Genomic DNA, 69,203 nt, shown 5'->3' on the forward strand with positions numbered 1-69,203 from the left:
TTTTTTTTTTTTTTTAAGTTGTAGCCTGCAAACTCTTAGCTGTGGCATGTGAGATCTGGTTTCCTGACCAGGAATCGAACCCAGGCCCCCAGCATTGGGAGCATGGCGTCTTAGCCACTGAAACACTGGGCACGTCCCTATTTTCAGTATTTTTTATTTGTGGGCAAACGCCTATTACACAAAATTTACCGTTTTAAGCACTTTGAGGTGTACAGTTCAGTGGCATTAAGTACAGTCATGTTGCTGTGTAACCATCACCACGCTCCATCTCCAGAACTTTCATTTTCCCAAAGGGAAACTCTTTACTTGTTCATCAGTGACTCCCCGATGGTTCCTCCTCCCCCAGTCCCTAGCAATGACCTTTCTCCTTTCTGTCTCTGTGAATCTGATGGCTCTGCGTCCCTCATGTAAGTGGAATCATACACTATTTGTCCTTTTGTGACTGGCTTGTTTCACTTAGCATAATATTCTCAAGGTTCATCCATGTTGAAGCATGTATCAGAACATCCTTCCTTTTTCACTGAATAGCATTATGTCTATGCCTATAACTATATATCACACTTTACTTATCCATTCATTTATTAATGGGCACTTATGTTGTTCTGGGCTTCCCTGGTGGCTCAGATGGTAAAGAACCAGCCTGCAATGCAGGAGACCTGGGTTTGATCCCTGGGTCAGGAAGATCCCCTGGAGAAGGGAAAAGCTACCCACTCCAGTATTCTTGCCTGGAGAATTCCATGGACAGAGGAGCCTGGTGGGCTACAGCCCATGGGGGTCTCCAAGAGTCGTGGTGGCCACCTCAGTCGTTAGACTGAGGGACTAACACTTTCACTTCCCCTATGTTGCTTCTACTTGTCGGTTATTGTGAATAATGCTTCCACGAACATGAGTGTACAAACATTTCCTGGAGTTCCTGCTTTCAATTCTTTTGGGTGCATACTCAGAAGTGGAATAGCTGGATCATATGGTAGTTCTATATTTAGCCTTTTGAGAAACTGCCAAACTGTTTCCCACAGCAGCTGTACCATTTTACGTTCCCATCAGAAATGCACAAGTGTTCTAACTTTTCCGCATTCTTGCCAACACTTGATATTTTCTTTCTTTCTTTTTTTTTTTATAATAGCCATCTTAATGGATATAAAGTGGTGTCTCATTGTGGTTTTGATATTTAGTACTTCTAAGGCAAATAAACCTTGACTCTCTTTCTCTGAAGCTATTCTTTCCCTTCTTGCTTCTTTCCTGTCCTTCTACCAGCTTATATTAAAGCTGTGCAACATTAGCTGCCATTCAGAAGTCCCATAGTTGCAGGTTTTCCTGTTAGTTTCTACCTAAAAGGCTGAGATTTTAAAATAGCATTTGGGAAACATGGATTTTGATGTCTATGAAAGCAAAATAGCGAAGAAATAGCAAAATAGAGAAAGTACTGTCTTGTGAGGCTCCTCTGCTGGGTCCCAGAGGGATCTTATAAAGCATTCAAGGGTTGCTTCTGCCCTAAGAGAGACTTAAATGCAGAGAGATCAACTCTCCCACCACTGGCTCCAGTGAGTGGCCATCCTCAGGGGCTTGGAGCGTGTCTCTCCGAGGTGGTCCTGGAAATGAAGAAACAGTTACCTCCACATACTGGAGGGCTGCTCACAGGGCTAAGAACATCTCTCCAAATGCTCTCCTTCTCTGCTTCTTGACTGCTCTTCTGGCCAAGAAGTAAACGTAGACCTTAGCTCTGGCTCAGGTGGAAACATTCTGGGGCCAGAACGAGTTGGGTGGAGAGGGGGCCTTGGAGAGGGTGGTAGGCAGGGCTCATCCCACAGGATCACAAAGCTCAGGTTAAAAACTTCAAAGTCTGCCCTGGTGTATTTTCTGTAGGATGCCTGATTCACTTTGCATGTTAAAAATGTGAGCTGTTAACTGGGAGGCAGGGGACCATGTAGGAGGCCCAAGAGAGAGGAGATGGTGGCTGGGACCAGGGAGCTGGCTGTGGTAATGAAGAGAAGTGGGTAGATTTGATTTGAGATACTCACATTGTGGGGTTGAGCTATCAGGACTTAGTGATGGATGGCTCTGGGGGGATTGGAGTAGAAATTATTAATTCAGCAAATGATGCCACCATGAACTGAGATGGACACAATAGCAAAGGTGCAGATGGCAGATTTAGAAGTGTCTGGAAAATGGAGAGCTTGCCCCCCACCCCGGAAGGCACTTGCAGTAGACCTGGGCCAAGTGATCATAAGCCCTTGTTTCAGTTTGACTTGCCAAAGCCACATTTGGCCTTTGCTCCTCAAAACGATGCTCACTATGTGAGATTGAGAAAGACAATTACCAGCCAACTTGGCATCCTCTACACAGAGTCCAGCAACCACTGGGTAAGAGCGGGCTTGAGTTGTGCCTGCATTTTGATGAGGGGGTTGTTCCAGAAGGGGATTTTATGTGGGATGCCTCAAAGCCCCTTCCTTCTCTCTGTTTGCCCTCCTTGCCTCACTCCTGGAGCAGATTGCTGAAGGCTTCAGTGTCCCACATGCTGAAGCTTATGAGACATGTGGAAGGAACAGCAGCTTCCCTTCCTCCTAACTAGGAAGGTCAGCTTCCTGCCAGGAAGACCTTGATCCCCTGCCTGGGATCCTCTGCCCCACTGCTTCCTCATCTGCCCCAGCCAGTCTGCAGGTTCTCGGGGTTTGTTACTTGAATCACCCCTTTAGTATCCAGTACTAAATTCTCCACTAGTTGGAAGATTTGGTTGTGAGGGACACAGATGTTCTGGAGACAATGAAGCCAAGGTGAGATGTTTGTTAAAAAGTTGTGGGGGACCTGGTGACTGCAACCAGACTGTCAAGTCCTGCAGCAGAGATTAGGCTGCCAGGAACTGCACCAGAAGCGATTAGAAGAGTTACAGGAGAAGACTGGGTCAGGGCTACACCAGAGACCCCTAGGGAGGCTCTGCCTGGGGCAGCAGCCTCCAGAGGGCACTAGACTACCAGGAGACTAGACTGGAAAGGGATGTCAGATAGTCAAGGTCTCCATGTAGGCAAGGTCCAGAGAAGACAATGGCACCCCACTCCAGTACTCTTGCCTGGAAAATCCCATGGAAGGAGGAGCCTGGTAGGCTGCCGTTCATAGGGTCACGAAGAGTTGGACACGACTGAGTGGCTTCCCTTTCACTTTTCACTTTCCTGAATTGGAGAAGGAAATGGCAACCCACTCCAGTGTTCTTGCCTGAAGAATCCCATGGAGAGAGGAGCCTGGTGGGCTGCCGTCTATGGGGCCGCACAGAGTCGGACACGACTGAAGCGACTTACCAGCAGCAGCATAGGCAGGAACTAAGTTTGTGCCAGAAGACTCAGTAATCAAGATGTGTGTTTATGCGCTAAGTCGCTTCAGTCATGTCCAGCTCTTGGCAACCCCATGTACTGTAGCCCACCAGGCTCCTCTGTCCAGGGGATTCTCCAGGCAAGAGTATTGGAGTGGGTTGCCATTCCCTTCATATATTTCTAAATTTCATTAATTATTATTTTTTATTTTTTGACTGTGCTGGGTCTCTGTTGCTGCACGTAGATTTTCTCTAGCTGCAGTGAATGGGGGGTACTCTCCAGTTTTTGTGCGTGGGCTTCTCACTGTGGTGTCTTCTTCCAGGTGGTTCAGTGGTAAAGAACCTGCCTGCCAATGCAGGAGACCCTGGAGACTCAGGTTTGATCCCTGAGTTGGAAAGATCCCCTGGAGAAGGAAATGACAATCCACTCCAGTATTCTTGCCTGGAGAATCCCATGGACACAGGAGCCTGGCAGGCTACAGTTTGTGGAGTTGCAAAGGGTGAGACATGACTGAGCAACTAACACATACTCTTGTTGCAGAGCATGGAGTCTAGGCGCTCAGGCTTCGGTAGTTGTGGCACATGGGCTTAGATGCTCTGTGGCACGTGGAATCTTCCCAGACCAGTGATTGAATCCGGGTCCCCTGCATTGGTAGGTAAATTCTTAACCACTGGACCAACAGGGAAGTTCCAGATAAATTATAGTTTTTAAAATGTATATAAATGCAAGAAAAATTCATGCTGAACAAATTATCAAAACTTTACATAAAGGTAGGTGGTGGTTGTTTTCTGACCCTGCTCTACTGGGCAGTAGGAAGACTTGTTGCCAATTGACCAAAGGGTCCCAGGCTGTCTGTGCTCTGGCCTGTGGGTTTATGAGGGTTGACAGTGAGTCTGAACAGACTGGGCAAACTGGAGCTTTTTAGCTAACCATGTTTTCCCACTTGGTTAAACATATTTTGTATTTGAGAAGTGTACATAGGGGCTCATATTTTTTCATTCCCCACAAGCTCCAGTAGGACTCCCCAGGGCCCTGGTGTCAACCCTGGATAAGCTTGTAAGACATGTAAGATATGATATGTAAGGACATAGCTTGCAAAACATACACTGAGGCAGAAAGCATCTTCAGATGGAAACAAAACTGCAGACTCTGCCTATCCCTACCTCTGCGTAAACACCCATTACAGGGTGGTCAGCAGCCTGATGAAATTTTGAAACCGAATTATGGCAGGCTAGTGCTCTTTACCATAAATGAATCATTTATCCTGTTATTTGATTCTTAAATCCTTTACTACATCTCCCAAGAAGTCCACTTTGGAAAAATCACCAGAAGAGTTAGAAGAGAGAACAAGGGAAGACAGAAAACCTAAAAATTGTTTTTTCCCCAGATTTTTAAAAATTAAAATCCAGTTGGCCTGCACTGTGAAAATGAGTTAGTTGAATTACAGCATCTACAATGTTCTGTCTACAACGTTCACTAACATAACACCGGTTTCTCTCTACCTTCTTCGCAAAACAGGGAACATCAAGGGGAGACCAATCCTGAGCCTTGGCTTGGGGAGGCAGGCAGGGAAGGTTATACCCAGCAGCCAGGACAGGGAGGGACGCTCTGGGGACCTCCCATTTCACAAAGTTCTCAAGAAAGAAGGGGTGGCCCTTTAGGTGGTCTCCTCAAACTGTTTCCCAGGGTTTCGGCTTCTCCTGGGCCCAGTCCCTTGGTTGACAACACTCCCGGATGGAAAAGGCCGGAAAACAGGCCTTTTCTCCACTTCCCAGTGCCTGTCGGGATGACTGCGTGGGCTCTGGGGCCCGCGGGAGGGGTGGGTTTCCAGAGGCCTCTTAGAATGGTCACCTGGTCAGCAGTGTCCCCTCACAGGCCTCGCTCTGCGGGATGTGGCGGGTCTGCTTGGTCGTGGCCAATGAGGGGGACAGGTCCTCACACAGAAGACAGGCCTTAGTCCTGCGCCACTAGGCGCGGTCCTGCCCTCAGGTGCCCTTAGCAGCTCCTCGTAGCCCCGTTCTCTGCCACCCCTACCCATCACCACCCACCTCTCCTCCCATCTCAGCCGGCTCGGGAGGGACCGATTCTTGGGCAGGGAGGAGGGCTGCTGGGAGCGCCAGGCTCGGGCCGGGAGGGCGCGCACTGGCCAGGGGCCGCCTGCGTGGAGCTGTCCAGCACCCGAGGCGGGGCGCGCGCCCCCAGCCCGCCGCAGCCGCCCGCACCCGCCCTGCCAGCGCCACTGCGGCTCGGCGGGCGTGTCACGTGGCTGGCGCGGCGCGGCCTCCGGGCTCGGGCGGGCCAGGGGCCGGGCGGCGGGACCCACAGCCCCGCGGACGCTTCACCGGCGGCACCGGCCGGGCGGGCTGGGCGCAGCGAGGGGCGGCCGGCGGGGAGGCGCCAGGGCCGGGCGGGCTGCGCGCCGCGGGGCATGGGCGCGCCGGGGGCCCCCGGGCACAGGCCGGCCGCGCCGCGGGGCGTGGGGCCCGGGGCGCGGGGGCAGCGGCGGGCGGGGGTCCTCCCTGGCGGCCGCCGCTGAGCCCCCGCGGGGCCCGTGAAGCCGCGGCCGATGTGGCCCCGCGCGCGCTGCGGGCCTGCACCGCCGCCTCACAAAGACGCCGCCGGAGCCGCCGCCCGCATCCGGGCCGCAGCAGCCGCGGGAGCCCGAGCCGGAGCCGCAGGCGCGGGGCAGGAGGCGGCGCCCGCGGGCGGCCGGCCGGTCCCGGCATGGAGAAGCGGGCAGCCGCGGGGCCGGAGGGGGCGCCGGGCGCCCGGGCGCAGCTCGCGGTCGTCTGCCTGGGTGAGTGGGCCGCGCGGCCGCAGCGGGATCGGTCCCCTGCCTCGTAGTTCCGCACCGCGCCCTGGTCGGACTCGGGGCGCCCCTCTCTCCTGGTTTCGGCTGGGGCTCCCGGGGCGGGCACTGCGAGAACTCCAGCCAGAGGCGGAGGAGACTGCGGCTCCCCGGCATCCCGGCCTGCTGGGGTCTTAGGCCTCTCTAGCAGGGTGCAGAATAGCGTCCGGGAGTCCGGGTGAGCGGCGCGCGGGGCGGCCCGCTATGCGGACGCCTGGGATTGGCGGGCAGTGACTTTTGCCTGACTTCCCCGCTCTTAGCCTGGCGGCGATGGGGGATCCGGGCCTCCGGAGCTGCGGACAAAGGCGAAGCCAGCGGGGCTGGGGCCGGCGGTCCCCTGAACGGGGAACTATTTCCTGCCTGGAGTGGGTTGGGGGCGGGAGCCAGCCGGAGCCGGGATCAGGACGCGCGGCAGGAGGCAGTTGCTGGAATGACTCCTGTCTTCCCTTTGTGTCTTCTCGGACCCGGCAGGGCAGGCCTCAGCAGCCCAGGGTGATGTGTCTGGGGAGGGCCGAGGGGACACATGCAGCCCTGCCAGAGCTTTTCTGTCCACCTTTCCAGGGCCGTGTGTGTGCGGGAGAGGGGAAGCAAGGGGTTAAATCCTGTAGCCACATGGCTCCTTTATTTACCATGATGAAGGAGGGAGGCCATTATCTAAGCCCGGGGTCATTAGGGGACACCCTATGGTGTCGTCAGTGAAGGCTCTGTAATCCCAGAAGGTTTGTTGAAGCCACTGAAATGACAAAGTGAAAAAAGAAGCCTGTTCATTTTAGGGTGCACTCTCCTCTGCCCCCAAGAATCTAGGAGCTGGGGGAAGGCCCCTGCCTTAGCTGCGTGAGCAGATCTCAGTAGGCTTCATGGCCCCCAGAGTGCCCACTCCCAGTCTGTCTGTGTGGTCCCATGCTCCTGAGTGCCTGGCTTCCTCCGGGGTGCAAGGCAAGGCGCAGACCCTATGGCCTCCCCCAAGGCCCTCCCCATCCAGCAGAGCCTGGGTGTCCTGCCAGGGGGCAGCTGGGTCTCTTCTTCACCAGACGTGGGGTCACCCCTGTAGAGATGTTCTCTGCTTCCCTTGGCATCGTTGATGTTGGGGAAGGGGGCACCCTGAACCTCAGGAAGTTGAGTGTGCCTACATCTTCTGCTCCCATAATCGCTGCAGGAAAGCATTCAGTGAAAGCAAAGGACAGATCCCATGGTGGGTACTTGAAGGGGTAGGCAGCAGGCAAATTCTTTGCCTCTCTTAGCAAGGTCAGCATGGCGCAGTGAGGAGGACCTTGAACCCTGGTGGCTGTGAGTGCCTGTAGAATGGGGGTGATCAGAACTGCTTCCCTCCCTCCCTGGCTGGCTGGCAAGGCCTCTCAGAGGGAGGAAGCCCTACAGTGTGGTAGGAGTCCCCTCCATAAGTAGGGCCCGTGCCCGGGTTGAGCAAGGTCTTTCCCTGAAGGATGGTCAAGGCCCGTGGTTCCCAAGCCTGAGAAGGTACAAGCAAACCCCCTCCAATGTGAGTTAGAATTCCCAAGCGTGGGGAATGGCGGGAGTGGCCTGATGCAGCCAGGCTTGCACCCTGCTCTCTCCCACTATGGGTATTTGGGTGAGTCCTGAGATCCCCTGGGGTTCTCGTTCCGCCCATCCCAGCAGGACTGTAACTGCTCTAGGCCTTACCCTTCGAGATGAAGAGAATCAGCCTGGAGTTTGGGCTGTGTTGTTTTGCACCCCAAGTGTTTAAGCCCCGAGAGCCACCCCCCTTCTCCTCCCCTCCCCCACGCCACTGAACGCGCTTTGTGTCTCCCACAGTGAACATTGTTCTCACCGGGCGGTTCAGCAGCGCCGTTCCTGCCTTAGGTGAGTGACATGCTTTTCCCCTTCCTCCCCTCCTCCCTGCTCTCCTGGTTTAATGACCTCTGAGTACCAACCTTCAGGATCCTGGCTCCACTCCTGAGGTCAGCTGGCCTTTTTCCACCTCAATTCCTGGGCATCTTTGCATCACAAAGGAGTTTTTTGGCATTGGGCAAGCTTATAACCTCTCTGAGCCTCAGTTTCCTCTTCTGTAAAATGGGTGCCTTTAACCATGAAGCCTGGTTAAATGGGCCAGTGAGGTAGTGTGTTCAGCACAGCTTTTGCACATGGTAGCCTCATACCACTAGCAAACTGTCATGGCCTGCACACTTAGCAGACTGTGCTTCCTGTAGGCAGTGGGGGTCCCAGAGAACCATAGGGCACCATAAGATGCCCGCTTGCTTTACAGTTCCACCTGGGATTTAGTTTATGAAGGTATGACTGAGCGACAACACCAAGAGGCCAAAGCCATTGATGGAAGAATTTGTTACTTGTGTCTTGTGAGGAGGGGACATGCCATGCCGCTTAGGGTCACTTGGGCAACATCAGGTCTAGGCAAGGCAGACAGAAGTTAGGGGAAGGCTTCGGCCAGAGCCTTGATCGAAGTTTCGGGGAGAAGGGCAAGACAGGGCAGAGTAAACATCTTAGGGCTGGCTAGTTTGGCTAATCCCCAAGAGCTCTGGGCTGGGGGGTGGTCTATCTATGCCTGGTACCTGACCCTGGGATGAAATATTGGCTTGGGGTGTGAATTAGGTAAGAAGCCTGTAGGGGTTCCGTCTCACATCAGCCTGTCTGCCAGGGAAAGACCAGTTTCAGCGACACCAGTTTGCAGGAGAGACGTAAACACTTTGGCTGATAGTTTGGCCCTGTGATAAGCAGGTGCCAAATAGACACACGGGATCTAAGAAAACGTAGTTGAACTCCGTGGCTGCCTCCTGCCTATTAGAGGGGGTTTGTCCATCCACTGGCTGTCTTCATGCTTGGGCCTAGTGCTGAGTACAGCAAAGGCCGCCAGGAGCGGGAGACTTCAGGGCTGAAGCCATCAGGGGCATTTGCCCTTTGCTGAGGGGGCTGCCAGGGGTTGGCGAATGCATAGGCCCAGGCCCTGGGTCCCTTGGTGCCAGGGGAGACATCTGAGAAGGGCCTCGGGAGCTGGAGTCTCGGGGCTGAGGGCTTGTTTGCTGTGTCCTGAGCAGCGTCGTGGGGCAAGAGGTACCTGGGATTTTTATTAATAGTTCTGCTCAGGGTCTGGCTGGCAGCAGAGGCCCACTGAGGCAGCTCAGGGAGGTGGAGGGGTGGGGTGGGGTGGGCTGTCTCCTGGTCGCTGTCCCTGCGATGGGGAGGCTCAGGATTCACAGAAGCTGCTCTCCCAGGCTTGTCTCTTAGATGCAGACTCTCAGCCTCCTTTCCCATTTTCCCTTCAAGCAGCTCCTTCCTGCTCCTGCAGCCTGGCCTCCACTGCTGACCATGCTGGCTCAGGGCCTGGCTTTGCTCAGCACTGAGCCAGCCTCAGTCCTGCCTGACGTCACGACCCCCACAGCTAACCACCCAGTCTCCCCACCCCAATTTCCAGGACCAGACAGACTGGCCTCACCTGAGTCAGGTGCCCGTGGCCATGGTAGAGAGTGGGCACAGGGGGAAGGGGACAAGGGGGTGGCAGGTCTTACACACGTGAGTCCCAGGCCAGTCCTCTTGCTGGTGTGTGGGTGGGCATGTGGCTCCAAACATGTCTGTCTCGGCTTCGAAAAGAGATGCTCGGGGGACAAAGTCCATCTGTAGAGCCAGGAGAGAAATCGATCCAGGTTCAGCCTCCTGTTTGACTGCCAGCGGGGTTCAAGCTGTCTGTGCCTGCCTTCCCCACCTCGCCCCCGGTGTCCTGAAGCTGCACACAGAGCCTGTGTGGCCGCAGGGGCTGGGCTGAGCTGAGGCTGTCCTAGAGCCTGTCTCTCACCCTCTAGCATTGCTGAGAGAAGTGGAGACCAGCTTCTGGCTGCCAGTGTCTCCTTCCACCTGAAGCTCCGCGCCTCTGCACTTCCAGGTTTTCCGTGCGATTCCTGCTGTGAGGAGCTGGGGTCATCACTGTCTCGCCTGCCGCTTCCCCACCCTCACTGGGCTCAGTCCCTCCGCAGGGCCCAGCTGGGCCACCCGGGGACCTCACAGGCTTTTGCCTCTCAGCCCCCATCCTGCCCCAGCTTGTCAGGCACTAACTGGGTTGGATAACTCACCCTATGCAGCCCAGACTTTGGCCACTGTGACCCAGGGGCTGAGCCTGAGCAGGGTCTTCAGCGTGTTCTCCATTCATCTGGCAGCTCCACCCAGGTGCTCTGCTGGGGCTCCTGGCTCCTAGCCATCAAGCACACTGGCAGGTTGTCCAGAGTGCCGGCAGCCCCTGGAAACCAGATTTGTAAGCTGTGTGTCTTCAGGCTTGCTCATGCCCTCTCGGGAGTATTTGACATTTCTTTGGACCAAGAAAGAAGGACGCTGGTCTGAAAGCACTCAGTCACCCCTTGCTCCCTTGAGCAGGCAACATTGACTTGAGCAAAACTGTCCAAGTGAACACAGGTCACTTTCAGTTAAGCTCAGACAGACTTCTCTGACGGCCCCTAAAGACCCCCAAGAGCCTCCATCCTGCGTCAGTATCTCCCAGCTCCCTTCACTGCCCACCCCTCATCATATCCATCTCTGCCCTCACTTCCCACAGGCGTCCCCCCTACTCACCCCACACGCACGTCTGCCTCCAGACTGCTGCTCCCCCACATCTTCCAGCCACCCTGAGATGAGCAGCACCCTCTGACCCCATTTCACTGATGGGCAAGCTGGGGCCTAGGGTGCGACCAGCAGTGTGGACTCCAGGACTGGACTGGACTCACGAAGCTCTTTCTCCTGCCTGCGCCTGGGTGCTGGGGTGGCGGTGGGATGGGAGTGAGATTGCTGTCACAGAGAAGCCTGGGGCTGGTCGTCTGAGCTGGTGATGCCCTCCAGGCCCATGGCCAGGCAGTGTCCAGTTTGGGGTCCTCTAGGGACCCCAGCATCCCTCCCCCTCCACAGTCACTCTGCCTGTGCCAGGCCGATGGCTGCAGTAACCATGGTCTCTCTGCCCACCCCCCTTGCAGAAGAATTAACAGTGACTCAGGGACATTGCTGCCCCCAATGGGGAAATGTCTGGGGCATCTGAGGGGCACTTGGGGTGAGGCATGTCTGGGGGAACATGTTGCCAGGGAATTGTTGAAGCAGTGTCTGGATTTCTGCTCCTGACTAGGCTGGTGGTCTGGAGAGACAGGCTTACCCATGTCATGAAAGAGGGCCAGACATGGGTCCCTGCAGGCCTGGCTTTCTCTGGACAGTACGGGGGAGAAACCCGGCCTCCACGAGGGCTCCATCCTGTGGAGAAAGCCTCTAGGCCACAGTGGGTACTGCTTTGCCTCAGGCCTGTCCTGGGGGCTGAGGGGACGGGGGTGACTCCCACACTGGCTGATGGAGCATCTGACTCTGGGTGTAATGTTTGCTTTAGAGACTCAATGTTGGGGGAGGATGTGCTCCCAACCCTGCCTAGGGACCACCCCCCAACCCAGCATCCTGGAGGCGGAGGCGCCCTGACCTCACACCTGCCAGGGTGTCCCCAGGTCAGTGTCTCTGGGAAGCCCACAAAGCCTCACCCATCCAAGGAAACAGTTGCTCAGGCCCCTGATCACCACTCCGGTTGTTTAGTCCTTACCCTCCTGGGTTGTGAGAATGCTGAGGCTCAGGGAGGATGACCTCCCAGGCCCTGGTGAGTGCCAAGTGGGGAGCCCTGGCTGGTACCTCACCAACCTGGGGCTGTCAAGGCTCTGACGGCGACCTGATGTGGTCAGCCCTGCTTTAGGGTCAGTGTGGGTGTTTCTCTTCCAGCCCTTGATGTTCCTGTGAGTCACTGCTGGGGGTTAACCCCCTGTGGGTCACAGCCTTGGATCACCCAGACCTCCACGGGTGGAGCATGGGAGGCTGCTGGAGGGCTTTCACTTCTTTCTGCAGCTGAGTCTTTTGGGGTTCCAAAGAGTCTTGTTGAGAGCCAGCAGAGAGACCCTGCTTGCAGGGCAACAGTCAGGGGTAAGGGAGAGTGAAGAGGTAGGTAGTGTCACTGGGCTCAGGAAAAGCACTATGATTTGTTTCCCTGAGGCCTCAGTTTTTCCCTCTGTAAATTAGGCCTGCCTGTGCCACAGGCTGTTGTGAAGATCAGATAAAGCAGTATGGTAAGGGGCTATGAGGGGCAGGGGCAACCAAGTGCAGGACCTTGCTTGGTCCTGCAAAGGCCAGGGCACACCAGGGCAGGGTTTGCCACCTTTCAGCTAGGTGAGCTTGGCTGGGTGCAGAGGGCATGTGTAACTAATGAAGTGGGTACAATGAGGCCTGCGGGGCTGGGCATAGAGGCTCATCACCCGTGCTGGCCAGAGTGATCCCTTGTGCTCACTGACACAATGGACGGTTGACACTTTATCAGTGAGTTGACACTTTATCAATGAGAGGCCCAGCCCACTAGAGGACCAGGGTGGGTCCTGACTCTGCCACTTACCCTCTGTGGCCATGGGCAACTCACTGACCCTCTCTGAACCTTGGTTTCCTCATCTGGTTTTGAGATCTCCTCCTGGTGGCCTCCCACTCACACTCAGGATAAAATCTAAATGCCACACAAAATGCCATCAGACCCAGCCTGTGTTTCCAGCCACCTCAGGATGTCAGCCCCTCCCTTCAGGCCTGTTTTATAAACTTCACTTTGCCCAGGGAATCTGCATTGTCTGTCTGCTCCTCCCCTAGTCTGTGAGCCCCACAGAGCCAGACTTTTACCTGTCTTATGGGCATGCCTAGTACTGTTCTTGCCACATAGTAGGTCCTCAGAAAGCATGTCTTGTGTGAGGCCTGTATTAGGCCCTGAGGTGTTGGGGTGGCAGGCAGGGAACCATAGTGGGTCTGCTTATGCTGGGCCACCAGGCCTAGGGCCGCAGGATTCTCCACTGAGCTGAGACCTGAGGCCGAGAGGCCTTACCTCTGAGGTGCCAAGGCGAGTTGGTAGGCTGGCTCCCAGCCCCGAGAAGAGCTGGGCTCTGGGGCACAGGGTGGACTGTCCTGAGTCCATGGGGTTCCTCCTCTCCCCACTCCATACATACCACTTCCCTAAAGTCTCACGGCACGCCCATGCCCTTGGCCATGACCACCTTAGCTGGCCTTGAGCCTACCTGGGGAAGGCCTGTGCTCAGGTCACGGGGTGGGGGGCTCAGGGTCACCCTCCCTCACTGCCCCCTCCCACCCAAAGGTGAAGCCAGCGCCTCTCAGCCTCCTCTCCTGACAGCCGCCTGCAGTGGGCAGCTGGAGCGGCACACTGCACGCCGCGGCGTCATCTACAGCCCAGCCTGGCCTCTCAACTACCCGCCGGGCACCAACTGCAGCTGGTACATACAGGGTGACCGCGGGGACATGATCACCATCAGGTACGTGCGTGCGGGGGTGTCAGAGCGGCTCGATGTGGGCCTGCATGTGCTGCATGTGTGATGGTGTGCATGTGAGTGCCTGTGACAAGCACAGTGACCAGAGGTGTGTGAACACACGTGCTTGTGTATGTGTGTGAGCCCAACCTGAGCAGGTATGGACACGTGTCTGTGCGTTTGTGAGCACATGTGTGTGTAGGCATGGAGGGCATGTGTGTGAGATGTGTAGGTGTGCAAATACATGTGTGAGTCTATGTGTGCACAGGTATGAATCGAATGCATGTGAACATGTGGGTGTGGGTCTCTGGGCCTCTCCCATGGGCTTGTGAGGTTGTCTGTCTCCTCAGGCCTGCCAGGGAGGGGAGCCCTGGGACTGGAGGGCATGGCCCAGTTGTCTGTGAGGTGGCAGAAGTGTCCTGTCTGCCCTGCAGGGGTGGCTTGAGGCCAGGCTGGCACTAAGCCCAGAGCGGGTTTTCCCCCCCGGGCCCTTGGGGCCATCTCAGCAGGAGACGGAAGCAGGGAGGAGCCAGGTGCTCAAGCTTCGGGGATGTGCAGAGGGAAGCGGGGTGAGGTGATCAGATGGTAGAACCGAGGCTGGAGTTTGGCTGGGGTGTCACTCCCGTAAATGCAAAGCCTGGAAGACCCAGTCACCCCAAGTCTCCAAGGCCAGGGGTCTGATGGGAACACATCAGGGTCTGTGCCTGTTTTCCTGTGGCCACTGGGAATCTCTTCAAAGACGCCAGCCTTCTTGGCCACTTCTGGAGTACTCCTTGGCCCTGCTCATCCACAGCCTGGGCCAGTGCTTCTCCCCAGGGGATGAGCTGTCCCCCAGCCCAGGCCTGCCCTGTGCACACAGGTCCCCTCAGTGCCCTGGCCTGGGATTCGTGCCGGGTCTGTTGAAGCAAAGCCAGCGTAGGGGGATCTGGACCCTTGGACCTTGTCCTTCAGGGGAGAATGTATTGCCTCCACCTGCGTGTGGCCTTGGGTTGGGGCACCATGTGTGTTCTGGTGGAGGGTGGAGAGGCACAGAGGAGGCCTTCACAGAGCTGCATGGGGGCTGACATGTTCCTAGTTGTCACATTGTCCTGAGGCTTCACGGAGCCACTCTTGGACCCCTGGGGGCCTGCTGAATGGCTGGGAGTGGAGGAGAGAAGGGATGCTGGGGCTGGCCGTCCCTGTGAGCTTAAGCATGATCTGCTGCTCTCTGGCCACCCACTCACGTCTGCGGTCCTCCCTACCCCCTGCAGCTTCCGCAACTTTGACGTGGAGGAGTCCCACCAGTGCTCCCTGGACTGGCTAATGCTGGGCCCCGCGGCCCCGCCCCGCCAGGAGGCCTTCCGGCTCTGTGGCTCTGCCATCCCGCCTGCCTTCATCTCTGCCCGGGACCATGTCTGGATCTTCTTCCACTCCGACACCTCCAGCTCTGGCCAGGCCCAGGGCTTCCGTCTCTCCTACATCCGAGGTAACACCAATGGCAGGGTGCACCGATGGGCTCCCCGGGGGTGGGGGTGGCGCCCTCCATCTGCCCCCTACCCTCAGGATCTCCCCCAGTAGCCCAAAAGTTGGAGCCCAGTGTTGGGACGGGAACTGGTCGTCTTGCTGCCTCGGGGTGCCTTGGAACCCCTTGAGATCACTGACCCCGCTTTATAGACCCCGGCTCAAGTCAGGACCTGAGACTCCCTGGCATTGGAGGTGTCTCTACCCCTCAGGTGGCCAGGGAGAGAGGGAATCCGGGGCCCTTCTCCTTGGGTCCTGCCCCTCCCTGGACCCGCAGAGGCCTTGCTGGGATGGGGGGGGGGGGTGCCTCCCGCGGGCTGCTGGCCCCAGACCCCACGAGGAGGGTGGTTCTGCGCACCCCTGACCGTCTCCACCATACACCTCACCCTGCAGGGAAGCTGGGCCAGGCGTCCTGCCAGGCTGACGAGTTCCGCTGTGACAACGGCAAGTGCCTGCCGGGCCCTTGGCAGTGCAACACCGTGGACGAGTGTGGCGACGGCTCGGATGAGGACAACTGCTCGGCGCCTGCCTCGGAGCCGCCAGGCAGCCTGTGCCCCGGGGGCACCTTCCCCTGCAGCGGGGCGCGCTCCACGCGCTGCCTGCCCGCCGAGCGGCGCTGCGACGGCACTCAGGACTGCGGCGATGGCTCCGATGAGGCTGGCTGCCCCGACCTGGCCTGCGGCCGGCGGCTAGGCAGCTTCTACGGCTCCTTCGCTTCCCCAGACCTGTTCGGCGCGGCCCGCGGGCCCTCGGACCTTCACTGCACGTGGCTGGTGGACACACAGGACCCGCGGCGCGTGCTGCTGCAGCTGGAGCTGCGGCTGGGCTACGACGACTACGTGCAGGTGTACGAGGGCCTGGGCGAGCGCGGGGACCGCCTGCTGCAGACGCTCTCCTACCGCAGCAACCACCGGCCGGTGAGCCTGGAGGCCGCCCAGGGCCGCCTCACTGTGGCCTACCACGCCCGCGCCCGCAGCGCCGGCCACGGCTTCAATGCCACCTACCAAGTGAAGGGCTACTGCCTCCCGTGGGAGCAGCCGTGCGGGAGCAGCCGCGAGGGCGACGCGGAGGACCCAGGCGAGCAAGGCTGCTTCTCGGAGCCACAGCGCTGCGACGGCTGGTGGCACTGCGCCAGCGGCCGGGACGAGCAGGGCTGCCCCGCCTGCCCCCCGGACCAGTACCCCTGCGAGGGGGGCAGCGGCCTGTGCTACACGCCCGCCGACCGCTGCAACAACCAGAAGAGCTGCCCCGACGGTGCGGACGAGAAGAACTGCTTCTCCTGCCAGCCAGGCACCTTCCACTGCGGCACCAACCTGTGCATCTTCGAGACGTGGCGCTGTGACGGCCAGGAGGACTGCCAGGATGGCAGCGACGAGCACGGGTGCCTGGCGGCCGTGCCCCGCAAGGTCATCACCGCCGCGCTCATCGGCAGCCTGGTCTGCGGGCTGCTGCTCGTCATCGCCCTGGGCTGTGCCTTCAAGCTCTACTCCCTGCGCACGCAGGAGTACAGGTGGGCGCTGGGGCCGGAGCCTCGCTTCCTCCCTGTTCCTGGAGAGAGGGCCTGGGCTCTCGCTTCCTGCAGCTCTGGGCCACCCACCCCGGGCTTCTCCTGTCTGGGCCCCTCGGGAGGCCCGGATGGAGGGAGGCGGGCCCACATCCTGCCGCGGGCGGGCCGCGCGGGAAGCGGGAAGTGCGACCCCCACCCCCGCCTGGCCGGCCTGCCATGCTGCCCTTCTGCCGTTGCCCTCAGGGCCTTTGAGACCCAGATGACACGCCTGGAGGCTGAGTTTGTGCGGCGGGAGGCACCCCCGTCCTACGGGCAGCTCATCGCACAGGGCCTCATTCCACCCGTCGAGGACTTTCCCGTCTACAGTGCATCCCAGGTGAGCTGGAGAGCTTGAGACCGGCCCCCCTGCCCCGCCCCCGCGACCCGCCCAGCCAGACCTCAGAGAACGCGGGGTGCAGGGAGGCCCAGGGGCCGGGTGCGACAGCGTGCAGCCGGGCTGGTCCTGGGGTTGAGGGAGGTGGGAGATGAGGCCTCGGCAGAGTGACGGGCCAGGGGAGGGGACAAGGGGTCCCCTCGGCGGGGGGTGGGGTCGTGCTGACTTCTGCCCCCTCAGCCGCCGCCCCATCCTCCAGGCCTCGGTGCTACAGAACCTGCGCACGGCCATGCGGCGACAGATGCGCAGACACGCCTCCCGCCGCGGGCCCTCCCGCCGCCGCCTCGGCCGCCTCTGGAACCGGCTGTTTCACCGGCCACGGGCGCCGCGCGGGCAGATCCCGCTGCTGACGGCCGCGCGCACCTCCCAGACGGTGCTGGGTGACGGGCTCCTCCAGCCGGCACCGGGGGCTGCCCGGGACCCCCCGGCACCCCTAACGGACACAAGCAGCCCGGGGGCAGCAGGGGAGGGGCTCCCTGGCGCCCCCAGCCACACCTCGGAGGTGGGACCTTCCGTGCCACCCCCCTCCGGCCTGCGGGACCCCTTGGAGTCCAGGCCCGCTGACAAGGACAGAAAGGCTGGCAGGGACCCTCTGGTGGCCAGCCCAGCCCCTGTGGACGTGCCTCAGGAGTCCTGCTCCAGCCAGGACCCTCACCCCCTGGCCCTCACTGCCGGTAGCACCCTTGGCCCCCACCCATCAGAGCCACTGGGTGTCTGCAGGAGCCCCCCGCCACCCTGCTCCCCAACGTTGGAGGCCAGTGACGATGAGGCCCTGCTGGTCTGCTGACCCGCCGGACATGCTGATGACCGCCACAGCCCCGCTTTGTAACCAGGGAATACACAGTCATTTCTGCCCTGCCTCTGTGTCCTTCTTTGTTATGGAGAGGCCCACCCGGGAGCCCTGCCAGCTTCCTGTGTCAGCACCCTGGCCCCCCCGGTGGGCATGGTGGGCAGATGGACTTGTTGGGGGTTGAACGCCGGAAGAGGGTGGAGTGGTGAGCCCCTCTCCAGGGCTCCAGTGTACACAATACACCTGGGGGGTCCCCATCTGCCTACCCCGACTCCATTCTGGGAATCCTTTACCAGAGAAGAAGGAGGGCCAGGGCTTCCTGGAATGTTTCCTGTGGCTTCTCCCTCCATTCATCCTGTGGGGTGCCAGAGCTGTCCCTGGACTGGACGTGGCCATGGGTACATCAGACCTAGTCCACGGTGAGCGCTCTGGTGGCACAGGCCCCGGAGAAGCTGGGCCAGGAGGCTTCTGCCCCCAACCTCATGCCTGTGGGGTCAGTGTGGGCCCGGTCAACTTGATGCCAGGCTGAGAAAGTAGGTACGGGGTAGAGAAAGCTCATGGGATCTCTTACAGGCCCCGAGGTCCCAAGAAGATGGTGCCCGATGCTTTCTCAGAGGGCAGAGGCTGAGGCACCAACTGACAGCAGCCAAACCCATGCCATCCCGTCTCAAAACCCCAGTTTCCCCACCTGTAAACCAAGCCAGGCCACTGAGTCCTGACACTCACTCCGTGGGGATTTAGGGGAAGAAAGGCAGTTCTGGCGGGAACCCCAGGCTCTCCTGGGTGGCTGAGCCTCCAGCAGGGTCTGGGGTAGAGGGGCACACCCAGCCAATTCTCAGTCTGTAGGGCAGGGTTGGCCCTGGACCCCAAGGTGCCAACCCCAAAGAAGGAGTGTCTGGCTCAAGCATCAGAACACCCCAAAAGTCAAGAGCCTCCTCCTGAGCCAACCAGGCCACCTGCTCCAGCCAGCTCCACACATGCCCCCCAGCCCAGGGGGGCCCAACAAGTTCCTGAGACAGGTGCACCACCAGCCCTGTTTTATGCACAGATCTTTCCAGGAAAAGCTAGCGGGGCAGTGCTGACAGGGGACCCAGTCCACATCTTCAGGGCTTCCTTACCAAGCCCTTCTAAGAGTCAGAGCTCTTTTTATTTTTCCCCAGGAAAAAAATTTTTTTTTTTTTTTTTTTTTTTTTGCAAAAACACCTCCTCAATAAACAACATGTAAACAGAAACAGCTGCTTCAGGCTCCACAAATGTCTCATTGTGTCTTCAAGGGCTTGTCCGTGGCAGGCAGTGGGGAGGGCTGGCAAGGGCCATTTTCCTCCTCCTCTGGGGATCCCTGGGGGTAGACCACGAAACACAGCTCCTGGCCCCAGCGTGTCACTGACTCTGAGGACAGACAGACAGGCCAACACATGGACGCTGGGGTCTGACCCTGTGGGACAGGGGTCCTCAGGGAGCTGCTCTCTGCACGCGGGACCCAGACACGTGAGCCACGCCATGGGCAGACGTCTGGTGGTGGCTGGGCCCTGTGTGGCCACCTCGGGTGCCAGGAGATCCCTGCTTTAGGGCAAACCCCGAAGAGGATCCTATCTCCAGGCCCCGCCCCTTCGGGGAGCTGCTCAGCTCACCTGTGAGTCTGTGCACACACTTTGGTTTGCTTCTCCAGAATGCTCCCAGGAAGAAGACGGGCACCCCCGTGAGGATGATGATAACGCCTACCCCACACACCATGGGCTCCGAGATGAAGCTGAAGACGAGCAGGAATGCCCAGAAGACCAAGTATGCCACGGGGATGAGGAGGTTCACCTGGGGGACAGCAAGCGGCAGTGCAGGACACCCCCCCCCCCAGCTCTCCTGCCCACCCCCCAACCCTGGGGGTCTCGGGCCATTTCCTGGGAGCTGAGACCTGAGGAGCCCAGTTGGCCCAACTGTTGAGGGTTTGTCAACTTCAGTGCCTCTGAGCTCCCCACAGTGACTGTACGTGGACTGGCCGCTCGCACTTGGCTGGAGGTGAATGATTTTCAGTGTTCCACATTTCAGGCACTGAGCACTTACTTCTCCAGCTCAAGGATTGATATGCAAATGGGAGGACTTTTCTTTTAGCTCGCTTTCGGGGCTTCTGTTTTGTGTGGGCTCGTGGAATCCTCTGTGACCGTGTCTTAGCCTTATTTTCCTGTCCATGAAGTGGGAGTATTCACAGCACCCACCTCACAGGGCTGCTTAAGGACTGAATACGCCAGTGCACACAGGGCCCCAGGCAGAGCCGGGCACATGGCAAAGGCTGGCCTCCCCATTGCTGCCATCGCTGCCCCTGGTGCCCAAATGGGTAAAGGGGTGGTCCTGACTGCTTCCGGCACGTGAGCCAGCCAGTCCTTCCCCGGCCTCACCTTGATGGGCCTGTGGAGCGCCGGCCGCCTCCAGCGCAGCACGAGCAGGCCCAGGATGGTGACACCATAGCAGAGGTAGTTGATGAAGGACACGTAGTTGATGAGCGTGTACGTGTCTCCCACGAGCATGATGACTGCCGTGGCCCCGCACTGGGAGAGGACCGGGCTGAGGGCTGGCTCCCACCTGCCTCCCGTCAGCCCAGGAGGGGCCCTGGGCTGGCCAGCTCGGTCCAGGATGTCGGTGAGCCCGGCCCTCCCCTCCCACAGGGCCAGGCCTCACCCCCCTGCCACCACCCAGGCTGCTGCGTGGCCCTGGCTTCCCTCCCTGCCAGTCTGGTCCCCCAACTTACACAGACGAGGAGCGCGGGAATAGGGGTGCAGCGTCTGACGTGGATCATGGCTAGCAGGCTGGGCAGGTGCCCCTCTCGGGCTCCAGAGAAGCACAGTCTGGGTGATGGGGACAGATGGATGGGGGCCATGAGCCTGGCCCAGGGCCTCCCTGCTGGCCAGAGCCCAACCTCAGCTCTGGACCTGATGGCCCTCTTGAGCTGTCACCTCTGACCGCCTGCTCCAGCAGCCCCACTGGGCAGTTTTTCCCCTCATCCAGCCTGCCTCCCTTCTGCTTCCTGTTCCTCAGAAGTGGGATCAGGTCTCTGCTCCCCAGGAGTTCCTCGTCCCACTTTCAGGCGGGCTCCACCAGGCGGGATTTCCCTTCCACCAGCACTGTTCCCATGCACAAGGGCAGTGGCCTGGCCTCACCCTGACCACCCTCCCTCCAGCTTGGTCACCTGGAGGAGGTGAACAGGTAGCCATTGATCCCTCCAAAAGTGGAAAGTGCCACGGAGACGGGCATGACCCAAGAAAAGTAGCCCAGCAGCTTCTCCCCGAAGGTCTGGGTGGACACAGAAGAGAAGCGGAGCATGAGGTGGGGCAGGGGCCAGGCAGGAGCCAGGGACCAGGTGGGGGCCCCCACTCACCACGGCCACGGCATTGGAGGCCAGCAGCTCCTGGGGGGACATGGCAGTGAAGTAGGCAACATTGGTGAAGGTGTACACGAAGGTCACCAGGGGGATGGAGATGAAGATGGCACGAGGTAGGTTCCTGGGGACAGTGGTGGTGTGTCAGCATTGGTTCTTGCGGGGCTGGGGTGGGGCCTCAGGGTGGTATGGGGCTTTGACCCCATCTCCTGGGGGGCCCTGGGGCAGGGGAGAGGACAGCCCTGCAATCTGTCTGTCTCCCCACCACTCAGCAGCCCAGCCTTGGCACAGCCTGGTAGGAGGAGGAGCCACTAATATCCTGGGGGAGGGGGCGGATCTAATGTCTGCACGTGAAAAGAACGTTGCATACAGCCAACATCAGCTTTGAAGATCCTCAGAGTGTCCTCAGAGCTCAGTCCACAGGCCAGGGTCCCTGGGGACTCCCATCAGCATCCCCCACCCCCAGCCCCAGCTGTAACTGTTCACCGTCAAGGTCCCAGCCGAGCATCAGACAGAGCCATTGGCTTCTTTTCTAGGGACCATGTTGTGTGCACATGTGTAATTTTTTGGCCAAGCACATAGCTGGATCCGTTTACAGGGAGACAATGAGACTCAGTGTTTCCAAGACCCAGCGAGGGGCCGTGACTCATCCACAACCATACAGAGCAGGGTCAGGCTGGAACACAGGCCTCCCGGCTGCCTTTCCAGAGCCTCTCGTGGGGATCAGCAGCGCAGCCAGGCTGATGACCAGCCCTGCCGGCCATAGCTGACCACGGGCCTGTGTGGGGAGGTCACCTCTCCCACCCCTTCCAGCCCTGCCGGCCATAGCTGACCACGGGCCTGTGTGGGGAGGTCACCTCTCCCACCCCTTCCAGCCCTGCCGGCCATAGCTGACCACAGGCCTGTGTGGGGAGGTCACCTCTCCCACCCCTTCCCAGGGCTAGGCTGATGCCTCACTCACTTTCGAGGGTCCACCAGCTCCTCTGTGACGTAGTTGAGGAAGTTCCAGCCGCTGAAGGCGAAGGAGCCCTGGAGGAAGGCCAGGGCCAGGTGGCCCACGGATGGCGTCATCCAGAAGTCAAAGGCGTTGCTGGGCCTCAGCTCCTCGAAGTGTCCTGGGGGGTCCGGAGGCCAAGGGTCAGCATCATCTCCCTGGCCCTGCGCCCAGCCCCACGCCCGGCCCTACCTTGGAAGATCTGGACAAAGCCCACGCCAATGATGAGTGAGAGGGCCAGCAGCTTCCCGCCGGTGAACACGTCCTGGATGCGCGTGGCCCAGCGCACACTCAAGCTGTTCACCCATGTCAGGAGCACTGCAGAAGAAGGACAGGAGGGTGGGTGGGTGAGCAGGCACCCGAGGCCGAGCCCCTCGTGGTGGGCCAAGGCCAAGTCCAGCCCCGGCTGCAGGACGGGGTGTCTCATGCAGCAGCCAGAGTGCCAGAAGCGCCCCCCCAGGCCAGCTTCACGGGGGGCTGGCAGCTGGAGGGATGCCCCCTCCCAAAGTCCTCCCACAGGGGACTTCCCCGGTGGTCCAGTGGTTAAGGCTCGGCTTTCCAATGCAGGGGTGTGGGTTCGATCCCTGAGTGGGGAGCTAGGATCCCACAAGCCTCCAGGCCCAAAAGCCAAAGCATAAAACAGAAACAATCTTGCAACAAATTCAATAAAAACTTTAAAAATGGTCCACATTGGGGAAAAAAAAAAAGGCAAACCCCCAAGTCCTCCCCTGCAGGGCGAGTCCTGGGGACAGAGGCCCTGCCCACCCCCACGACTGGGCACTCACTCAGGCAAGCCATGGAGAGTGCGCGGGAGGCGGCGGCCGGAGGGATGCAGTTGGGGAACACCGGCTGCAGCACGTAGTTGGAGAAGGTCATGGAGATGACAGCCAGGCTCGTGGGGTACATGATGAGCACAGCGCTCCAGAGCAGCAGGAAGCTGGAATGAGCCAGGGCCCGAGTGGGGCGGGCCTCCCGGGACCCTCGGGGCCAAGTGGGCCCAGGTGTGGGGAGCAGGGCTGCACCCTGAGTCCTGGTCCCCAGGGCTGCTGTGGGCGCCCAGAGGCCGGCTTCGGTCTAGGGAGGCAGGGCCCACCTTGTCGAGGTCTCTGCTCTATTGATGAACTGTTTCAACGGAGATGACTGTACAGCGCACACGGCTACGGGCTGTCTTTGGGCAGGTGTGGAGACAGACTAGGGAACCCATCCCTAAGGACACCTTAGAAAAGGTCCTCAGCCCCAGGCTGTTCCTGAGCTGGGCTGGGCTCTGCTGGGACCTCCAGTCCTGGCTCTAGAAGTAGTCCCCAGCAGAGCCCTATGGCTACAGACGGCTGACTCTGAGCTGTGAGCCCCAAGGGACCAGACCTTGCAAAGCACCCTGGTAGGGTGGGAAGGATTCAGGTCCCTTCTGCCAGAAACTCCCCTCTGCAGGGTATCCATGTGGGAGTGAGACCTGACCTGTTCTTGGGGGCTCTGGCTGCACCCAGGGCAGCACCTGTCCGTGGGGGTGGTGCTGGACGCCTGTCCACCCCACCTTGAAGGCGGGCACTGCCTTATCCAAGGATACCAGTGGCCTCTGGGGCACCAAGCTCAGTGGCTTCCTCTTGGTCCTGGCCTTTGCTCTGTAGCCCTGCTTCCTTACTCCTTGCTGTGCACATTCCCCCCACGCCCCACTCCTTTCACTTCTGGGACATCCTAGCACCCTGGCCCCCCTCTCATACTGGGTGCTCCCCTCTGCCCACCCGCCCACCCACTCAGTGTTAGGTGTCCCTGGGGTGGGGGTTGGGCCCTCCTCTCCCATCTTCTCAAGTATTCCAGCCACACAGCATGATTCTTCTGCTTTCGTGGGTCCCAGGCCCCTTTGAGGACCTCCTCCCCAGAGAAGAACACTCCCAGATACACCCAGAGAAGTGTGCACGCCCTGCCACACTCCATTCTCTTAAAGGCCCCTGACCACATCGCTCAGAACCACCCTTTAAATTCTTCAGCCGAGACTTCTCTGTGCTCCAGACACCCCACCCAAGGCCTGACTGAGCATCTCCCAGGTGTGCCGAAGACCCCACCCAAGTGACAAACCCCAGCCTGAAATCTCCCCCTCCTGATCAGGAACCCCCATCAGTGGAGTCTCGCTAAACCCCTCCCTCATGCCACACCGGCCACCACGTCCCTGCGATTTGGACCCCTAAATGGTTCTGGAATCTTCCTGGACCTTTGTTCAGGCCCTCAGCATGGCTCAGCTACATGGAGCTTGGGTTCCCCTCCACCCACAGGCTGCCCAGTCCCCGCCAAGCCCTGGTGTCCGCCGTGGATGTGACCTCGCTTCTGGCTGCGGAAGACAGCTTAAGCGCCCAGGCCACCACCCTCTGTACATGCACCCCATCCTTCCTCACTGGTTGGCCAAAAAATCCCCACCTCCCCCTTCAAGCCTCAGCACAAACGTGTTTTCTCCAGCAGCCTCCTCCGGGTGGTGGGCAGCTATTTTCTTGGCTACTGGGCAGCTACCTCTTACACTTTCAGAGCAAGGCTCCTCCTGGTCCTGATCACATTGGAGGGGTTTCCCTTTTGCACTGTAAGCAACTTGACGACTGGGCCAGACCCTTTTATCACTGCGTCCCACCCCTCAGCAGGCAGCAGGTGCTTAGCTAACATTCATGGTGACTAAAGGAAAACTAGAAGTTATTTAAAGAAAAGTTCTTGCAGAGAGTTAATAGGAATATCATGCCCCTCACTGCCTGCCTGCTGACAGCATCTAGAGGTTTCCATAGTAAGGACTTTCTCACCTGTAAACACCTGGGAGGGAGGTGACGCTTATTTAAAAGGTAGCACAGAGAGGTCAGGGGCCAGCTAGTGTCTGGCTGGAGTGGCATGGGCGTTGGTTCCACACACCCTGGCCTTAGAAGGCCATCCAACACTCCCTCCTTCCCTCCACCCACTCTCATGACCTCCCCAGGACGTGAGAAGCAGAAGAGGATACTGGGGTCCAGCGCCCAGCAGGCCATCGGTTCTGGAGAGGCTGTCCCCACCCCCAGCTGCTGGAGCCCCACACTTACCCAGCCAGGCCCCCAAAGATCTCAGTGACATAGGCGTAGTCCCCGCCAGACTTGGGGATGGCCACTCCCAGCTCTGCATAGCAGAGTGAGCCCAGGGCAGTGATGCCTCCACCCAGGACCCAGACGAAGAGGGCCAGACCCACAGAGCCAGAGTGCTCTAGGACCCCTTTGGGGGAGATGAAGATGCCCGAGCCAATGATGTTTCCTGTAGTGGGGAAAGGTAGGGAGGGGTCAGGTCTGGGGTGCCCCCAGCAGGCCAGCCTCTCTGTGCAGCTCTAGATGCTGCAGTGAGGAGGGGAGCTTGGGCTGCTCCCTGGAGGGAGGCCTGGAGGCATGTGGATGCCACGGGCCCCTCAGACCCTGTAAGCCCCACTCTGGCCACCTCATTTCCCCTCCCCAGCCCCTGACATGGGCAGTGACACCTTTGTCTGTCCAGACAGGCTCCAAATTCCTCTGCCTCTCACTCTCACGAGGTGGGCCAAGCCCAAGCAGTGGCAGCCACTCCAGTGCCTCCCCAAAGGGCCCAAGCACAGCCCCTCAATGCTGGCCAAGGCCTCCAGGCTTGTCAGCCTCCAGCCACCTCCTTCCTCCCGGTCTGCTGGCAGAGCCGGTTACTTAAAGCAAGACCTTGACCATGATACTGTTGCTACTTCCTTATTGGCCGAAATCCAAACTCACAGTGTCTCGGGGACTGGCACCTCCTGCAGCCCTCCTTGACCAGCTGGTAAGGTTCCCCCTCGCTCTTCACAGCTCCAGGCCCTGCTCCATACTCTCTTTATCTTCCATCTCCTGTTTCCCTGTCAGAGAGCCCTTTGCCTGCTGGGCTCCTCTTTGACCTAGAACCCAGACTGCGGACACAGGCTCAGAAGAGATCTGGTTTCCTGGTGTTCTTAAAATGGTTCAGCTTCTGGGCAAAGGGCAGTGGGGTGAGGGGGAGGACCTGGTGCATTTTCAGGGATGGGGTGGACGGTGGCAGGCTGGCAGGACTCGGTTGGCTCAGCCTGGGGTCTGGGCACAGATGCCTCTCCCTTGGGAGCAGCCACTGACTGGAAACAGGGGTTACTACTCAAATCCCAGGACCACAGTGGGAAGTCCTGGCTGGGGGCTCAGAAAGCCAGGACTCTTTCCTAGCTCAGGTCGCCTCCAGAGTCCTGCCTGCACGACAGGGCTGCAGTGAGGATTCAGTGAAGTATTGTACGGGAAGCCTCAGCTCATCCAGATGGTCTTTGCATCTTCGGGTGATTCTGTGTGTACTGTCTGAAACCTCACCTAGGGCCTCCAGCACATAGTAGGTGGTCAATACACATCTGTTGCGCAAACTACGGGATGAGTGAATGGCCTGAGGTCCAAAATGGCACCCGTGCCCCAATGTGAGTGACCAATGTTCTCATCTGTGAAGTGGGTGCAGCTGTCTCCACTCGGCCCTCCCAGAAGGGGACTCCGGGCAGGAGCAGAGGGGGTGGCTGGCTTTCTAGGTTTGGGTGCCAGTGGAATCTGGCAGGTCATGGGTCACAAAAAGCCTGGCCTGCCCCTGGACTGACTCTTGAGTCTTGGAAGGATGGGCGCTGGTCAGGGTGGGGCTCTCTGTTGACTCGTGGGGTCTGGGAGCAGAACAGGGGGAGACCCTCAGAGAGCCAGGCCGCAGGCTGCAGAGCAGGCTCCCAGAATGAGCAAAATGCCGAGCGCCCACTTAACCCTGAGCTCCCTGGCAGTTAGGGCAAAGAGGACAATGTACTGGGTGACCTGGGCCTCATCATCTGTGCTAATGAATCCAGTCGTATCACTGGTGATGTACACTAGGGCCTGCCCAAGAGGAGATAACCCCAGAACCCACAGGGCATGGGCTTCCCTGGTGGCTCAGCTGCTAAAGAACCCGCCCACCAATGCAGGAGACACAGGTTCGATCCCTGGGTCAGGAAAATCCCCTGGAGATGGAAATGGCAACCCATTCCAGTATTCTTGCCTGGGAAATCCCATGGACAGAGGAGCCTGGCAGGCTACAGCCCAAGGGGTTACAAAGAGTTGAATATGACTGAGCACGCAAGCACATACACACCCAGAGGCCACATGAATAAAAAGTCACACTGCTGGGACCTGGGCCTCAGCCCCTCCACAAATGGCCCCATCTGCTGGGGCCCAGGTGGGGAGCGCCCGACCATGAGGGCAGAGTCTGCCGGCTCCACCTGCACGGCCCACAGGCGGGTCTGGACGAGGACACAGCTGGGGCCGCCCATCTGCATGGACTCCCTGTTCACAGTCCTACCCCACCCCCACCCGGCCGACACAGATTTCCAGTCTGGACGGCCACGATGCCCCACTTGGCTTTCCAGTCACATCCCAGGAGCCCCAAACACATCCAGATAAGGAGGAAAGAATTCCTGTCTCCCAGCCTCCCCCCAGGTAGGCTGTGCCCTCAGCTTGCCTCCAGGGGAGAAGGGCCACCTCCTTCATTCACCATGGGGCCCGGGGCCTCCATGGGCTCTCGGGTTTCTAAAGGGTCTTTGAGTTCACTCTGTCCAGAAGTACAGCCTCTGTTCTCAGGACCTGGTGGAGCAGGATTTGCCAAAAGCCAAGGAGGTTGGAAGCCAGCGGGGGTTGGGTGGCCTTGGAAGGAGCTGGGTGCATCCAGGGCCCTGAGCCACGCGGCGCCCCCACCCCACCGTGGGGGCCCCCACCACCCTGTACAATTCAGCCTAACAGGGCCTCACCAGGGTAGCCCTTGGGGAAGCCACACCTGGCACCTCATCTCCCAAGGCTGGGATCTGAAAGGGACATATCACTAGTCATTGCCCACTGGTTGGAGACTTGGATGCTGGGAACTGGGGGATGGGCCGGGGGTGGAGATTGCTATTGTTTTAGACACATGGCCTCAGGCTACAGTGCAGGACTTCTCCCCCCATGGCTCAAAGGGACACGTGTGCCAGCAGGTGTCTGAGGTCTTTGGGGGCCTCTTCCTCCAGGCCTGGACATCCTCCAGCCTCTGCCCCGGGTCTGTGCTGGAAGGTGGCAGAAAACCCCATCGAGGTCCACAGGCTGCTCTTGGTACCATGTGGGTGGGATGGGGCTATGCAAGGAGCAAAAAGGCTAGGTGAAGGGCAGAGGGCAAAAAGGAGGGATGTTGCTGAGGTGTGCGCCTCCAGCAGCAGATGTTTAGGGGTGTGGAGAAGGGACCACAGAGCCGTGAGGGATGCCTGTCTATCGTTCCTGGTGGTGCAGGGTTCAGGCCTCCCTTCTCAGCCCCATGTTCAGGCCCGGCAGAATCAGCTCTGCAAGATTTGGTGAGCAGCAGGGGACAAGTCTGGACTTCCCTGGTGGCTCAGCTGGTCAAGAATCTTCCTGCAGTGCAGGAGACCCTGGTTCAATTCCTGGGTCGGGGAGAGACCCTGGAGAAGGGATAGGCTACCCATCCCAGTATTCATGGGCTTCCCTGGTGGCTCAGCTGGTCAAGAATCTGCCTGCAATGCTGAAGACCTGGGTTCAATCCCTGGTTTGGGAAGAACCCCTGGAGGAGGGCATGGCAACCCACTCCAGTATTCTTGCCTGGAGAATCCCCACGGACAGAGGAGCCTGGCAGGGTACGGTCCATGGGGTTGCAAAGAGTTGGACAGGACTGAGTGAGCACAGCACAGTGGACAAGTCCAACCTTTGAGGGATCCTGCTCTGGAGGAAGCGGAGGAAGGGTGGGACCATGGAAGGTGGGATGGGCTGGGGGATACTGCTGAGCACCTGGTCAGCTGTCTCAATGGGCTAGAGGAATGTGTGTTCCGAGGCCTCCATATTCCCATCCACCCAATGGGACGGCTGCTCTGCGGTCCCCATGGGTCCTCAGCAGGGCCAGAGCTCCCAGGAGGGTGGTGAGGATGAGTCCCCCCGACCATGGGCCCCCCCTCCAGTATCCTCCCAGCCCTCTTCCCTCAGCCCGAGCTGGGTGGTTTTTATCACATTAAGATGTTTGGCCTGATGGGGCTTACCCGGCTCCGTGGAGGAATGAAGAAAGGGCCATTGTTCCCCCGGCTGCTGCAGTGCGTGCTGACCTATTTCTGGGAGGCAGTGGCCGACTATGGAGGTCGCCGGGGTAGACCACGAAGGTCGTGCCGGTGGAAGGGGCTGGCTGCCCTGGGTGTGTGTGGGGGGAATGTGCAGAGTCTGATTCAGGGAGGGGTCGGGGTGGTCCTGTCACCACCACCCCATCCCTGAACAGGAGTCAGCTGTGTGACCTCAGGCCTGTGCTGCCCCCTTTAAGCCTCAGGTTCCCCTTCTGCCAGGAAGGGCCATGGGGTTCGGGGGGCAGCAGAGGGCTGGGGCAACCCTGACTTTGGCAGAGGTACTGCTGGGCAGGATGGATGTGTCCTGCACAGCTGCCAGAGGAAACACGGCCTGCTCAGGGCCCTCTGTCCTCCCCTGTGGCAGGTCTCTTCCCAGCTCACTGGCCTCCGAGAAGCAATACCACCTCCAGGAAGCCCTCCCTGATCTCCCACCATGATCTCTATAATATGGCCCCTCCTCCTCTCCCATGGTGCCTGGAGGATGACCAGGAAGTGATTACTTTATTTTCCATCCTGGGTGGACCCTGCATTCCCAGAGGGCAGGGACTATGCTGTGACCTGCTGAGATGAGGAGTTTGAGCCCCCTAAAAGGCCTAGGGCCTAGGTCCTCTTACATATGCCCGTCTTTTCAGTGAGCATGGCTATGACGGGGCCTCCTTCTGCCACACTGGCCTGCTGGCCTGACAGAGAACAGCTCCGGGGCTCCTGGGCCCTGTCAGGGACTGGTGATGGGCCAGGCCTCCTTCCCTTGCACTGGGCAATGAGTCCCAGCACCTCCCCATTAGGATGTGACCTGTGAGATTTCCAGGGAAGAACTCAAAATTCCTGCTGGTAAGTCCCAAATGTCCTGGGACCATGGGCAGGGCCAACGACTAGTTGAGAACCCCTAAATCTGAATTCAAACCCTAGGTCCCTCGTGGTGGGGGGCTGTGGACAACTGCTCCACTCTCTGAACCTTCTCATCTGTAAGATGGGGAGACGGGGGAGTGATGTGGGTCCGTACTCATCCCGTCTGCTACCTCAGAGGTCCTGGGAAGTGTTTATGGGTAGTCCTTATTGCTGTCTACTTTGGAGACACCCAGCCACCCAAGCTGGCCTATGGAGACCTGAGCCCCTGGGGACCTCAACACCCTGGGGTCAGCAGCCAGAGCCCCGCTTTGGGGGCCTTGCTATTGCTCTGGGTGAAGCCTCTGCCTCCCAGTGTCCTGGTGGTGAGCACATGTCAGGGACCCCTCTGGGGGACACAGGTGCCCGCTGAAGTCGTGGCAAAACTCCAGGGAGGTGAGCAGGGACATTTCCAAGACATGCCTGAAATTGCCAATCAGCCAGTGTGTACCACCAGACTGACCCACTTTCCTTTTGAAAGAGTGATGAGCAGAAGGACATAACTCTCTTCCCTGGACCTACTCATCTCACAGTCTTCCCAAATCAATGAATGGCAAACCAGGCCCCCAGCTGCTCAGGCTCCAATCCGCTATCACCTAGACTCTACTCGGCCATATCCTTCATCCAGTTCATCACAAGTCCTTTGGCTCAATCTTCTAGACATGCCCAGGACTGAACCTCCTCTCAGCACCTCCATTAGCATCACCCTGCTGTCTGCCACCATTATCTCTTACCCTGGTGACTCCTGACTGGGCTTCTGGCTTCAGCCCCTGTTGCCCACAGCCTCTCCCCCACAGTAAGCCCCAGGCCATGTCATGCCATGCCATCCTGTTCTATTCCTTCCTACTCCACCCCACGCCATCCCTCTTCTGCTCAAAACCCTCCTCGGGCTCCCATCTGACAAAGAAAAAGAGGCAACGTCCTTACTGTGGCTGCAAGACCCACACAGACTGGACCCCATCCCATGCCTGACTCATCTCCTATCTATAAACCTCTCTCTATCATCTTCTCACCTTAGCACGTAATCATGACCCCGTCAGCTAAACACTCAGCCGGCTTATCTTGTTTGCTCTTCGACTTCTCATGCTGGAACGTCAGCTCCAGGAGGACAGGGATTTGTCTGTCCTGTTCCCTGTTGTGCCTCCAGCATCTAGAACAGGGCCCTGCACTGTTTGGTACCTAACTGTTGAATAGATACATGAACATGACCAGTGCTGGCCAGCCCCACCCTTGTGGCTGGAGCTGCCTCAGCCCCCAAGGGTGTTCCAGAGCACACCAAAAGCATCTGACCCTGGGCTGGTGGCAGCCTCAGGTCCCTATTTCCCTCATCTGCAAATTGGGGCTATGGTGAAGCAAAGACAGGCTGGTGGGCGAGGGTTCTGAAGAGGGCTATCCTGAGCAGCCCAGAATCTCCAGCCCTGGAGACAATGGAGGGACCTGGCTACAGCTGGATGCATAGGTACTGGCTCCTAAGGAGATGGGGTTCAGAAAGGAGACCCCAGAGCCCCAGAACACACTTGAGCCTGATCCACAAACATAGGCTGGATATTTGGGTCAAAGGAAGACAGTGGAGGCCAGGACAGCCTGGTCAGCAGACCCAGGTGGTTCTCACTCTGCTGAACCTGGGCACAGTCCCTCCTTGGGCATGAATTGGGGAGGTAGCTGTTTGTGGTCCCTGAGTCAGGACAAGGGATCCTGTACATACAGCCTTGGGTGGGGGTGAGGAGTCACAGGAGATTTCTCTATCCACCTGTTTGTCTATTTATAGTAGAGTGAGGAGTTCAGTAAATCTTGGTTGGATGAGCTCCCAGCTTAATCCTCAACCTTCCCCTATCCATGGGCTCTGAATCTGGCTCTGATTTTGCCCTGCACCAGAGCAGTGTGAAGAAGTGCGCTGGACTGGGAGAGGAATCCAATTCTGGTTCCAAATATCAAGTCCACCCCTTGCAGCAGGATCATTTAACTTTCAACAGCAGTTTCCATATCTACAAAGTGGTATGAAAATCCCCATCTTGCAAGGTGGGCAATCACGTGAGACAAAGGGAGACTGTGTTTTCATAATGTAGCCAGGCGTGGTTTTCTGAATAGATGGATGTAGTGATGTCTTGCACAGCTCCGGCCCCAGAGGACTCTTTTTCCTCCAGGCTGGCTCCCTATTCCCCTCCAGCTGTGCTTGCTTCAGTGGTCCTAAGCACGTTTTAGGTGGAGTCTTTTTCCAGCCCAAAGCCCTACTCAGCCTGAGGTAGGGGCTGCAAGGGGAGAGAATTACAGGTTCTTCTGGGAGAGTATTTGGAAGTTTTGGAGATAAGAAGAGCAGCTGCTAACAAACAAGAAAGATTATGAAGAAGGCTATAAAGTTCTCAAGACTTTTTAGGCTAAAATAGGACTCTTTGAAGATATTTTTTACTCTGACCAGGCTCCCCAGAGCAGGAACGTGGGATAAGACGTGGGAGATGTGGCCCCTGGATCAGTGAAGAGGGGGACCTTCAGGGTGTCAGGTGGGAGATGGTGGTGCAGTGGTTCAGCCCACACCTGCCTCATCTGTCACCTTCTGAAACAGGTCCATTCTCCCCTTGTCTGTTTTCTGCCCAGGCTAGCCTCCCACCTGCTGAAACCCTTCAAAACTTCCCAAGTAGGGTTATAGGACCACCCCTGAGTGTCCTGGGCTGCAGTTAGATCATCTGGGCTCTGTTTTTGAGTCTGCCACCTTTGGCTAAGTCACTCCTAAAGCCCAGCTCAGTCTTCAAGGTCTGAGGCCAAGGGAACAGTGGCCCTGAACAGCAAAAATGGCATGAGAATTGGGGAAGCTGGGAGGGCAGACCCGTGCTGCACAGAAAAACTCCTGCTGAGTTAGCCTCATCTGCTCCCACCATCACCACCAGGGCCCTCTCAGGAGGCGAGATGAGCCAGCAGCCTCTGCCTGACTTAGGGGAGTGGGGATGGGATACGGGGAGAAGGCAGAGTAGGTCTATGCTTGAGGATGCTGGGTTTAGCTGAGGCAGCCCAGGAAGAATCACGTCTCTCTCTGCCCCTTCTGGGCACTGTAGCTGGTCAGCCTCTGGACTCCCTGGTCCACCCACGATGTGTTGGCTTCCTCTTGCTGGGGGCACAGCTCCTGGAGAGGGTGTGGGTCAGGGCAAAGCTCTAGCCAGTACTCTGACTGAATCCCTGGAAGGAGCCTGTCCTCTCAGCAGACGGACAGGGGCACTCGAGGACAAGAAGGGCTCCAGACCAGGTCAGGATCAGCCCCTAGAAGACACCTTTCCAGGTGCAAGGGGGTGAGACAGAGGGGTACCTGCACAGGGGCTGTGTCCTGGGGCAACTCTCAGTGTGAGTGTGGGGGTTGACCAAGAGCTAGACCCCAGACTTGGCCCAGGAGCTCCAGTGCGGGGGCGGGGGCAGGCAGAGGAGGAGGAAGTGAAGACCCCAGACTGTCCTCCTGAGCCCCCAGCTTTTTCCATCTCCAGGGGTCCGAGGATGAACAAGCAGCTCCCACTGACTGGGGATGGGAAGCACGAGCAGGTGATAAAGAGAGAGCAGTCGGAGTCCACTCCATTCATCCTTCCAGCCCGTGTCTCCCGGGACACTGGAGGTGGAACAGACTCCTCCCACAGGGGTTTCTGGGGCACCCTGTGTGAACACAGGTCTGGGTTAGCCAGTTCCTGAGGTGTCCGTGTTCATGACTTGGGACAGCAGGAAGAAAATCCCACCACTGTTTTCACTGGGCCCTGAGCCCTCTGCCTACCCAGAAGTCCCCATAATGTGGGCAGGATGTGTGCACTCATTCTCAGGTGGGGAAGCTGGGCCAGAGAGGATGTGAGTGGGGTCTCAGCCCAGGAAGCCTCTCTGCAGGCGGGGTCTGCCCACCCCAACTCAGCCACCCCATCACTGCTGATCCACCCCCCTGCACCAGGGTCCAGCTGCAAATCTTGGCACTAATTACATTCTCTGAACCCATTTCCACTCTGGGCTGTTCCTACCTGTCCAGGCTACCCACAGTCCCTCCTGCTTTGGAAGAATAAATCATTCACACGCTATGGCACCTGGACCCTGCACACCGTAGGAACTCTTCTGGAGCGACAAGACCCAGAACTTGGGGGGCCTTAGCAGGAGGCCAGCTTACAGTGTCCGCTCGTTTGGCAAGGTTCCTGCACTCAAGGCAGGACCACATGTTAGAGATGATAAGACTGAGGGAAACTGCCCTGCAGAAGTTTAAAGAAATAAGGGTGGCAGGAGGATTCCAGCGGTGGATGGCACCTGCACCTCGTTAGAGCGCTGAAGTTCGGGCCACTTGGGAACTCTGCGGCTGGTGCGTGAAGGGAGACGCCGCATGTGCCGCGGGCGTGCATCCTTCATCCATGGCCCACCGTCGCGGACCGCTAGGCGCACCCGGAGAGGGGTGCTCCTTGTCCCAAGCCGCTGTCCGCCTCAGGCCCCACCGCCCCAGGCACCCGCCCGCCCCGGTCCCGCTCACCGACGATGATGGTACAGGCGCTCACCAGCCCGATCTCCTTCTTGAGCGCCACCCGCTCCGAGGCGCCCGGGCCGGGACCCCGGCCGGGGGAGGGCGAGGGCGCAGGGCCCGGGTTCCCGCGCCCGCTCGGCTGCTGCGTGTGGCCGGCCATGTCGCTGTCCCGCCGCGTCCCCGCTGCCCGCGCTGCCCCGTCGGTCCGACCGGCCGCCTGTCCGTCCGGCTGTCGGTGCGCGCCGCCCTCGCAGCCGGGACCGCGCCCACAGGCGGGCGCATGCGCGGGCGCGGGGCCCGGGCCCTGAGCCCCGGCGGCGGGGGCCAGGGAGGGGCGGAACGAGGACCGGCCGGCAGCCCCCTCCCCCACCTTCCTTAAAGGGAACTCTCCCCCCCTCCCCGTGGCTCTCCCCGTCCCATCCCGGGCCTGGAAAGAAGGAGAGGACTTGGGGCAGACTTAGGAAGAACTTCCCAGACCCAAGAAGGCTTAAGAAGTGGGTCTTCCCGCTGCCTGAGTTACAGCCATTCCTGGGGAGCAGGGCTCAAAGGCAGGACCGTCCCTGCCCTCAAGGAGACTGAAGGAAGCTGGCCACCATCATAGCCGTCTGTGTGCTGAGATCCCCTGTGCGCCAGCGCTGCCGGACCCCTTACATCCTGGCACGGGCTCCTAGAGCGCGAGTGCCAGGAGAGGGATGGAGGTTGGGCCCATTCTCCGGGTGGACGCTGAGCTCCCGGGATAGAAAAGGGAGCTGACCGAGTGGCTTGCGCCGAGGTGCAAACCCTTTCCCATTGCCGCCTTGGCCTCCTGACAGACGCTGGGTGGAGGGTGTAGGAGTTACAGTTCTCCGAGGGGTATAGGTTGTGTCCGGGATCCCCTCGAAGGGGTCAGGAGACCCTAAGCCCACGCCATCAAAAGTCTGGGGAGACGGGGTCGGGGTGAAGACTTTGGAGCCCTCAAGGGCCATCCAGAGGGGACCCAGTGCCTCGTGGGGGGCCTGGAAGGGCTTGGGCTCAAAACCCCACCCTCCCTCGCTCTCCGCCCAGCCCGGCTCTGCGCTGAGCCTGGCAGGTTCTATCCTCAGACGCCTGGCCACAGGTGAGAACTGGGGCTCGGTGCACCAGAACTCGGGTCTCTGGCGAAGGCCCCGCGCAGTCCAGCCAGCACCAGGAGACGAGGCCAGCTCAACTGCCCCGGAGACGTGGAGAAGGGGGCCCTGGCCTCTGGGGTCACAGGCGGGGGTCGGGTGTGCAGAGTCCAAGGGAGGTTGCCGCTGGCCTCCTCCTCCCGGAAGCCGTCAGGACTGCGTAGCCCGGCCCGGCGGAGCAGACACGAGGGGGGCCGCGTCGGGAGCCACCAGGGCGGCGGGAGGGGAGAGTCTGGCACGGTGCGGCCGGCGGCGGAACAGCCTTTGTCCCTTCCTGGCGGCCGCCGCGACGCGCTGTCCCCTGAATGTGGATGAGCCGCGCCGGGCGACCTGCGTTCCCCCCGCCCGCGGCCTCCGACGGGCGGACGGGGGTGGGGCGGGGTCTGGCCCGGTGCTGGGCTGCGCGCGGAGCGTCGGGCTGCCAGCGTGGCGGTGCACCGGGGTTGCAGGCGAGGGGGACCTTCGAAGCTGGGGGTGGGGACCTGGGAGTAGGCGTGGGACGACCCTGGCGGGACGCGGAGGGGGAGGCCGCCCGGCGGGGCTTCAGCCCTCGCGCTCCCGTCGGAGTCCCGCATTCTTGGCGCCCTCAGCCTCCCGCCCCAGAGACGCGTTCAGCGCGGACTCTCTTAAAGGAGCCTCGCGCGGGCGGTGGGGTGAGGGCAAGCGGCGCGAGCTCTGGGACTTTTTAATTGTCGCGGGTGATGGGGGCTGGGGTCTGACCTGTTCGACTCTCCGCACCCAGCTGCCCTTGCAACGATAAAGTCTGTTGGGAGAGGGTCCCTCCAGGGTTGGCATGAGCCTCACGGGCCAGGGGCCTGTGGTTTTCCAAGGTGAGCCTCTCATGGTCCTTGAAATGTGGAGTCGGTGTTTCAGGAGGTGGAGGGGGGTTGACCCTAGGGCACTGCGCAGAATGGAGTTTGCATTTTGTTTTCCAGGGCCACAGTTCAGGAGGTCATTTTAGTGGAATACACCAGAACTTGCAAACCCTGATGGGAAAAAAAGTTGGCAAGATTGGTTTACCATCCAAATGACAAGAGGTATATAAGGCCCCACATTAACAGGAGGAAAAAATAAAATCATAGGATGTTCGCAAAAGATTCAGAAAACAGTCTTCCACGATTTAAACAAACCAAAAAAACTGTTAGCAAATTAGAAATAGTAAGGAGATTTCTCAGTTTGATAAAGGTATCTTACCAAACCCTCCAAGATACAGAAAACAACAAACAAAACCCATTCAGTAACTTCGTGCTCAACGGTGAAATGATTGCTTTCTCACTGAGACTGGAGATGAGAAGGAATGTTAGTTAGCACTCTTTTCTATATAGTACTGGGAGGGTGGTCCTCCCAGTGCAATAAGGCAAGAAAAAGAAGTGATAAGACACAACCTTTTAATGACTAAAATCTGAAATACTGACAACACCAAATGCTGTCGAGGATGTGTAGCTACAGTAACTCTTACTGGTTGCTGGTGGGGATGCAAAATGGTACAGCCACTTTGGAAGATAGTTTGGCAGTTTTTTAAAAAAACTAACATACTCTTATCATACAACTCAGCAATCGTGCTCCTTGGTATTTACCCAAAGGAGTTGAAAACTCACGTCCACACAAAAATCTTCAGATGGATGTTTATAGCAGCTTTATTCAGAATTGTCAAAACTTGGAAGTAATCTAGATGTCCTTCAGTAGGTGAATGGTACATCTGCAGTTTAGAATGATAGAATAATGTGTGCTGTGCTTAGTCACTCAGTTGTGTCTGACTCTTTGCGACCCCATGGATTGTAGCCCACCAGGCTCCTATGTCAATAGGATTCTCCAGGCAAGAATACTGGAGTGGGTTTCCATGCCCTTCTCCAAGGAATCTTCCCAACCCAGGGATCAAACCCAAATCTCCTGTACTGTAGGTAGATTCTTTACTGTCTGAACCACCAGGGAATCCCTTAAGAGAATAATACTTAGCACTAAAAAGAAATGCACTATCAGCCATGAAGAAACATGGAGAAAACTTAAATGCATGTTATTAAGTGAAAGAAGCCAACCTGAAGAGAATAAAAAAGGTATGAAGATAGGAAAGGAAAACATACAACTGTCATTTATATGTAACACTGTTGGATAGAAAATCCAAAAACATTTATATTATACAAAACATTTATGTTTATAACTCAAGGTTAATCAGGTAATTTAGCAAAGTGGCTGATTTTAAAACATAGATGAAGAAGAACAAAGCTGGAGGACTTACACTGCAGTTAGGAAGACAGGTGCAAGGATAAACAAATCAACTAGGGGCAGAATAGAAAATGAGAAACAGACTCATTCATTTTTGGACTCCTGTTTTGTTACCACAAAGTTGACATCACACAGCAGGGGAGAGAAGTGGGACAGACTTTTCATAAAATGGTGCTGAATCAATGAAGTGTCCATATTGGAAAACAAACAAAAAAACCCCTTCATCTCTGCCTGACACTATACCCTAAAACCAAGTCCATGGATGTGCGCATGAAAGCTGAATGAACTCGTGAAAGGTAAAGCAACCAGGCTGCTAAAAGAAGACTTAGGGGAAAGAATAGATTCATTGCCTTACCCAGGACACAAAAAGCAAGGTCAGTAAACGAGTGATATATTTGACTCCTTAAAAAATAAAAACTTCTGTTAATCAAAAGTCATGACTAAGAGAGGGAAAAGTAAGCCACGTTTGAGAGAAGTTATTTCAGTACATACATCTGATTAGGGACTTGTATCTTAAAAAACCTACAGATTAGTAGGAAAAAGACTTCTTATGTAGGTGCTTCACAAGGGAGGATGTCCAAATAGCTGGTAAACTCTTGAACAGGTGTTCAATCTCATTAGTCATGAGGGAAATGCAAATTAAAACCAGAATGAGCTACCACTGCACGTCCATCACAGTGCTTAAAAGTAAACACCACTGTCGCCAAGGATGTGGAGGGAGTGTGCCTTGGTACACCAGCTTGGAAGCCTTTTTGGCAGTATTTCTAAACTGCTATGGGCTTCCCCGGTGGCTCAGCTGGTAAAGAATCTGCCTGCCAATGCAGGAGACGCAAGAGACGCAGGTTTGTTCCATCCCTGGGTTGGGAAGTTCCCCTGGAGAAGGAAATGGTAATCCACTCTAGTGTTCTTGCTTGAAAGTTCCATGGACAGAGGAGTCTGGTGGGTTGCAATCCTTGGGGTCACAAAATGTCAGGCATGACTGACTGCCCATGCACACAGGCACTAAATCCCTATGGCCCAGCATCTCCATTCTATATCAGACACCTGCCAGCTTCCACCTCAGGTCCTCCAGCCTCACCTTGCTGTGAAGTCCTTGGCTACTTTCTTTTCCTTTTCAAGTACAACCTACGGACACCTCCCATCACCGTTACCCCCACCCAGGTCTTCTCTGCTATCCCTTGAGGTCTGAGACCATGAGGGTTGAAACCGATACCCACACATTTGTAACCCAAAATGCTTGGGCCTAACTTTTGATGATGGCAGGTGGTAACCAGTGGACACATTCTCCGCCATTCCTCATCCTGGATGGGTTGTCATGAGTCCTGTTCATTATAAAGCCTCTTGCAAGAGGGTCCCACTGGCCCAGCAATCAGATGCTTTTGGCAAGCTGTAGCCAGTTCAGAAACTCACCCTCATTTTGGCTCTCTTGCCTTCCCTGCCTCACTTCCCTTCCCCTCAGTCTTTTTTTTTTTTTTTAAAACTATTTATTTGGCTGTGTCTTAGTTGCAGCATGCAGGATTTTCCTTGCATCATGTGGGATCTTTCATTGCAGTGCGTGGATTTTGTAGTTGCAGAGGGCAGGCTTAGTTGCTGCGTGGCATCTGGGATCTTAGTTCCCCAACCAGGGATCAAACCCACATCCCCTGCACTGCAAGGTGGGTTCTTAACCGCTGGACCAGCTCGGAAGTCCCTCGTTTTTAAGTCTTTATTGAATTTGTTACAGTATTACTTCTGTTTTATGTTTTTGCTGAGAGGCATGTGCTATCTTACAAGTCACACCCCCTGCATTGCAAGGCGGATTCTTAAGCACTGGCCCACCAGGGGAGTCTCTACCCTCACTCTTGATTCCCTGTGATTTCACACTCTGGTTTAGAAATACCACCTAAGCTGTGACCTCAGGCTGTTTCTGGAGAGCCCAGGCAAAGATACACTCCCGGTTACCTTTCAGAAACAGAGCTACAACTGCACTGCCAGATGTTTATACCATTGTTATTATTTTTAAAAGAACTAGCTGTTTTATTGTTTATTTTTTGGCCATGCTGTGGGGTGTGCAGGATCTTCTCTCATCAGGGATAGAACCTGAGCCTCTGCAGTAGAATTGGAGTCTTAACCACTGGACTGCCAGGAAAGTCCCTATAACGCTATTCATAGCAGCCCTCTTCGCAGTAGCCCCAAACAGGAAACCATTAGTAGTAGCATGGATAAATATGTCAGAGTACATTCAAATCCTGGAGTCCTGCCTGTACTGCAAAGGAAATGAACAAATTACTACCATGCCCCAACCTGGATAGACCTTATAGACATAATATTGAACAAAATAAGCTGAATGTGATATAACATTCTCGGCTAAACTAATGTATGATGCTATAAGTTAAGACAGAGGTGTCTTGGAAGTGGTGACTGGTGAGGGGCAAGGGAGGGAATCTGGGGTGTTGTTGGTGTTCTGTTTCTTGATCTGGGTGTATGAATATGTTCAGTTTGTGAAAATTCATCAAGCAAAACACTTAGGATGTGTGCAGTATTTCATATGTAGGTTGTGCTCACTTCAATAAGAATAGGACATTAAGCATGTCCTTTGCAGCGTCCCTGGATGGGACAGGATCTGAGCTGGGGTGTCCTTGGGCCAGTTCTTTTTCCACCAGCTCCTCAAGGGTGTTGAACCTGCTCGGTACCTCCCTACCTGTTCTGGCCTTAACCCCCCTTCTCCTGCTACTTACATTCCAGCCTGGGTGGCTGCTCAGGCATCCCGTTTTTCCTTGGTTTCTGCCATCCTGATCCCAAACCACTCCCTAAGTCTCCAGCATCTCCTTGTGGGTGGTTCTAGGCGGCCGTTCTGTTTCTGTCTCACGGGGCTGTCTCTGCCTCTCCATGCTTTCTGTCTCCAGTCTCCGCACACCCCTGGACAGCCACTGCCCATGTCTAGCCCTAACACTGGTTGGACCCGGGCAGGAGTCCAAACAAAGGCTCCACATACGCATGCCTAAATATTTAGTTTAAATCCCAGCTCCTAAGGTCACTATGGAATAGACAATGAAGAAAGCACAGTTAGAGGAAAACCAGGACACTGTCCTTGGTGACCTGAGGCCACCAACTTTAAGTGAAAGCATTGTATCTTCTAGTTTCCCAGGGCAGGGGTTATGACTGCCCCCATGCACATGTACACACACACACACTTACCACTCCTTAGCCCAGCATCTTCTGGCCTTGGGAGGGGGGCCCTTGTATTACTCTTGCCCCTCTCTCGCAGTTCACCTTTGTTCAGCTAGCTACCAAACTTTAAAATATTCTGTGAGGCTGAAATTAAAAACAACATCTTTGTATTCTGGGCTGGTGACATTCTGGCTGTCCGTGGTGTGAGGGTCCATGGCAGGGACCCCTGTGCCCAAAGCTGAGGGCTCAGCCTGCACATTCGGTGCTTCTAGAGTGATCACGTGAAGGGTGTGTCAGGACACCAAGCCCTCGCCCACTCTGCGATCCCTATCTCGGTCTCCACTCCCGGAGCTCTGACTTCTCCATCCTCCACACCAGCCTCGCCAGTACTCTCCACCACCCACTCTTTCCTCCAGGCTGACGGCCGCTTCTTCGTCACCCCAAGATTTCTCCAAAATGCAAATCAAATCTCTTTCCCCCATCCCAAAGTCTCCCTGCTCAGTTTCAGCAGGGAGGCCATTATTTTTTTATTAAAAAAATTTTTTTTAAAGAACAGGTTTCTTTTTCTTTTTAAAAAAAAATATGTATTTATGTGTTTTTGTCTTCACTGGGTCTCCATTGCTGTGCTTTCTCTAGTTGCAGCAAGCAGGAGCTGCTCTCCAGCTGCAACGCACAGTCTTCTCCTTGCAGTGGCTTCTCTCGGTGAGGAGCACGGGCTCTAGGCAAGCAGGCTTCGGCAGTTGCAGCAGGCGGGCTCAGTAGTTGTGGCACACAGGGTTTGTTGCTCCAAGGCATGTGGGATCTTCCTGGACCTGGGATCGAACCCATTCTGCCCCTGGCAGGCGGATTCTTAACCACTGGACCACCGGGGAAATCCAGGGAGGCCATTTGACTAACAGTCCAAACTGGGACCGTTTGAAAATGCAAGGGGGTGCTATTAGTAATTAAAGCAGGATGAGAGGGCGTTAACTGAGCAATCTGGGATGTGCGGTCACCTTCCTTAAAGCCACTGTGCCAGGCTCTGCATGCTTAGATGTCGGTCCCCATCTTGCCTTACCCATGCTATCTGCTTGGCCTGCTCCCCCTCACACACACCTTCCTGCTTCTGTGTTGCTCGTGAGTCAGCCTGCTCACCACCTTCTCCAGGAAGACCTCCTGGTCCCCAGATGGGACCACGTGCCTCTTCTGTGCCCACTTTGCCCCTCTCCTTACTACTTCCCTCCCTGCTGGACCAGATGCTCCTCATAGGCAATCTCGCCTTATTCCCAGCACACAGTAGGTCCTCAATGTGGGTTCCCAAGTATCTGACTGGGAACTCAGAGATACAGCTTCCAGCCCCAGTCCTGCTCCTGACTTCTAAGCCAGATGAGTCACTGACCATCTGTGAAGGGGAGGGCGTGGGAATGGGTCATGATCCCTCAGTGCCACAGCCATTCTGGGGGGCAGCTTGCCCAGCGCCTGGGGTTCCTGGGCCCACTGGTTGGAAGAGGGAAAAAGAGGGTAGGGTGACCTGCTGGGGAGTCTGGGACTCTCACGTCGTCCTGTGTTACCCATGGTCTCCCCTGAGACTCCCATAGGCACAGCCCTGTGTAGCCCCCTGTTGGAGGTGGTGAGGGCTGTGAGTAACAGGGATCAGTAGAGAACATGAGAAGTTGTGTCTTGGGCCTCTGCTCTGGAATTGGACTCTCCTCTCCCTCCTGGTTGTCCCAGTCCCAAATCTTGCCAGGTGAGCTTCCTGGACCAGGACACCTTCGCCCTGGCCTTCTCTCAAGGACACCTGCCATTCCAAACGACGCCACCAGAGGGCAGCCTCCTGACCTTGGGGTGGACCCTGTAGCCTGCCTCCCTCTCATACATCAAGGAAATCATGCCCCGGCGAATCCTGTCCTAAGGGGTTGGGACGGGGTGGCCAGGCTTCTTGGGAAAGGACCTAGCCTCTCTTGGAGTCAGCTGGGAGCCAGGGAAGTCCTTCCCAAGGGCTGTGCCTGCTTCCCTCTTCTGCTGCCTGTCCTGGCCCTAGACATGGAGGGGAGGCCCCAGGGGCTGTGGGTGCTGGCCTGGGTCAGGAAACTCATAGTGAAACCAGAGAGATCTCGTAGTGAAATTCATTCCGCGCAGCACACCTGCCTCGGGGCAGGGCTGGGGAAGGACGGGAGGCGATAGAGCCTCTGCAGTGGTGGTGGTGTGGGGAGGGCCCAGGGCCTTATCTGATGGGCCCTGGCCTTTCTCACAGCAGAGTGGAGCTGCCCTGACAGGCCGACCACAGCCTGGTGGGCAGGGGCTCTGTGGGCCCCGTGGGCCCAGCTTCCCCACCTGCCCAAAACGCAGGGAGGCAGTGAGCCTGAGAAAGGTGCGGGCGGAGGAGTGGGCGCTGCAAGAGGGGAGCGGGCACCATGGGCCTGGGCGCTTAGGCGGGTCCCTCAGAGACCTGGTGCCTTAAAACACAGAGATAGGTCAAAACCAGTTACTACTAAATATTGGGGCAATCTAGGCATGTACTTGTAGCAAACTAACGCTTTTAACGTGGAAACAAGACTTTGGCATCACCAGATACTTCTGAATTTGAGACTCACCAGCCCCTGGGACACTGCAGGATTTTATTATTTAATGGGCACTGTCCTCAGTCTTGCAGGCAGCTTAGGGGCCATGGTGGAATGTCACTGGGGGACCTCACGGAAAGTCTAAACATGGGACCCTGGACAGGACAGCTCTCTGGGTGCCCCCAACCTGGATCCCCCTCCTAGCGGGCCCTCCTTGTGTGGGAGGGTAGGGGTCTGTATCCCCTGGGTGGTGAGGGGTGATTCACTCTGGAAATGCAGGTCCATCTGCTTTTCCAGGGCCCTGTGCAGATGGGCCTGCTGGACCCTGGGTGCCCACAGAGAAGGGTCTGGAGAGCAGCTGTCTCAGTGTCAGAGGGATCTCCCCACCCCTGGCCCCTGGGTCACCCTCCTGGGACCACCCCTTTGGGCACAAAGCACCATCCACTCTGGGTGGGCTGGACTGAGATCTGCATTAGGGGAGGGCCTGAATCTGACCCCGCCCAGTCTGTTCCTGACATGAGTCACCAGTGGGGCTGGGGCCTCGGGCCCACTCAGCACCATCCCAGAGGACCTCAGGACCAGCATCTCTTTCCCAAGAGGAGGATGCCACGTTCCCTCGGGCCCACCTCACAGGAAGGAAGATGTGTGAAGTGAGGATTCCCAGGGCCTCAGCCGACTCCAGGCTGCCCATAGGGTCCAGGTCAGCCTGGCTAAGGGTGAGTCGTGCCAAGGTGGGAGGGGGCCAGGCACGAGATAGGTTCAGGGCGTTGTCTGGTGGTGGGGAGATGGGAATGGGCCCGGCGCTGTGTTGTCTCCCCATTTTTAAGGTGGAAAAGCTGTGGCATGGAGTGGAAATAGTCACGTAGCTGATAAGTGGGGAGCTGGGATAGTCAGATGTGGAAACTACGACCCCTGGGAGGCATGGGCCTCCTGGTCCTGAGCTGCTCCCTGGGGTCCGTCCTGGCATTCAGCCCAGCCTGTTGATTCATTGGCCTTTCTATAAAGAATGTTATCATGTCTTTTTGCCACCCCAGAGTAAAATTCATAGGTAATGTAAACTACAGTCAAATTTAATAAAAATGAACATAATGCCCGAACTTTAAAACTAGAGAGAAATAAAGGGGGTGTAAATTGTAACTTCATAATGTGTGTTTGATTCGAAAAATGCTTGCGTATGCCCTACAGAGGACTCAGTTACCGGCTGCGTAGAATCGTGGAGGCTGTGGCAGCTGTAGACCAGGCTGAGCTCGGAGCATCCTTCCAGGCTCAGATGGCTGCAGGAGCCACAGCTTAGGGATGGCAAATTTCCAAAATGACAAACAACTCTGTTTTTTATATTTTATATATTTTAAATTTTTTATTGGAGTATAGTTGGTTTACAATGGTGTGTTAGTTTGAGGTGTGCAGCAAAGCAAATCAGCCACACACACATATATATCCACTCTTGTTTAGATTCTGTCCCCCTCTATACAGAACGGGCCTCCCTGGTGGCTCAGGCGGTAAAGCGTCTGTCTGCAGCACAGGAGACCTGGGTTCGATCCCTGGTTTGGGAAGATCTCCTGGAGAAAGAAATGGCAGCCCACTCCAGTATTCTTGCCTGGAAAATCCCATGGACGGCGGAGCCCGGTAGGCTACTGTCCATGGGGTCGCAAAGAGTCGGACACGACTGAGCGACTTCACTTTCACTTTCTATACAAAACATCGAGTAGAGTTCCCTGTGCTACACAGCAGCTCCCAATCAGTTTTATTTAAAACTTTTTAAGGTTTATTTTCCAATTTTTGGTCATATCTTGTGGCATGTAGGATCTTAGTTCCCTGACCAGGGATCAAGCCTGTGCCCTCTGCATTGGAAGTCAGTCTTAACCACTGGACTACCAGAACAAACAACTCTTGATAAACATCCAAATGAAACAAGGACGCATTTTCCCAGGATTGTCATGCTTGTTGCATCCTAGGAAATTCTGTATTTGGAAACCGTGTAAAACGAAAGCAGTTTCCAGACTTCTCATCGTTACCGAGAGAGTCTTCACCTTCGCCAGGAGTTCCTCAGCCTTGGTGCTACTGCTGTGCTATGGTGCCTTGTGGGATGTTAGCAGCGTCCCTGGCCTCCATCCACGAGAGGTCAGGAGCACTCCCACCCCAGGTGATGAGCAGAAGTGGGACCAGACATTGCCAGAGGTTCCCTGAGGGGCAGAACCACCCCCACCAGAGTGTCCCGTGTGATATTCAGACGCTGTGTGGGCACAGGACGACTTGCCGCTGGGCAGGATGGCCCCCCACACCCAGCCCCCAGCCCCACCCCCGCTCCTCGACAATGCCTGTAGCACTCTCACTGCATGACACCCAGTGTTTCCCTCCATTTCTCAGACACCCCCTGGGAGAAGCACAAGACCTACCAGGGCTCTCACCCAGCTGGCTCTCTGATCTGGAAGGGCAGCCAGGCCCCTTCCAAACAGAAGCCCCCTTCCACTTTCCCACAAACGCTGTAAGACCTATGTCCGGACTTCTCCCTCGGGCCCAGTCACCACTGCCTCCCTGGCCCCTGCAGGGACAGCTGACCCATCCCTCCCATGGCCCTCAGGGTCCTTGTTGCTCCAGCCTCGCCCACCTGCCCCTCCCATGTCTCCCTCCCAGCAGCTCGGGGTCTCATCCTTCTCGGGGCCCTTTCCTCTGCATTAGCCTGGAATTCTATCCGCACCTCTGGTCTGGAGGAGCTTTCTCAGCCTAGGGGTCTTCTCCAGGGAGCCCTCCACCAGAGCCTCTCCTCAGCATCACCTGGGCCAGTATTTGCTTCCACATGTCCCAGCCCCCAGGGCCAGCATTGTCAGAGTATGACTCCCAAGGAGGTGATGTGGCTGAGACCGCAACTCAGTTCAAGCTTCGTTTCATCTGCTGAGGCCTCCAGTGCCCCCCACCCCCCGCCAGAGACTGGAGGAGATGCCTGTTGAGGGGCAGCTCTGGGAGGGCAGTGGGTTACAGCCTGTGGGGTAGGGGAAGGACTTGGAGTCTCCCTGCCCAGAGCTTCTGCCCCTTCTCTCACAGGACCCTGGAATCTCTCCATCCACAGGTGTGTCTACTGGGGAAGGTCTACTCCGGTCCAAAGTGGGGCTAGGGCTGAGGACGAGCACTGGGGAGGCAGAGGGAAGTGGCCCGCCTCCAGTTCAGTTCCTGGCATCTACCTCTTGAGGAACCAGAACTTCCAGCACTTAAGGTGTCCCTGGGGCATGGGGCACGTCCTGGGGCGGCCTTCACCTCACTCCTCAACTCCCTGCAAGCCTGCTTGTCCCTGAGCAAGGTTCACGCCTTGCAAGTGGGCCAGGGCTGTGGACAGGGCAGAGAAGGGCTGTGGGCACCCCTGCCTGGCCACCTCTCAGCCCTTGGCAGAGACTGCATCCCATCCCAGGGGTGCTCTGGCTTCTGGGACACCTCCTCTCTGTGGTGCAGATGGCGGGGGCTCAGGGAGGGTGCGCTGGTGGATGAAGCCATCTCCAAGCTGGCTGAGCTGGGTGCACAGCGCTGAGGGATACCAGATCCTGGGAGGATATGGGAGGTGAAAGTGTTACTGGCTCAGTTGTGCCTGACTCTCTGCGACCCTATGGACTGTGGTCCACCAGGCTCCTCTGTCCATGGAATTCTCCAGGCCAGAATACCGGAGTGGGTAGCCATTCCCTTCTCCAGGGGATCTTCCTGACTCAGGGAACACACCCAGATCTCCGGTGTTGCAGGCTGATTCTTTGCCGTCTGGGCCATCAAGGAAGCCCGATAGGAGGTGAAGGCCCTGATGATCCAGGCTGGGAAGGGAGGCGCCAGCAACTCCTGTCTCGGTCAGCTCCCATTGGGCCTCATGCTCCCAACTGGAGGAAAAATGGGGAAAGTGACCTTTGCCCTCCTTTCCTGGTGGCTATTGCAGGAGAGGGCCTGCAGTATACCTGAAATGGATCCCTCCAGTCCCTGGAGTCTGAGGTTCCGGGGCCCAGTCAGGCCCCGCCCTGTACCACTGGCCTTGCGTGCCCCATGCCTGTTGGTAGGGCTCAGACACCCCACCCCCCAGGCCTTTCCCCCAGTTCCTCAGGCTCCTCTCAGTGACGCAGGCAGCCTGGCCCCGGCTCAGCTGAGGTTGTTCTTGGCCAGTGTGGACGTACCCACTCCGGGGCCTGGCCTGGCTCCCAGGCCCCTTCCCCTGCCCCGTGTCCTTAAGGGTCACCACCCTCATTCATGCAGGCCTTGCTCATGGGCTGGTTCTTCCTGGGCTCTGGTCAGGCTTCCTTTCTGGTCAGGATGGTGACCTCCTGGGTTCCTGCTGCTTCTCGACCTTGGTCTGGGTTTTGTTTTTATCAGGGGGAGGGGGTGGGCAGGGAGCCCAGCATGCCACTGCAGCCTCCCCCTTGAGGCCTCCCTCCCCAGCAGCGACTAGCTGGTCATGGTGCATCTGGGTGGGGGTGGGGAGGCTGGAGGGTAGGAGCTGGCCCTGGTGAAGACCCTTTGCCTACAGGGCCCAGGGAAACCCTAGGGGCCCCAGGTGGCTCTGTGACTGCGCGTGGGTGGGAAGAGCCTTGAGAGAGGGTATGACAGTGAGCGTGTGGGTGTGGGTCCAGAGACAGGGATCGTGAGAACGTGAGTGGGTGAGACCGAGGGCTGGGGGGCCCTTGCTCCCTGGGGCCTCCCCCAAGAGAGAGTTCAGGAAATGGGGGAGACAGTGCATCAGGAATGCTGGCCACTAGGTGTCACCAGGAGCCCATGGGACGGAAGAAGTCCCCTTATCCGCCCCCCTAGGCTTGCCCCCCTTTCCTTGATCAAGGGGTGCTTTCCAGTCTGTCAAGACATCTGAGCACCCACTAGCTGTGTTTAGCCCATGGGGGTGACATCGCCTTGTCCAAGAGGAGACACTCTCCATGGAATTCAGCCCATCCCCACCTCCTGCCCAGGCTGAGGACAGAGTTAGTGAGTGGTGGGGCAGCACTAACTCTTGGCCACCTGGCCCCTCCCTGGCCTAGATGCCTAGCTGTGGGGGAGGGAGCCTCTTCCTGCTGACACTTCCAGGTGAGCACTTCGCCAGCAGGCAGGCCTACCTGCCAGGTGAAGGAGGAGGGTAGAGCCCTACTTGCACCTGCCCGCCCCGTCCAGCTCGGCAGTTAGATTCCCACAGCCCTACTCTGCTGCCCGTGGGCCTAGTTCCCAGCCCCTAGACATGCACTCACTTGTGCACTGCTCAGCAAGAGTGAGCGGGACCCACTGTGTGCCCGGCGCCGGGGATTCAGCCATAGATGACGACCGGACTCTACCCCACGGAGCCTGCAGGCTGCAGAATGCTCAAGTCAGCAGTAAATGAGCCAGAGAATTCATCGTGGGGATCTTGTCACAGGGGAAATCATTCATGGAGGAACTGGGAGGGTCATGGGCAAGGAGGGTCCAGGGAGGGCTTCTGTGAACAGGTAATGAAGAGGGTCAGCTGTGTGAACACTACAGGGAAGAGCATTCAGGGTACCTGGAACAGTATGTGCAAAGGTCCTGAGGCAGGAGCAAGCTGAACCTGTTACTAGTGAAACACCTAGGCCTGTGTGGATGGGTGAAGCGATAAAGGGTGGAGGGTGGGAGAAAACAGACTGCACAGGGCCTCAGGCTACGTTGCCTTCTTCCCCCCAAGGACATGCAATATGGAGAGGCCCTTGGGGGACAGGCAGTGGAGCCTTCATGCTGCGATGTGGCTGAAGGGCTAGTTCTATCTGGGGCTGGTAATGGCTGGTGAGGAGTGGAGGCCACAGCTTGTGGTGGATCCAATAGGACCCAATCCTCATATCTTTGTAGGCTGAGAAGCAGTTAAAACCCTCGAGGGCCTTTCCCCGCTGGTTGAGGGCTCCCCAGGGCAGGACAGGGCTGGTCTGTCTCCAGGCTCCTGGATAGTGTCTTTTTGGCTGGGAGCAAAGTCAGAGGGAGTGGGCCAGAGGGAAGGGCAAGAAAGCAGTCTCTCCACTGCTGAACGAATGAAGGAATGAACAGGGATGAGTGGGTCCAGGCTGTCCCCCATCCATCCCAACCTGGTCTGGCCATGGCAGGACCAATCCTGGGCCTTAGTGCCCATCCCCCTGGAACAAAGCCAGAGACCTGAGCAAGCTGTGTCTGCCCCAGTTGTCCCCAGACCTTGTCGTGCTCTGATTGGTCTATTGTGGCCACACCCCCTAGGAAATTACAGGGAAGTGGCCCCCATGGGGAGCTTCTGGGGCCAGTCTAAGCTAGAAGTGGTGGGCCAGGCTGGGGCCAGGGTGGCTAGCCGCCACCTACCGCACCTCTGGCCCTGCTTTACCTCCCTGTGAACCATGTTTTATATCTAGCAAATCACATTTTATGGTTTCAGGCAAACACAGCAAGGTGTGGAATGCAGGCGACGTGGTGTGCCCCATGTGTTACTTGCAAGAGCTGGGGACGTGCAGGAGGATGCCAGAAGCCATGTGGCAGCGGGAGACCAGCAGTAACTGCTCTGCCCCTCTGGAGTGGTGGGGGGAGCCGGGGGGCTGTTGGGTGGAGATGCCCTGTTATCAGGGTCTCCCCATGTCAGGGCCAGAGTGATGAGGCAGCCCATCTCCTGGAGCCCCTCACATACATACCCTTTTGTTGGAGGGCATGAACTCGGCCCTTGCCAAAGAGTTGGGCCCCAGGGGACCTGCAAAGCTGCCCAGCTCTGAAGTGAACTCCCCTCTCTTTATTGCTTCTTCTGCTTTCCAAGTGGTATTTAAGTCAGAACCCAACCTAAAGTGGCATTGTACACCTGGCAGAAGATGATGGGGTTAAAGCACAATGAATTGTTCTAAATGCAGATCTGACTGAGACACACTCATAAATAGACTCCCAGAACTGAAAGGTCAAAATCAGCCTGGAGATTTTAAGTATTTTGGGAGAAATAGCTTCAAAAGCTCAATACTTAAAAGCAATGCTCTTTTGAGAAGGAAGGTGAGAAGCCGAGAGCGTTGACTTTTGGGAGCCCCTGGAGAGACCTGAGGAACCCCAGGCTTCCTTAGAGCACAGTTTGAAAACCACGTGTATCAACCTATTGCTCCTTTCAGACAGCAATCTGTTGCAGCGAAGGGGGCCCTTTGCCTGACCATGGCTTGCAGAGTCAGTCTGCAATACCTGATGTTCCCAGCAGGGGCCACTGCTAGGGGGCCTCATTTGCATCAAGGAGTTCCAGACCCCAGGGGGCCACGTGTCTCAGTGCCAGTGACCTCGAACCTAGGTATACTCTGAGTCAGGGGCCACCACATGCCTTCCCAGTGGACAGAGCTGCCCTCTGGCCATGCTGCCAGCTTGGCCAGGGCTGATCAGAAGCCCTCAGCTCTGGGCCAGCTGCCAGGGCCAGGGCCACAGGGACTCGTAAGGGTTTCTGGCTAAGCCCCGATCAAGCCATTCCGAGGGACAGCTGGAGCGTCTCTCCAGGCAGTGCCTGGAAGGGGGCCAGCCCAGCCTCGGGCCTGGGCCAAGCACATGTGAGTACATGCACACACACACACACACACTGCACCCACGTGCACATGATCACACAGTTCACACATGCACACAACTGCATGTTCACACACATGCTCCGTGCACATACACACACACAGGAAAAACACGTGCACACATAGCAACAAGCACATGGACATACACACGTGCAGGTACACATGATCACACACAGGCACGCACACTCCCCTCCCCTCTCTCCCCAGGCACCCTCAAGGATAGATGCAGAGACTGCTTTGGGGGGATGTCCTGGTGGTCCAGTGGTTAAGACTCCATGCTCCCACTACAGGGGGCATGGATTTGATTCCTGGTTGGGGAACTAAGATCCCACATGCCACATGGTGCGGCCAAAGTAAACAAACAGCTAAGTAAGTAAGTAAATAAATAAAATCCCCTCCATACAAAGATATGTACACATTCATATAATCCAAAAGAAAAGGAAACACCTTTGGGTCCAGTCTGTTTGGGGTGAGTTCATTTGAGTGAGATGCCCCTTTACCCTCTCGGTCATGGGGGCTCCCTCTTTCTGGGCCAAGGCTGGGTGGATGGGTGTGTGCGAGATGAGTAAGGGGCAGTCAGAGAGTCTGGCCACCTCCAGGTGGGCTCTGGGCACAAGTTGGGGGTGGGAGTGGGGAGGATTCACTACATCTTTCTGGGGTGGGAAGGAGCTGGAATGATGCCTGCATCCGCTAGAAGCTGACCTCTGGGGTGAGCAGGTAAGACTGGGGGAAGCCTTTGCGGGTCACTGCAGCTGTGCACCCTCCCCCAGGAAGCCAGCCCGGCCCTCGGCCTGCTGTTGTCTTGAAGATGATGTCGGGTTTTTTGACTCCTCAGTTCCCAGCTCCCCCGGGGCCTGTCGTCTCATACCTGTGAGAGCTCTGGGTGCTGAAGCACATAGCCGCCAGGTCCCTGCTGTCCCCTTAGCGACAGGCCCAGGCATGCTGGACCATCAGCTCAGCATGATAACCGAAATCCCTTGTGATATGACTGGTCCCCTGCCTGTCGAGGGACTTGGTGCCATGAGAGGAGCTGTGTAGCCCCCTGCCCCCCGTCCCCAGGAGCCTGTTCTGGGGTGGGCTCTGCTGCATCCAGCTTGCTGACCACCAGCCCATGCCCACAGCTCTTGGCAGGGGACAGAGTTCTGTCACCTCCCCCACCGGATCAATACCTCCAAGGCTGTTGTCAGCAAATCTTTGACCTCCGACCCAGCGATGCACTGTGACCCCTGAACCTCTCAGCCTTTCCACCAATCCTTGCCCTGGTCTCTGGGGTGGATGAGGGGGTGACCCCTGGCTCCAACCCTGGCTGTGACGGGCGGGAGTGGGAGGCCCTCGGTCTCCACGGCCCAGCCTCTTCCCTTCACTCCACACTCAGGGCTGTGGTCAGTGGCGGGCCCAGGGCAGGCGGGTGGCCGGCTCTGGGAGGGGGCCCTGCTGGGCAGGGGAAGACGGCTGGGCCCTGGAGCAATAGGCAAGCAGCCAAGGGCTGTGGATGGAGTCAGAGGCTCCTTTCTGGGGCCCAGAGGCCTTGGAGGTCCAGCCATCAGAGAAGGGATTCTGGGCTTCCTGTCTCCTATCTGAGGCCTCTAAGGCGTCTCCCTACCCTGCCCCCTGCAAACTGGCGTGCACCAGGTGGGGGACCTGAGGCTCAAGACCCCCACCCTTTAACCCTCTGGTGCTCAGCGTGGTCCTGGCTGAGAAGGGGCCTGGAACAGGAAGGGCGCCTATGGATTGCTTGTAGCCTACGTTGGCCCCATAGCTGGGGCACCTGCCCATAAACCTCTAGGGGATGGAGGGACCCTGGCTTCCCCATCCAGCCTTTTCCTTCCCTGCAGCCATCCCCCTGACCTATCTGTGTCCCAGATCTGTGTCTCAGCCCTGAGCTAAGAATGAGGTAGAGGCTGAGCAGAGGCCCCTCCCAAGTTACCTGGGCCCAGTCCCCTTTGACTCAACTGGGAGTGACACTGCCCTGGTCACCCTGTCCCCCTCACCCAGCCTGTACCAGCCTGGGTGGGTATTTAGCCCATTGTCCCATTGAAATCCCCTCATGGACTCTGAGATCCCTATCCCCTGGGGAGTCCTGGCAGACACTGCTGTCCCCAGACTCTGCCCCCAGAGGGTCTGGCCAGGACAACAGAACGTGCCAGTCACTCACCATGTGACTCTTACCCGGTTGCCTTTCTTGGCGCCTGGAGTATCGCCACACTGGCTCCTGCTTCTAAAAGGGGACCCACCTCCAACATGGGTGCTCTGAGGGCTGTGGAGCCCAGCGGCCCTCTGTCCTGGGTCCATCTGGGTTTGCAGTAGTGGGCGGGGTTAAGGATGGCCCAGGAACTCCAGCAATGAGACTCCCCCCAGAGGGGAGGAAGAACAGAAGCGGAGGGTGAGGAGGAAAGACTATGAGGGAGAGGAGCGGAGGAGCATGAGCAGGGGCCACCCTCTAAGGTGGGAGATGCAGCTGAGAAGCGTGTGGAGCTGGGGAGTCAAAGAAGCAGGGAGAAGGAACACCTGGAAGTGGGCTCAAGTGGGCCTGACTCCAGGTTGCCTCCCTGGGGCACTGTCGGTGCCAGGAGGGATGGGCCAGGCTTGGGATGGAAGACTGGTTGTGCTGGCCCAGGCTGGTAGCTGCGTGGGCAGTAAGCCCTGCGGTTGGTGGGTGCGGTGGGGACAGGGGATCCTGGAGGCCCACTACCCGCACTTGCATTGGCCATGACCAGGGCCACCGTTGGGCCCCCAGTTCCTTCTCCGCTTGGGACCCCGACCCGTCAGGTGGGAACAGCCTGCCCCCACCCAGCCAAAGGGTCCTGGACCGGAGGAAAGAGTGAGGACAGGAGCAGTGGTGTCACGCGTGCCATGTGACCCCTCCATGCACGCCTTTCCCTGAGCTCAAGCTGCTGGTCACCCCACCTGGGTGCTGCGGCTGAGCGTCAGAGGGAAAAGCGGCTCGCACAGAGCCCGCAGGGGACGGAGCTGGACTCGGACCCCAGGCAGGGAGCCCAGGCCACGGGGCGGGGGATCCTGCTGTGAGAGCCACCGCTCTCTGGCTGGCACATGGGCCATGCGGGTCTGGGCAGAGAGGGGAAATGAGCCCCGGGAGCCCTGGGTCCCCAGGCCCCTCGGCACCCTCCCTGCGCCGCACCCCGTGAGGTAACTGCACAGGGACCGGGCCCTTCTTCTGCTCCCGGGGCCCCTGGGCTCCCGTGGAGTCAGACTCTGCACCAGACACCGCATCACCCCCAGCGCCAGTCAGGCCCTCAGACACGGGCACACTCCACACAGACACACACACCGCACAGAGACCCACACACCACACAGAGACCCACACACCACACACAGACCCACACACCACACACAGACCCACACCACACACAGACACACACCACACACAGACCCACACCACACACAGACCACACACCACACACAGACCCACACCACACACAGACACACACACCACACACAGACACACACACCACACACAGACCCACACACCACACACAGACCCACACCACACACAGACCCACACCACACACAGACACACACCACACACAGACCCACACACCACACACAGACCCACACACCACACACAGACCCACACCACACACAGACCCACACCACACACAGACACACACCACACACAGACCCACACACCACACACAGAGTCACACACCACACACAGACCACACACCACACCCAGACCCACACCACACACAGACCCACACCACACACAGAAACACACCACACACAGACACAGACACACACACCACACACAGAAACACACCACACACAGACCCACACCACACACAGACCCACACCACACACAGACCCACACCACACACAGACACACACACCACACACAGAAACACACCACACACAGACACACACACCACACACAGAAACACACCACACACAGACCACACACCACACACAGACCCGCACCACACACAGACCCACACCACACACAGACACACACACCACACACAGACCCACACACCACACACAGACCCACACCACACACAGACCCACACCACACACAGACACACACCACACACAGACACACACCACACACAGACACACACACCACACACAGACCCACACACCACACACAGACCCACACCACACACAGACACACACCACACACAGACCCACACACCACACACAGAGTCACACACCACACACAGACCACACACCACACCCAGACCCACACCACACACAGACCCACACCACACACAGAAACACACCACACACAGACACAGACACACACACCACACACAGAAACACACCACACACAGACCCACACCACACACAGACCCACACCACACACAGACCCACACCACACACAGACCCACACCACACACAGACACACACACCACACACAGAAACACACCACACACAGACACACACACCACACACAGAAACACACCACACACAGACCACACACCACACACAGACCCGCACCACACAGACACACACACCACACACAGAAACACACCACACACAGACCACACACCACACACAGACCACACACCACACACAGACCCACACCACACACAGACCCACACCACACACAGACACACACACCACACACAGAAACACACCACACACAGACCACACACCACACACAGACCCACACCACACACAGAAACACACCACACACAGACCACACACCACACACAGACCCACACCACACACAGACACACACACCACACACAGACCATCACACCGCAGACCCCCACACCACACACAGATCATCACGCTGCAGACCCCCACACCAGACACAGACCCACACCAGACACAGACCACAAACCACACACAGACATACACCACACACAGACACACATTCCATATATAGACACACATACCACACAGATCCCCACACCACACACAGACACACATATCATACACAGATCCCACACCACACAGAGACACACACCATACACACAGACCACCCCACATCACCCACAGACACACACATCACACTCAGACACATACATCACACTCAGACACACACAACGCACTCAGACACACACATCACACTCAGACACACACATCACACACAAACCCTTACACCACACACAGACCCCACACTACACATGGACCCCACACCACAAACATACCACACAGAGACACACACCATACACACAGACCACCCCACATTACCCACAGACACACACATCACACTCAGACACACATATCACACACAGACCCTCATACCGTACACAGACCCCACACTACGCAGGGACCCCACACCACAAACATACCACACAAGGAGACACACCATACACACAGGCCTCCCTCATCACACACAGACACACACATCACACACAGACTCCCACACCACACACAGATACACATACCTTGCTGCTGCTAAGTCACTTCAGTCGTGTCCGACTCTGTGTGACCCCACAGATGGCAGCCCACCAGGCTCTGCCATCCCTGGGATTCTCCAGGCAAGAACACTGGAGTGGGTTGCCATTTCCTTCTCCAATGCATGAAAGTGAAAAGTGAAAGTGAAGTCACTCAGTAAGTGTCTGACTCTTCGCGACCCCATGGACTACAGCCCACCAGGCTCCTCCGTTCATGGGATTTTCCAGGCAAGAGTACTGGAGTGGGTTGCCATTGCCTTCTCCGACACATACCATACATAGACACAAAAACTACATGCACAGACCCTCACATCACACATTCCACATCACACACAGACACAGACCATATAGACCTCGATACCACGCACTAACACAGCTACCACACAATGCCCATATCACACATTGCACACTGATACAGATCACAGATACACGCACCGTACACAGACCCACACGCCACACACCGACACACGGGCTACACTGATATGGCCCACAGACACCACACACTACTCAGCGACACAGCCCACAGACACACACTGACCGGGCTTTGACCCTACGCTCGCCTGCTACACGTCCTGCTCCTCCAAGCACCCCGACTCACGGAGTCAGCCATGTCAGCCGGCAGGAGCCCTGGGGCCACACAGCCCTTCCCCCAGCCCAGAGGCGCCCCGGCCTCCGCTTGGCAGAAGCCAGAGCTCAGGAGAGGGCAGGGTGTCCTCGGCTGGGTGCCTGAGGGGAGGAATTCAGAGGGGACATCCTGCAGGGCGGGGGCCTGTGGGTGGGGGGAGTTGTGCCTCCAGGGGTGGGTGGCTGGCCGCTGAGGCCTGAGGCTGAGGGGTGTCCCTCCTCCTCCCCCACACCTCCTGCACTCTCAGGGCAGGGTCTGCCCCCTCCTCGGGACTGCTTCTGCCACCCCAGGGTGTACGTGGGCACAAAAGAGGCCCTGGTCTCTGACTCCACCCAGCCCCCTTCACGGTCGACTCAAGGCCAGCTGGGCCCCCACCCTGCTGCCCTCCTGGCTTGGAACTCCGCAGGAGCTCAAAAGGAGGGGTCCCTGTGTCTTGTGCCCTGGAAGAGTGGCGTGACTGCTGGTGTCACTCTTGGCCTGGGCCAAGACCCCCCACCCGCTCCAGGGCCTGAGAACTTTCCCAGACCCGAAGTCAGGCCAGTCTTGGTCCCCGAGCCTGAGCTGGTCAGAGCAGAGGTCCCATTGTGAAGAGCAGGGCCTCTGACACCTCTGACCCACTGAGTCTGCCTGACATTCCAGCGGTGGAGCCTGATTTTCTGCTGGAAAGTGCCCAAGGCTCTCCTGGGCCATTTGTGGATGATTGGAGGGGGTGGGGCGGTGAAGACCAGTGGGGCCCTGGTGGTGAGGCTCCCAGGAGGAGTAAGTTTTTCCCTAGTCCTGTGGGTCTCTTTCCAGAGGTCAGCTGTGGTGGGCAGTGGGATCCTAAACCGTCCAGGCTGCCACCCCTTCCTGGGCTGGGGCCCAGAAAGGCAGTGACAGCATAGCAAAAGGTGCAGCCAGGGCTGAGTCCTGGCTCATACAGTGGTTCTTCGGGCACAGAGGGCCAGTCGCTGAGCCCGAGGGTGATCACTGTCTGTTCCAGTCAGTGCCCACTAGCTTTCACTGCCAGCAGCCTCCTGCTGAGTAGAGGGTCTGGGGGAGAAGGCAGCCCTGGGGAGCGCTGAGGGTGAGGGGCTCCTCTCAGGAAGCCCCCCGACTGGGTCTGATTGGACCCCAGCCCTCATCCGGGTCTACAGCAGGCCACTGTTGCCCAGCTCCAGGCTCTGGCTCTTGTGGAGGATGGCAGTCTGGCCCGCTCTGGCAGGAGGCATGTTCATAGGATAGGATGAAAATAGGAAGTGGTCTCCAGTGCCAGGCGGGTGCCCGCCTGCCATTCTTCCTGGATGTGGGGGCGGCTGCTCCCGGGAAGGAAGGGCCTTAGTCAGCCGCCCAGTCAGCTGCTGGGAACCCTGTGCCCAGCCTCTGGGAAACGCTGCCGGCCATTCAGCTGGACTCCCCCGAGGCTCAAAGGCCCACTCTGCCAGGGCACCCATTAGGAACATAACCATGTTGAAGTCTCTTATTCCAGTTCATCTTCCCAGCATCCCTGCTGGGCAGACTCATGCTACAGATGAGGAAGCCAAGGCCTAGACGCGTGTTCAGGGTCCCACAGCTGACTACTGGCAGTGCCAGGATGTGACCTTGGGAGGGTTTAGGTCCAGGGCTCCATCGCGGGGTCCAGCCTCCAAGGCCAGGGCCAGGGAGCAGCTGGGAGGGTGAGGCCGAGTGAGCCCTGTTGGGTAGGGAGTCATCAGGGTGGCCTGAGGCTTGGAGTCCAGGGCTGGCATTGTCCACCTCCGGTGCCCTCTGGGTGTTAAAGTCAGTCCTGCTCAGCATCTGTTGAGATCCTGCCGTGTGCTCTGTGATGCACCAGGAACTCAGTGGTGAGCAAGGTGTGTTCAACCCTGCCTTTGGAGAGCTGACATTCTGTGAAGAGGCAATGATCAACCAGTAAACAAATAAGAAAATGATATAATTTCAGCTTTTGATAAAGGCCATGAAGGACACCCATCAGAGTGATGAGGGTGATGAGAGTGGCCGTGGGGTTTTAGCTGAGGGGGTCAGAGGTGATCTCCGCCCTGGGAGGTGACACTTGAGCTGACACTTATATGACAAGAAGGAGCCAACAAAATGACTAAGAGGGAAGGGTGTACTAGGCAGAGGAACAGGGAGTGCAAAGGCCCTGTGGCAGGAACAGGTTGGAAGTCTTTAGAGGACAGTTCCAGGTTAACTGTCCAGTTAACAGTTCCAGTGGTGCCAAGATGTAGGCCACCACCCCACCACCCAATACAGATGACCTGACCACCCAATGCAGTTGGGCGTGGGCATCTGTTCTAAGCCCTGTGCCGCCGGTCACGGGAGCTGTGCCGACTTCACAGTGGATGAATTCCTGCCTCTGAAGATTCCTACATGGAGTACTAGAAATTTTCCTGCATAACTTCCCAGAGGACAGGCCAGGGATGACAGGAAGGGATGAGAGCATGATTCTGCTGTAATAGATGGTTTTATCCATTTCCCTCTGTGCTTCAGGCTGACTTACAGGATCCCTTGACCCCTTGAGTCACAGGTGCTGAGATGGGAGCTTCTCAGAGTGGTCCTGGGGGTAGTTGTAGGCATTCAAGTCCTCTAGCTCTATTGAAGCCTTGCTCTGTCTAAGGGTAGCTGTGTGTGGCTGAGCCTGTGTACAGCTTCTGATGAGTGAGCAGGGCACACTTTCTGGCCACTCACCAGGGAAAGGGAATCATGGAAGACTTGTGTGCAAAGCACAGGTGAGTCTATACTGATCCTGGGGTGGGTGTTTCATAGGGAAAGAACACAGAAGTCCAGATAAAAATCATCTAAGATAGGGCTTCCCTGATGGCTCAGTGGTAAAGAATCAGCCTGCAAGGGCAGAAGACATATGTTCTATGTCTAGAAAGATCCAGGAAGATCCCACATGCCTTAGAGCAACTAAGCCTGTGCGCCACAACTACTGAGCCTGTGCTTTAGAGCCCAGGAACCGCAACTACTGGAGCCTGTGTGCCCTGGAGCCCATGTTTCACAACAAGAGAAGCCACCGCAATGAGAAGCCCGTGTACCAAAACTAGAGTGTAGTCCCCGCTCCCTGCAACTAGAGAAAAGCCCATGCAGCATCAAAGACTCAGCACAGCCATCAGTTCAGCTCAGTTCAGTCGCTCAGTCGTGTCCAGCTCTTTGTGACCCCATGAACTGCAGCACGCCAGGCTTCCCTGTCCATCACCAACTCCCGGAGCTTACTCAAACTCACGTCCATCGAGTCGGTGATGTCATCCAATCATCTCATCCTCTGTCATCCCCTTCTCCTTCTACCTTCAGACCCAGCATCAGGGTCTTTTCCAATGAGTCAGTTCTTCGCATCTGGTGGTCAAAGTATTGGAGTTTCAGCTTCAGCATCTGTCCTTCCAATGAATATTCAGGGCTGATTTCCTTTAGGATGGACTGGCTGGATCTCCTTGCAGTTTAAAAAAATATTTATTTATAGCACAGCCATAAATAAATATTTTAAAAATCATCTAAAATAGTTCATGAGCTTCCCACGTGGTGCTAGTGTTAAGGAACCCGCCTGCCAATGCAGGAAACATAAGAGATGCAGGTTGGATCTCTGCATTGGGAAGATCCTCTGGAAGAGAACATGGCAACCCACTCCAGTATTCTTGCCTGGAGAACCCCATGGATAGAGGAGCCTGGCGGGCTACAGTCCATAGGGTTGCAAAGAATCGCACACGACTGAATTGACATAGCTCGCAAGAGATTTCATAGGGGGTTCATGGAGTGGAGAATTTGCATCTGGTGAGGGGTCAGGGAAAAAGAGGTGGCAATGAAGTGGAGCACAAAGAGCAGGTCAGGTGGAGATGCAGGGAAGATGTGGCTGCACTCTGAAGCCAGTGTGTCTCCAGGGTTAAAGGGGCCCTTAGTGGCTTTTGACCTCACCCCCACGACTTGTCAAAACCACATACAGAGCTGTCTTGCTGGACTTGTCTTGCCGCTTTATCGTGTTCTTTTCTGGAATAGTGTCTGACCTTGCCTTTCACCACTCTCCTGTCTCATGTGTCCATCAAAAGTAAGCCATTCTCCAAGAGGCCAGACTGGCCCATCTGTCCACTCTGCCCTCCACCACGATTGCTCTGAAGGCCCTCAGTTCTACTCCTGATCATGAACGCTATCTTCTCACCACAGATCGAGCCCACTACTTGCACCCCAATTCTTTATTTCACTTCCGTTTAGTGGAGTATGGACACAACTTTGTGGCTCAGGCAGTAAAGAATCTGCCTGCAATGCAGGACACCTGGGTTCAGTCCCTGGGTTGGGAAGACCCCCTGGAGAAGGAAATGGCAACCCATTCCAGTATTCTTGCCTGGAGAATTTCATGGACAGAGGAGCCTGGTGGGCTACAGTCCATGGGGTCACAAAGAGTCAGACACGACTGAGCGACTAATCCATGACGTGCCGTTAGTGGAGCATGGGATTCTTGGTGCAAAGTTATCTCTCTAAGCGCCTGCAACACTTAACTCCCTAGTCCTCTGGCATCCTTGCTGCTGAGGAGAAGTCTGTTATCAGTCTCACTGCCATTTCTTTCTGGTACCTTTAAGATCGTTTTTTTTAAGTTCTGCAGTTTTCCTATTATTTCTGCAGTATTTCCTATGAATTTCTTTTTATTTATGCTTCTTAGGACTCAGTGTGCACCTTCAGTGTGAGGACTTAGTCTTTCGTTCTGGACATTTCTCAACCATTAGGTCTTGAGTTTTTCCTGCTTTCACCTTCTGGAATTCCTATTCCATGCATGTTGGACCTTCTTGGACCATATCATTTTATCCTTTAAGAGACTTTGTATCTTATTTTTCCTTGTTTTTATATCTCTGTGCTGCCTTTCATGAAATTTCTTCAGATGTGTTTTCCAGTTCCCTCTTCCACCATAGCTAATTTGCTATATAATCCATCCACTGAACTTTTATTTTATACTGTGATGACTATATGATATCGTTTGAAGTCTATCTGTTCTTTATTTTAAAGTAATATTTTTATTATGTCTTCCACTTCTGATTCTATCTCCTTAGTAATTCAAAATTTCTATTATGTAGTTTAAAAAAACTGTTCTAGTATCTATTAATACATCTACGATCTCCTGCTGATGCAGTGACTTGCTTTCTCAGATTCTTCATAATTTCTTTTTATTATGAGCTCATCTTCACCAGGGATTGTTTTTCTGTAGAAATTGCCCTGGGTGGAAGTGTTCATACAAAGTGGTTAGAAGTAAGTTTTATAGTTCTTTATCAGTTTTTATATTAATTTCTAGACTTGAGGCTGGATTGTGTAAATTTGAATCCCATACCTATTTGTATCTCTGGCGAGGGTTTTGTCTTCTCACAGTTGACTTCTTTTCCCTACCCACTGTTCTAAGGAGGATGAAAAGTTTCGTCTCTTGGGTCAGCTTTACAAATCTACTTTGCTCAGGGCAGCAATTTTAGGCCTGGGCTTTACGTGAGGACGTCAGTTCCAGCTTACCACCTCAGGGAGTCCAGGACAAATATCCTGCCCCTGTGTTATGGATTCTGTAGCTTTCCCCGGCTTTTGTGGCCCACGAACCTGAGGGCTTCTAGAGGACTCAACTCATGAGGCATGAGGCATGACTCCCCTCAGTATATCTCCTGGATCTTCCTTTGAATGAAACCTCCCACCTTTAGCTTCCCCTTTCCAGTTCCATGACTCCTCTTTCTGGCTCCAGATTGTGACACGGTGATGCCCAGAATCCCAGATGGGGCCTGAAAGCACAGATGCTTCAAACACATCCTCCAATTCCCAGGAACCCCAGACTCTGATCAGTTACAGTCTTTTGAGTCTGTGCTGTCCTGTATTTAGTAGTTCAGTCATGTCCGACTCTTTGTCCCCGTGGACTATAGCCCGCCAGACCTCTCTGTCCATGGGGATTCTCCAGGCAAAAATACTAGAGTGGGTTGCTATGTCCTCTTCCAGGGGATATGCCCAACCTAGGGATCGAACCTAGGCCTCCTGCATTGCAGGTAGATTCTTTACTGTCTGAGCCACCAGGGAAGCCCAAGAATACTGGAGTGGGTAGCTTATCCCTTTTCCAGGGGATCTTCCTGACCCAGGAATCGAACTGGGGTCTCCTGCATTGCAGGTGGAATATTTACCAGCCAAGCTACCAGGGAAACCCTTTGAGTCTGTGACCTTCTAGCAAAAAAACTGTAAAAGAGGCCAAATGAGACCAAGAACTTTCTACCCATGAAACCAGGGCCTTTTGATATACCTAGATCACTGGTTATCAACCTGGGACATTTTTGTCGTCCTAGAGACTGGTTGGCAATATCTGGAGACAGTTTTGAATGTTGTGACTGGTGGTGCTGGTGGGCATTTAGTAGATAATGGCTGGGGATGCTGTTAAACATTCTATCATGCATAGGACAGCCCTCAACGATACAGGATTAATTCTTCAGGCTAAACTATCTACATTGCCACTGTTAAAGAATGCTGATAACCTCTTCTTCCTTTTCTCACAACTGGCCTCTGAGTCCATAGGCACCAAGACCTAGATCTGTGATGGAAGTGAGGGACGGAGAAGTGGTCTGAGATTCTGACCCCAGGAATCAGCGGGACAGAGGAGTCTTAAGACTGAGACTGCATCTGGGGAAGAGCGGGTCTCATCAGATTCAAGGGACCCTGATGCCCAGAATGTTCCCAGCTTGCCCTCAGAGCCTCACCCAGGCCTGCCCCGCCTGCCCATGAGGCCTTCGGCTCAGCTCCCTCCCCTGTGCAGCCCGCACGAGCCGGCCACACGCTTCTCTGTGATGTGGGGAGCAGGCGTGCGGTCGTTGGAACAGGCCAGGCCCTCCTGTGGGGGGTGAGGACATATCTCTGGTGCCATCTTTCCTGTTCTGATAAATAACTGATCTGTGGTTGAGGCAAGAAGGTCACCTCTGCCCAGGGAAGCTCAGGAACAAACCACTTGTGACCGGTGGGAAGAGACCAGGGTGGGGGCAGCGGGAAGTCTGCCTTCCCTGGCCACCAGGCTGCTGGGGGCAGATTTCAGAAAAGGGAAGTGCTGAGCTGGGGCAGCGTTTCCTGTGGTCGCGGCAGTCAGGGCATCGGGGCAGGCATGGCAAATCAGAGGGGAGGCTGGCCTGCCCCAGGAGGGGGCGAGGTGAGCCTCCCTGAGCAGGCCTGGCCAGGGGACCCTGGCTAAGCAGCTTGTGCTATCTTTCGTGGGTCTGGGCCGGGGGCTTTGGGATGAAGGGACTTACTAAAACGCCCATGGGGGACTTGGGTCCTCCGTTTGGGCATCTTCCGGAGCTCAGCTCTGCCCTCAGAATGAGGTCCACAAGGTTTGGAGAATTGCACCTTGCCCCTTGTTATCTCCAGACGCTGCCTATCCTGCACCTGTTCACACAGTTCCTCTACCCAGAGGCCTGCTGTCCCTTCCCCTCTGGGAAGCCCTCAGCCCCTGGCTGGGCTGCTCCGTGGAACCCCCTTTCTCCCCAAAGACCAGAGCCCAGAAGCCTATGCAGCCTGCCCAGCTCCTGGTGCTGCTCAAGAAGGCAGGTTGTCTGTCTGCGTTTTTCTGTCCCTTGTTAAGGAGGGGCCTGGAGTGGCGGCCTAGGAGTGAGGGAGGGGGCCAGGTCCCCACAGCTCCTGGAGCCCACCTCCCCTCCTCTGAGCATTACAGGGCATGAGCTCAGGCTCTGACCCCAGGTGACAGCTGGACCTGGGAGAGGAGCTGAGGGCAGACTGGCTTCCCCCTGGTCCCAGCACAGAGGTGGCCTGGCCCTCTGCTCCCCCTGCCTCTAAGCTGAGTCCCTCCCACCCCACCTTGACTGTCCAGCTTTACTCCAGCCCTACCAGACCTTGTGTGTCCAGTCGCTTCAGTCGTGTCCGACTCTTTGTGACCCCATGGACTGTAGCCCGCCAGGCTCCTCTGTCCATGGGATTCTCCAGGATAGAATACTGGAGTGGGTTGCCATTCCCTTCTCCAGGGGATCGTCTTGACCCAGGGATCAAACCCACATCTCCCGAGTCTCCTGCACTGTAGGCGGATTCTTTGCCGCTGAGCCACTGGGGAAGCCTACACCAGACCTTAGCAGGATACAAATAAACCCCGGGGCGCTCCTCTGTCCCTTCTGCCCTGGCTGAGCCCCCGTTCTGGTGAGCCCTGCGGCCAGGGAGCATGGCTCCATCAGCCCCACAGCCGTGCAGCCCACAGCCCTGTGCTCCTCCAGAGGCTCTGAGGCCAGTGAGGGTGGGTGTGTGGTATGTGTGTGGGGGGTCTGCTCCCAGCTGGGGCCTGTGTCTGGCAGAGATGGAGTCAGTAAGTCCAGCCCCCACCTCTGGCTCACTGTTCTCTGCCGCATGCGCAGGGCCTGGGGACAGCCAGGGCAGCCCACCGCCCCCATCTCTCCTGACCTTGGGTCACCTCTTCTCTGTCTGTCTCTGTCTCGTCTGTTTTTCTCTCTCTTTCGTAAGCCCATCCAGCCCCCGGGACTCCCAACCCCTCTCTTTCCGTATTTATACATCTGTCAGTCTGTCTGTCTGGCTCTCCGTGTTTCTCTCTCCTTATCTCTTTCCTATCACCTACCCCTACCCCGGCTCCTCTGCGTCTGCTGTGTCTGTGTCCATCTCCCTGCCTCCCTGCTTCTCTCCCTGTCTCTCTCGCCCTCCAAGCTCACCCCCGACCCTCATCTTTCTGAGGCTCTTGCCGTCCAAGAGCCCCTGTAGGCAGCCCGGCCACAGTCTTGGCAGGACCTGCTGGGGCATTTCTTAGTCGCCCATGGGCCCTCGTCCTGTTATCAGTTGGAAATGAATCAGAGATTAGGAAACGGGGGGGAGTGGGGGTGTTATCGCCTGGCGCACACGGGGCTCTCAGCTAATCTCTGGTGGCCCCGGGTTCGAGAGGAAATGCAGTTGCAACACCGAGCCCTTCTTACCGTCACTGTCATGTCCGCGGCGAGGCGGTGGGGGGACACGGGTGCAAGGTTGGCAGGGGAGAGGGAGAGGTCTTTGGGTGTGTGCACACCCACACAGGCACACGTGCATACGTGCACACACATACACAAGAAGCCACCATTGCACACTTCCCCCATTGCCAAGCTTTGCCCTTATCCTTCCACTCTCTTCACTGGATGACTTCTCAGCCCTGCCCCAGGCCCGGTGCAGCCCATTCTCCTCCTAGCAGATGGTGTAGCCCTTCTAACCAAACACTCCTGCAGTGCTCAGGACCAGCCCAGTATTGTCACTGTGGCCTCCAAGATTTTAGGTCCAGTTCCGGCCCCACCCCGGCGCTCTCCGCCTGCTGTCTCCCAGCTGTCTCTGCTTTGCCACCCTGGCCTCCTTATCCTCCTCTGTGCCCCAGCTTTTGCACATGCTGTTCCCTCTGCCTGGAAAACTTTCCTCTTGCACCCGTCTGGCCGACCCCATGCGTCCCGGCTCACTCAGCTTTCATGTCATTTTCTCAGAGCATCAAGTGTTTCCATCAGCGCACTGTCTCAGGGTCTCTGTTCACCTCCCCCTTATCCCATGCCCTCTCTGCACAGTATGGATTTCCATCATCACACTGGGCTACGCTTTTCAGGGAGTGATTCCTTGTGTCCCATCCACCTTTCACCAGACTGGGTGTGATGAGGTAGGGACCGAGGCTTCCACCCCCCATCCAGGACTTGGCCCAGGACCGGGCCCATTAGACAGTGGTTGCATGAACAGAGAGGTGGATGCTTGCAGGCGCACACAGAAAATGACACAAACACACCCACAGGCAATGCCCAAGAACTGCCACATAGACAAATACCCAGGCAAATTCATAGACATGGGCCTGCAAACCCAAGTACAGAGAGACAAGAGCGATGGAGACACATATCTGTCCCCAGTGTCCCCTATGCGTCTCATCAGCTGGTGGGCACCCCAGCCACCTGGCTCATGGGCACCCCCAACCTTGCCCCTCAGGTGGGACCCTCTGTCTGTGGGGACCTCCTGGATTCTGATGCTGCCCTGGCCTTGGCTTCAGGGAACCCAGGTCACAGGCTCCCCAGGCAGGATTCTCTGGGCCCTGCCAGTGGACTGGAGGTGTTAGTTCTTCCATCAGGCAGCTTTCAGATCCTACACGTACTCCCACAGCCAGTATGACCTAGCGTGGAGATTAACACAGGGAGCATGGCATCAGTTAACCTCTTATGTGGCGCTTTAAAGAGAGGTGAGAGTTCAGGGAGAGACCGGAGTAGCGCGCATGAAGCTAAAGCTCATTCTTCTCAGCAATGCTTTGCTTTTGGAAATCACTGCTGAAGTTAATCCGGTTAGAGTTTCTGTCCCACACTCAAGGAGGTTCCAGCTGGAAACAGGCGGCCGTGATGGCAGACAGGGGTGAAGGGTGGCAGGCCGTGTGGAGGGCAGGCCCTCGGGCAGGGGGTTGCTGGCAGCAGGAGGGTGGCAGTGGCACGGGGTGGGGTGGGGCCTCGCCTGGCTTCCTCTGTGAGTGGGGGCGGGGTCGGGGTGGGGGCATCTGGCCCCAGGAAGGCAGCCGAGGTAGGGTGCAGAGACTAGCCTGCCTTCCTGCAGCGGGGACTGGGGCCTTGAGGCTTCGAGGCAGCCGTCTTCCAAAGCAGCTGCAGGCAGCTTCTCTCTCTCAGCTGGCCCCATCCCCACCCAGCAGAGAAAAGCAGGAAGGCCTTCTTGGGGTTCTGATGACTTCTGAGGGTCCCCATGTCAGTCTTTGCCTGACGAGAGGCTACTTCTCTGCTGTCATAGCCCCGACGAGAAAGAACTAGAACCATGTGCTCTGGGCCCCTGGTGGAGGAGGAAGACAGCAGGGGACACCGCTGGGACCTTCCTTCAAATCGAAGGGCATCTTCCCAGGTACCCACTGGCTAACCCTCTGCCAGCCAGACCCCTCCACCGTCCCCCACACTTAAGAGAAGGGTGCTCTCAAATTCTCCGTCCCTGGCAGCCTCTAGCAGCTTCGAGATGCCTCTGTCCGGATTTCCAGTCTCTTGCACCAGGCCCAGCCCTTGCCCCCAGCCCGGACCTCACATTTCCAGACATACTGGCCAGAACGGAACGGTGCCCTGTGGGGAAGGGTGGAGGGGCTTCCGCAGCACCCTAGTCCCTTGCGCCCCATTTCCTTGTTGCCCCCCCGGGGGCTGGAGGCTGGCCTGGCGTCTCTCGGATGGAAACACTGAAGACTCCTAGGCTGATCTGAGAAACGTGAGAACAGGGCTGGGAAAATTGGCCGTTTTTGTGGTTTGGGGGTTTGAAGCAAGTTTCACAACTGATCTCCCAAGAACACGGTCCAGTCAGAAGGGTTCCCTGCCCGGGGGCCCGTTTCCCTGCTGGCTCCGGTGCTGACCGCCCGCCCGGCTGGGCTGCGAGCAAGGGGAGGGCCGAGGCTGAGGCAGGGGGCTTTGCCCGCCCACCCCACCTGCTCCCCGCGTTCCCTCTTTGGGGGATGAGCACAAGGAGCTGAGATGATGGAGCCAACTGGAGGGGACTCGTGTGGCTTCCGCTTGGTCCTTTGGCGTGGGGAGAGGCATCCACGTGGCACCCACCCCTCTCCCATCCTGGAACTCTTTCTAGATGCCTCTGGGGGCAGGTGTGCCCTTTATAACCTTCATCTGTGGGGACAAGAAGGCCAATAATTTCCTTTGTTGCCAGGATCTTGGGTTGGAGCTGACCGGCATGGGGTACCAGAGGGACCTGCTCTGGCAGATCAGGGAGAGAGTGGGGACCCCAGGGAGCTCCACTCAGCCCACCCTGGATCCCCAGCACTTCCGTCGCTTCCTTTGCAGACGGTGCCCAGCTGGGGCGAGGAAGGGGTCCCCCTGCATCCAAGTGGCCTGGCCCCCCAGCTTGTCCTTCCACTCTGGGAAGTCCCAGGCTGCCTCAGGCTGGCCGGGGCAGAACTGAAATTGGTGACATCTGCCTTTCGGGGCCCCTGGGCTCCCGCCCCCGCCCACTCGCCCCAGAGTCTGCAGGCGCTCCCTCCAAAGCCGGGAGGAGGAGCAGCCGTGTGCTCCCTGAGTGAGCGCACCCTCCTGCTCTCCACACCCCCACCCCTGCCTGGGCCCTGCGCTAGCTGGGCACTCCCCAGGTCTGGAGGTTGCCACGTGATTCCGCGCACTGCTGTGCCTCCGTCAGGGGCACGGTGTTCTCAGACAGGCCTTCTCCCACCCCACATAGTGGAGGGGAGATGAAGGCCCCAGGCCCTGCCACTCAGGATCTAGGGTGAGGCAGGGGTGTTTGGG

The 69,203-nt window shown here is 57.2% G+C and overlaps 2 protein-coding genes across 5 annotated transcripts; one reads left to right on the forward strand and one right to left on the reverse strand.

Moving 5' to 3' along the window:
• Positions 1-6,000: 6,000 nt before the first annotated feature.
• LRP3 (LDL receptor related protein 3) lies at positions 6,001-18,781 on the forward strand. 2 transcript variants are annotated; one of them, XM_052656732.1, is made up of 7 exons: positions 6,001-6,099; positions 7,942-7,989; positions 13,307-13,445; positions 14,690-14,904; positions 15,333-16,449; positions 16,690-16,822; positions 17,079-18,781. In XM_052656732.1, exons 1-7 carry the CDS (start codon positions 6,027-6,029, stop codon positions 17,664-17,666), a joined length of 2,313 nt encoding a protein of 770 aa, XP_052512692.1. In that variant the 5' UTR covers positions 6,001-6,026; the 3' UTR covers positions 17,667-18,781. The 2 variants fall into 2 exon arrangements, with proteins under 2 accessions (XP_052512692.1, XP_052512691.1); XM_052656731.1 differs by having other exon boundaries at positions 13,271-13,445; positions 17,079-18,778.
• Positions 18,745-34,642, reverse strand: SLC7A10 (solute carrier family 7 member 10). 3 transcript variants are annotated; one of them, XM_052656737.1, is made up of 11 exons: positions 25,756-25,907; positions 25,078-25,282; positions 22,816-22,967; positions 22,223-22,348; positions 21,998-22,151; positions 21,037-21,160; positions 20,848-20,951; positions 20,410-20,506; positions 20,060-20,209; positions 19,301-19,478; positions 18,745-19,008 (listed from the first exon to the last, which is right to left on the reverse strand). In XM_052656737.1, exons 3-11 carry the CDS (start codon positions 22,934-22,936, stop codon positions 18,797-18,799), a joined length of 1,266 nt encoding a protein of 421 aa, XP_052512697.1. In that variant the 5' UTR covers positions 22,937-22,967; positions 25,078-25,282; positions 25,756-25,907; the 3' UTR covers positions 18,745-18,796. The 3 variants fall into 3 exon arrangements, with proteins under 3 accessions (XP_052512697.1, XP_052512698.1, XP_052512699.1); XM_052656739.1 differs by lacking the exon at positions 25,756-25,907 and adding an exon at positions 34,483-34,642 and having other exon boundaries at positions 18,822-19,058; XM_052656738.1 differs by lacking the exon at positions 25,078-25,282.
• Positions 34,643-69,203: the final 34,561 nt, after the last annotated feature.

Source organism: Budorcas taxicolor, chromosome 18 (assembly GCF_023091745.1).
Source record: "Budorcas taxicolor isolate Tak-1 chromosome 18, Takin1.1, whole genome shotgun sequence".
Taxonomy (NCBI): Eukaryota; Metazoa; Chordata; class Mammalia; order Artiodactyla; family Bovidae; genus Budorcas; species Budorcas taxicolor.

What these genes read in the sequence shown, in the direction of transcription:
- LRP3 (XM_052656731.1), top strand. Translation starts at nt 6,027, where the DNA reads ATGGAGAAGCGGGCAGCCGCGGGGCCGGAGGGGGCGCCGGGCGCCCGG. An exon ending in CTGCGCACGCAGGAGTACAG is followed by an intron (nt 16,450 to 16,689) that starts GTGGGCGCTGGG and finishes CGTTGCCCTCAG; the next exon opens with GGCCTTTGAGACCCAGATGA. An exon ending in CCGTCTACAGTGCATCCCAG is followed by an intron (nt 16,823 to 17,078) that starts GTGAGCTGGAGA and finishes CCCATCCTCCAG; the next exon opens with GCCTCGGTGCTACAGAACCT.
- SLC7A10 (XM_052656739.1), bottom strand. Translation starts at nt 34,633, where the DNA reads ATGGCCGGCCACACGCAGCAGCCGAGCGGGCGCGGGAACCCGGGCCCT. An exon ending in ACTCTCCATGGCTTGCCTGA is followed by an intron (nt 22,349 to 22,815) that starts GTGAGTGCCCAG and finishes CTTCTTCTGCAG; the next exon opens with TGCTCCTGACATGGGTGAAC. An exon ending in GAGCTGGTGGACCCTCGAAA is followed by an intron (nt 21,161 to 21,997) that starts GTGAGTGAGGCA and finishes CACTGTCCCCAG; the next exon opens with GAACCTACCTCGTGCCATCT.